This window comes from Aegilops tauschii, chromosome 1 (assembly GCF_002575655.3).
Source record: "Aegilops tauschii subsp. strangulata cultivar AL8/78 chromosome 1, Aet v6.0, whole genome shotgun sequence".
In the NCBI taxonomy this organism is placed as follows: Eukaryota; Viridiplantae; Streptophyta; class Magnoliopsida; order Poales; family Poaceae; genus Aegilops; species Aegilops tauschii.
The window spans coordinates 484,411,744-484,483,832 of NC_053035.3; the positions used below are offsets into that span (position 1 = coordinate 484,411,744).

General features: G+C 46.8%; 3 protein-coding genes across 4 annotated transcripts; 1 reads left to right on the forward strand and 2 right to left on the reverse strand.

Moving 5' to 3' along the window:
* Positions 1-10,430: 10,430 nt before the first annotated feature.
* On the reverse strand, positions 10,431-12,698 carry LOC120972855 (uncharacterized). Its single transcript, XM_040398399.2, has one exon. The coding sequence runs from the start codon at positions 12,696-12,698 to the stop codon at positions 10,431-10,433; it is 2,268 nt and encodes a 755-aa protein (XP_040254333.2).
* A 6,720-nt stretch (positions 12,699-19,418) lies between these two features.
* Positions 19,419-25,031, reverse strand: LOC109784136 (mitogen-activated protein kinase 7). Of its 2 annotated transcripts, none has more exons than XM_045229566.2 (10): positions 24,854-25,031; positions 22,292-22,706; positions 21,864-21,991; positions 21,663-21,722; positions 21,176-21,325; positions 20,938-21,093; positions 20,591-20,802; positions 20,394-20,486; positions 20,234-20,310; positions 19,419-20,135 (listed from the first exon to the last, which is right to left on the reverse strand). In XM_045229566.2, the coding sequence occupies exons 1-10, from the start codon at positions 24,902-24,904 to the stop codon at positions 19,795-19,797; spliced, it is 1,683 nt and encodes a 560-aa protein (XP_045085501.1). In that variant the 5' UTR covers positions 24,905-25,031; the 3' UTR covers positions 19,419-19,794. The 2 variants fall into 2 exon arrangements, with proteins under 2 accessions (XP_045085501.1, XP_045085500.1); XM_045229565.2 differs by lacking the exon at positions 24,854-25,031 and adding an exon at positions 23,727-23,962.
* A 27,595-nt stretch (positions 25,032-52,626) lies between these two features.
* On the forward strand, positions 52,627-53,109 carry LOC109763672 (uncharacterized). Its single transcript, XM_020322533.2, has one exon. It carries the CDS (start codon positions 52,627-52,629, stop codon positions 53,107-53,109), a length of 483 nt encoding a protein of 160 aa, XP_020178122.2.
* Positions 53,110-72,089: the final 18,980 nt, after the last annotated feature.

Consider the following 72,089-nt stretch of genomic DNA (forward strand, 5'->3'; position numbering starts at 1 on the left):
TTGAGAGTGTCAACAACTACTTTCCTATCCACTTCTCCCCTCCCCCGCCGCATCCCAACCCTCGACTTCTCCCCTCCCCCGCAGCAATGCCGCCTGCATCGGCCAGCCGGCTGCCGCACAACTCCGACCACCGGCGGATCTGTCACACAAACACCTAACCACTCTCCTTCCCCTACCTCACTCCACTCCCGCCGCTCTTGACCCGACGGCGGCGGCATCCTCTCCACTCTCCTTCCCCTCACCCACTGTACTGTCTGTGCTCTCGCCCCCACGGCGGCAAAACCGACGACCACGGCTCTCACCGAATCGCTCGAATCCATGCGACGACGGTCGCACCGTAGATCTAGCGGGCGACGGCTGTTATTCCTCCTCGACGGACGACTTGATGCGCCAGGAGAGTAGCGCGGATCCGGCGTTCATGGAGTTGAGAAGCAAGGTCAACGTGACCATCTCCTCGGTAAGCAGCTCCCCCCATGGCCATTTCGGTTTACACCATATTTTTTGTGTGTGTAATGATGATGGACTGGATTACTGCTATCTGTAGCGAGCAGAGCGAGCGCCAGTCCCCTTGTTCCATCGTCATCCGATGCCACATATCTCTCATCTCCTGTCCGCTCCGCCTTGCCGTCGCCATGAACTGAACCAAGCACGTGCTCAAGTAAGTCAGGCGGGTGCCCGGCCCTTTCCATTTGACGCCGCAATCATGTTTCAACGCCGCAGCCTCCGCCGTCTATCGACCACGCGGCTTTGATGATTTCTTTGCAACCGCCCACCCCAGGTTGATGGAGATTTGTGATGAGAGGGAGACAGCCTACCCCAAGCTCTGTCTCGGCAATGCACGGACGACGGCCACAAATCCAGTTATTACTTGCATGCCTGGCTGCTCATCATGAGTAAGCTCCTCCTTAACCACCCCACCCCCCCATGCATCAAATATCTCATGCTCCATACATCAAATATCTCATGCAGACATATCTGCTTATTGTTTGAATATTATATGGTACGTCTGCATCATGTTCACCCTATCATAATTCAGTATTTGTAAAAGTAGTCAAAGCTACCTGTTATTATGTAATATAGTATTTGTACATGCAGTTGTCTACAAAATACTTGGTCAGATCTTCCACAAGATTTTTCAGTTGGATTAAACATTATATTTTGATCTGACTTGTAATTAACAAAATTAGCAAACTGCTTTCTTCAACGTTTGGGAAGAGGGTTCAGTAGTTAGGTTCTCAGTCTGCCTATCAATAAAACTAATCAAAAAAATTCTGTGTGTGAGCCGAGATGTGTGTCATGCGGTGTTGAGAACGAGCACTGAGAGCAGATAGATGGAGCCAGGGGACGACAATTACAACTCCTACAGCACCAATATGTTAAAAGGCATGGGAGCAGGTACGTGAGAACAAAATATCGACTTAAATGACCGGTTCACATTGATTTCATACAGTCGCGTGTCTGGTTAACTATCAATAACCATTTCATTATTTGTCTATGCTATGTGAGGGTGTAACGATGATGGAGTACATTTACTGCCATGTGTGTTGAAGTCCAGTTAGGGTGCGTTTGGGAGTGAAGTATTTTGGTTTTTTTACTAAGCCGGAATCCGTTAGCACACACTGATTAATCCTTCCAACATGTTGCTTAGGTGAAGCTAAGTTAGCAGATGCTAATTTATTTGGCCATGAAGTAGTTATCTGGAAAAAACTGTAGGAAAACAATACCAGCAAAACACTTCGGTGGACTTGACAGTACTCAGAAAATGTATGTTTTTTAGCATCCAGAGTATTTGTTGCCCACTGCTCAAAAAATAGTGGTTTCACAGTAGTTCAGTTCTTACTTAAATTATACTGCCAAACTATGCCTTGCTCACTCAAAAAATTGATTAGTTGAATTTTTTTGTTGTTTTGTTTGGAAGATCTGTGGTAGTCTGAACAATACTGAACTTAACTATGAATCATGATGCTTTTTGCGCGAGGGTCTAAAACTTACATGTGATGGTAGTACTGCTTTGTAATTAAAAGAACACTCTTAAATATTGCATTGAGAGACAATCACCCAGTTTTGGTCAGTTTAAAAAAAATATAATTGGTGTTGCTATTGTACATAACTCAAAGTCTATTATATCAATTGCAAGTTTTTCTTAAAGTACTGCATGTTGACATGCATAAATTATCTCTCGAGATAAGCTTCTTCAGTTTACTAATTATTTTTTTCCTACTAATTGTGATTTTCATGAAGGGACTAAACAGAGCAAAGGGAAGAAAGATAATGGAGCAATATTGGAGAAGTTGAGTGCACGAAATAATCTGTTGATCTTCTTGTAATTTAAAACCATTTAACTTTACCAGCAAAAAAATATTAAGTTTACATTTGATGATTGCCAGGGATAAATAAAATAAATATACTTTCTAACTGTCATTTTGAATGGTTACATAAACTTTGCTGATTCCACACTATTGTATCTCTTACTGAAAGTTTACATTGCCTACTTTTTTCACATGATTGTGAATATTTAGTTTGCTACAATTGATATGCGTATTAAGTACGACCTGGTAATACTATCATCATCAATATTTGTTCTTCCCTATGACCCATGTGAATCAGCATGAAACATCTCTTCGGAATATGACTCTGTTACAAATAAAATTCGTTTTTGATTGTAAAAATTCAAACAATTGTCTCTCTTCGAACATTTTGTAAATATTTTATATTTTCCAATAGGAAAACTTAACAGGTGTATTCATCTATTACTTGTAGCTATTTACATACATGCAAGTGCCTAGTGAAGACATGTACATACCATAACAGTTTTACATTTCTCGTGACAGATATTCCCAAGGCCTACATATTATGGCTGACAGCTACTTCATGGAATCAGTAATATGGACTTAGAAGACAGGCATGGATAAAACAATGAGGTCATAAAATGGAAAGGAATCTCTGGTAAATTGTTATGCTTACTTAGCTTGTTGTTAAACTTAGGACTGTTCAGTAAATTATTGAACCGTATTCCAACATAAAAAGTATTTAAGATTATGAATTTTAATTTGCATTGCAAAATTAGGCAGTGAGAACTGTTCATCGGTACAAAAGCGAAGGGTGTGGCACAATTGTAATCTAAATAATAGTCTAATAGGCTAAAATATGTGTATAAACAATTTATAAGTAGTTCCAGCCCACTACAAACAATTTAATTGGGTATGATATTTATATAAGCTTGCATAATCTGCAATGGTGTTCTTTCTCTGGGATTTGATGGTATAACTAAACATATAAAAACTATTAATCTACTAAATAACACGCTATTATATAAGAGAAAGATCCTGAAATTGACATACCGAGAGGAACTCCAATTCTTGATGGTTCTTGCTTACACAACGTAGTCCTCGCAAATCATCCTCCTGGTCTGGGCGAAGGGACAGTAAGGAGGGAGAGGAGGGATGGCATAGTATTTTAATGTTAACATATATATAGTATGTCATGCGGAGGACATCTGGGTATCAGATCATGCCTTGATCCAGTCATGCCGTTAATATTTCTGTATGGCAAGGATCTGTTTCCTTTTCATATCAAACGGATATATTTTTAATGCTTTTTATTGCCTGCCAAATATATCAAGTCGTATTTAAGACGTAGATGATTCTTTCTAATTATAAAAAAACGTGATGGGGGCGTATCAGATCTTTCTCCTTTTTTATAGTTGAATATATTTACAGTTCAATCTCAACGAATCGAAAAAAAAAATCAACCTTTGTATAAAACCAGATATCCCGAATTAAGTACGCGTACAAATAATACATACTGCCATAATGGCTACACTGAGAGTTGACAAGCAAAAAGAAAACACACTTTAACAGAAATGATTGTTCTGTGTGAATACATTATTATTCCAAATGTAGATAAAAGGACCGAGGGAAACGAGCTTTTTATTGAGCCGTGTTGAAAAACAAAGTCATCTACTGTCCATTATTCCTGGCTACAACTGCAGCATTGACGTATGATAGTGTTTCGTCAAGTGTCATTAAGCAGGCTTCGTGGATATCTACGTAAAAACAATTTGTTAGTACTAATAACATCATAATACAGAAAAGAACAAAAAGCCATAAAAATCGAAATAGTTTATATAACTTACCTTGAAGATGATGAACATCATCATTAATGTTGGGGGAGAACAAGAATGTGCTCTCCCTCATAGTCTCCATGCACTTATCCCTCCGGTTTACCTGTATGTACGTAACTGCAATTTTCTCGAACAAATTTTCAGTGCTCTGCAAGTGGTACAAGTGACGACCAGCATGCTCTTGACTTAGGCGTATAAACAGTATCTCCCGTCTGGAATGATAAAGATATGTTGATGGTAGGCAACTATCAAATATTAATAATCATATAAAACCTCAAGTACTGATTGGAATTTACCGAAAATTCATGATGCCTATCTCAACAAAATGGACCCGCCATCTATATACTGAATCGCACCTATGTTGTATCCTACCAGCATAGACAAGAATACCAAGAACATCTGGAAAAAATTAAGTCTGGGTGAGACAAAATGTTAAATCGATAAATATGCAAAAACAAACTAAAAGATGTTGCACTGGTAATGGTTTTGTCCCGTAGCAAGGATATGGCACCAAGTTGTGGGAAAAATGGTGGACAGATTGTCGATGCAATACTGTGCACCGATGTCCTAACCATGGTTATAGCATTTAGTTCAATGACAAACTCCATGCATAGATACCAGAAGTGACCATCTAGCATTTCCGTGGGGTTTATCCCGACGTTACTGAAGTCATATGTTAGCCCAGTCTGCAGAATGTCGTTGAATCGATAAGCTTGGTTGCTGAAGGCAATTGCTTCAATCTTTGTTCCCTAGAAATATTTAAAAATTCAGATAACAAGACTTTAGAACACATGTGTATATACATTAAAAAAAGGTTGCTATATTTAGTGATAACTAATCTCATACTTCCTGGTCCAGAAGTATGCAACGAAAGTATGGGTTTCCCATTGCATGCACCCTGATATGGGACTTCCACATCACCTTAGCTCGAATTATCCAACATCTTTGATAGATATGTTCCATCTGTACACTTTGAAAATTCAGGTACCTACATAAAATAATACGAAATGATGGGATAAACAAACGGTGATGTCAGATAAGCGTGCATGAAGATCTGTACACTTGCCTGTTCATTGGAGGGATGGTAGGCAGAGGCATGATGGGATCCGGTGGATTCGCCATCACCCTCCTCGAGGGCCTCGAGCTGTACGGTATCACCATGGTCAGGGAGCTAATGGATGAAGTGTTAAAGAAAGATAGAGAGGCGCACGGGCACGGGTAGTGCCATTTATATATATAGTCCAAGGGGCCCACAGGCGGGAAAATCAAAATTCTTTCAATTATTTGTATGTGGCCGTCTAGCGAAAAAAACCTCTACTATCGAAACTATTATAAATAGTAAGTTATGAGAGTTCTTTGGCAACAAAAAATTTATTGCTAAAACTTATTGAATCAATTAATTATTTATAGATATTTCAGATTCTTAATCTGATCGAAATCATGTCAATTATCTCACCAGTATCATTGTTTCCTTTTCGCCTGTGAATCCCATATATTCAGATTTTTAGTTAGGAACGCAATAATTGGATATATCAAAATAATTAAGGTGATAGTGCGTTAAGGTAAGTGTAGTCACACAATTAATATATTACCATTAATTACCAACATGTAATCAATTTCAAAAATCGATTATTTACTCAGCTTTTATTATACTATATGTTTTTTAAAAAAATCCCAACATATTTGATTTTATAACATGTGATGAGACGTCGTTGTGTTACTTTGCAACGACTATTTTATGGGCATTTTAAAATAGTAACAAAAAATTAAATCAAAGTTATTAGCAATAGTAATAATTTGTTCAGTCGGTCTTTGATGGCTTGATTCGTTGGTCGCGGTTGCATGCACAATTGAGTATGCGCGTGAAAAGCTAACTTCGATCTTTTTTTAATTAGCGTCTCTTTTTTAATTTGATTCTGTATGCACAGTGTAGTAACAGCCGCACTTTCAAAACCAGCATGCTTAATTGAGAAGCCCGTGTGTTTTGTGACGTAAGTTAGTTAATATAGCACAAACGCAGTAAATGCCATTTGTAATAAAAAGAATATTTCGATGGAAGTACGGATACCAACATTTGTACCGCGTATTCATATAAGAAAAAGAAAAAAATAGCGTGTTCGGCGACAAATCTCAAAGGGAAGATCAAAAACAGAGAGTAAGAAACCAAGCATGAAACAATAGCTGTTCTTTATTCATACTTTCATAGTTTGACTCCAAATCGATTACAATGCAAAATGCTCTTAAGAAGCGTTGAAACATAAAACATAAAAAGCTGTAAAGAATATTGTATAACTCCTCATGATTGCTCCTTTCAAGGCATTTCCGTCTTCTTCTCGCATGTTTGCATGTGCTTCACAACCATATGTTCCAACTGATTGATCTTTTGTATGAGAGTTTGCATCAGCTTGTTGCTCTCCTTGGTTGCCTGCAGAATTTGATTGTTGCTAGTACCCCAACCGTCCCCCAAACCTTCTTTCCTATCGTCTTTCGTAACGGGATATGTACTACTAATAGGCAGGTTAATAGGCTCGACGTGATTATGCATCCTAAGCCTTTTTGGCTTTGGTGTGTTACCCTTACCAAAGGGACGAATCGGCATAGCGCCGTCATGATCTTCCAGTTCACCGAAATCTTCACTTTCTTCTTCCTGCCAACGAAGCATGTGAATTGAACTGTTGGATGACGCCATGTGAGAGGAGGATGGAGAGGTCTGGTAAGGTCGCTGGAACGGTTGATCTATATATAAGCGTTTCTAGGAAGCTCTGAATACGAAATCGGTAAACAAATCGACCGATTTGGTCACAATCAAATATTAATTAATGGGATCAATTTTGTGATTCGGTGAGTAGAACCTACTATATTATTACAAGACAAAAAAGATAACCTGTCTTAAGATTTCATGTGTGATAAACCGAATAAAATAGTTAACATTACTCTCAAGTGGATATATATTCTTCATGGGCAGTTCGTCTGCCAAGGAACCACTCAAGTGGATATATATTCTTCTGAACTCTTGAACTATTTTTTTTATCAGACCAGCTGCTGAACGAAAAACATAATATTGTTACCTCATATTTATTTACTTGCCCGCTTGATTGTTAGTCTGTTCCTCTGCGTGTGAGGAACGTAACAATGTCCTGCATGTTCAAATCAGTTATATTGTCATTCCCCAATTTTCTTACTGTTCTTTTGGCCTTGGACAAGGTCAATCGGATGTGTGTGTTGACACAGATCTTTGATGTGGAAGTTAATATATCAGTCCTATCCGACCTCTCTATACTGTTTTGTTATATATACGTTGGGGATAGATGAAATAGTAGAAGTTAACTATGCTGGTTATTGTCATGTGTGGTCCATTACTCTGACCTTTTTGATTATCTAAAGAAAAGGGGTTTATTTACTTTGCTGATTTCGTTCGAGCTCTGAATATATTTCATTCCGACATTTCATTTTGTCGATAATAACATTTTTTCTTCTTTCTGAACATTTCTATGTGCTGCCGCGCCGTTGATTTCCACGAAATGGCCACCCCGAGCAGATTCCCCAATGTGTCAATGACTACGTCCACTGCGTGATCCTGTGGGACATGACCAATCCATTGCCTTATCAACACATCGAGGTAACAAATCCCCTCCTAATACAGGTGTTTTGGTCGGCTGCTGGCTCTACCACATAGCCTTCCGTCCACAATGAGCAGGAGTTAATATTAGAATATGACCATCTCTTTCTTAACGATGTGTGCCTTGTATTTCCATTTTGCTTTCTAAAAATATCGATTCAGGGAACAAAAGGAAAGCATGATAATTATTATTTTTGACTTTACATTACATATCTCCAAGGTCCTATTTTTTGCTTTGTACGGGTAGTCATTATGCTTGGGCTCATGACCATGGTTAATCTATAGCATGGTTTAGGGTGACCTATTTAACATAATAGTGCTATATGTTTGCATTTCTTGAACTGTCAGTAGGAACCTATATACCGCAAAATATTTGTATGTCCCCTATGGAAGGTTTTAGACAGTCAATTGATTTTGTCCCATCCGACTATCATGCAGTCTGACTTCAGATGACTATGTTTTTCAGGGTGAATTGAGTTCAGAGCTTTGAGCACCCGATTGCGATTTTGTAGCAGCAGTGGTGCTATTCTTTATCATTTGGTATGTCATTACTTCCTACCTACTTGAATTTCTGTATTCCCAATTCACGGGATTTTTACTTTTTGACATTTCCCTAAATGATTATACACAACTCTGATAATGCGTGCCACCCAGTTTTCGTTCTCTATAAGAACTGAGAAGTACATATGCACTTTTACGACATATAGGTTCATATAGATGTGTTTGGACGACATATAGGGAGAACGATAGGATCAGATGCATGTGACATAGAAAAAAAAATACCGACATGTACATACTGTTCTTTCATAGTACATGCCATGTATACAGTGTTCACATGCAAACAGAGCTACAAAAATATATTAGTAGATGAACCACAGTGATAGCTCATGTACCATCGGAAGCAACAGAGCTACAAAAATATATTAGTAGATGTCCTCTGGTTTGATATTTTGAAGGCACGAACAGAAAGAAGCGCACCTGATATGCTATAAAATGGACATTTCGTGGCAGAATAATAGGTGGTTATAAATTGTGGTACTGTCCAGGTTCCAACAATTCATTAAAACTCTTATTTATCTGCAAGATGCACGCAATAGGAAAAGCAACTGACAGAATATGGCACAATGAAAGGAAAATAATACTACTGGAAATATTTGTGAGATCATGAAGATGTCAACACGCATCCATCCGTTTACTTGTGCCAAACCTGCAACTAAGTAGTTAGAAACACATCATGTCTGTTTAGATATGTATTGAAAAGCCAGGATTATAAAATTCAAATAAGGGGCAAATAAGAGACTATACAGGACAAAAATAAATAACATTGACTGTGCCTGCTTTGGGGCTGCATCATAAATATTTCTCTAATGTAGAACACTCCAGTGAATTTTACAACAACGGAGTGACCCAGGCAGTGTGCAATACTTATGTAGGAAAACAAAGCCTAGTTTAGATGTAGTAGATGATTGATTACAAAACAACAAAAGAATAATATACATGCAATCCGGCAAAAGGAGAAATAATGTCACATACAGGAAAAATTGGCAACTTGCAAAGTCACAAATCCGAGGCAATATAATTAATATTTGACTTGTTGAATAAACATAATCAGTTGCTAACATCGAAAGATAAATATTTGTACAAGAACACGGAAGAGCACCAAATTGTCTGTAGCAAAAGAGTAAATCCTTTATCTTATTCAAAACCCGCCAGCTTCTTAAGAGCGGACTTCAGCCTGTAAGGACTTCCTTATAGACGATGTTCTTCATCGAGGTTTGTAAGGACAAGGCAGGTCTTTTTCGCTTCTTAGGTTTACCGCTTTGCTTCTTGGCATTCTCCTTCTCCTTCTCCTTCTCAATGAGGATCTTTATGTTTCTCTTTGCGGTGGCTCGAGACAGTGCGACATAGAGTTGACCATGAGAGAACACAGGATTAGGTAGGTACACGCCAACAATCGGAATCGTCTGGCCTTGAGCCTTGTTAATCGTCATAGCAAAGCTAAGCCTTACAGGAAATTGCTTCTTCTTGAACTTGAATGGAAACATGTCGTTGTCAGACAGGCATAGGGGTATTCGAGGAAGGAATACCCTCCTACCTGCGTGTATCCGATCACGATTTCTGCGTTGATGGCGTTCCTCTCGAAACCTCGCACCACAAGCCTCGTCCCGTTACACAGACCATTAGCCGGATCAATGTTCCTCAGAAGTATGACGGGGCAGTTGAGCTTCAGTTTGAGTGCATGCGGAGGCAGACCGTTGGGAGTCAATCCATTTAGGAACTCGGGAGCGTAGTAGCCATACGGGTCGTCTTCTGCACTGTCAAAGCTATGGTAGATTACTTCTTCTCCCCGAAAACGCTCTACCATGCGTATGTTTATCTTGTCGACGTTGTCGTTCGTGGTGGAGAGGATTGCGCGTGAAGTCATGTAATTCGGATCGGACATGTTGTCATCTAGTCTGGGAAACACATGGTCAATCAGCTTCTCCAGGTCATCACCCTCGCCTGTAGACGGCACACAAATATCTTCAGGGAGTCGTATGTTTCCTTGATCGTCAACTTCCTCAGTGCCATTGCCTACCCTTAGCAAGTAATCCGCAAACCAGGTGTCATTATGAGCCCTCATGTTGGTGACGAGCCTTAGCTGGCGCATACCCTTCCAGAGGTGTGAACTTCGAAGGGTTGCATCGATTATCTGACCCGGGACCCCCTCCTGACGACCGGAAGCACCTGCCTGAAGTCCCCGCCAAACACAACAGTTTTTCCTCCAAAGGGTCGGTCCCGTCTTCCCATGATGTCGCGCATGCTGTTGTCAAGTGCCTCGACCGCCTGTCGCTTAGTCATGGTGGCCTCGTCCCATAGTATCAATGAGGCCATCCTCAGTAGCTTGGCGGTACCACTCTGTTTCGTGAAGGTGCATGAGGCGCCATCGTCGCAGCTCAATGGGATCTTGAACCTCGAGTGGGCAGTCCTGCCTCCAGGCATGATAGAAGCGGCGACGCCTGACGTCGCGGTAGCGATAGCGATGTTTCCCTCGCTTCGAACCTTGGCGAGCAGCGCCCTGTACAGGAAGGTCTTCCCTGTACCTCCCGGTCCATCAACAAAGAACACACCCCCATCAGCGCGTTCAACAGAAGCTAGTATCTCGTCGTATGCAACCCTCTGCTCCAAGTTTAGCGACGAAGCCAATTTAGTGTCGTTGATGTCAAAATCGACGTTGGATTCCTCGATCACTTCTCTGGCCTCTCCCTCGGTTGGGTCGAATGCATCGTCAATGCATGGAAGAGAGAAATCAGCTATGTCTTTGCCCATGGACTGCAACATACCCCTAATGTCAAGCAACACCATCTGTTCCACCTCAATCGGGCACGTGTGTGATCGCCGATAGTCATCAGACATAGGCTCGAAGTGCCTATCCCATAAACCACGCACGTCGCCTGGCTCACAGTGCACCAAAATTGTTGCGAAGAGCCTCCTGAGCGAACATGGCATCGCCCACTGCTCTGCCTCGGTAAGACAGTCGTCGAGCGTGTTATCTGCCTCGATGAGTCCCAACCTTTCGGCAGCCTCTCTAAAGCTCCCGCATAGCCTACTGTCCACGGTGAGCAGGTCCTCATAGGATGTCTGGACAGCAACATGGTTTAGCAGCACACGCAGATAGTATCGCTCCCCCTCGGCAGGATTGGCAGACACAATTCGACCTATCTGATAACGCTCCACCCGCTCTTTCCAATACTTCTTACCCTTCTGCCATGTAAACCTTCCAGGAAAATCCTTGTACAATATATTCCTAGCCCACGGGTGGTTTTGGTTAGCTTTGAAATACTCTGTCAACATGGATTTGGAAGCTTTCTCAGAGGCGGCTACATCGGTCAAGTGAGCTTGCTCATTGAATGCCACCCTATGCATATTCGGGAGATGAAGAGGCAACTGTAGGACAGACGGGTCATTGGCACACAAGGGGAAGCCAAATATCCTCCACATCGCCTCTGGAGGAGTAACCCACCTCGCGTCTACGTATCTTTTGATCTCATCAATGTTACCATCAGCGTCAGGCTGGTCGATGCTGAAAGAAGCCCTATCATGGCCCTTGTATATGTACTTGTAAAGGTATTTGACGGCCTTTATGTTGGAGCAAACCTCAACGTTTATGTGGCAATTGAACATCTGCAGCAGGTAAGGGTTATACGGCACAACCCATCTGTTGTCCAACATTTTACCCCGGACCTTAGCCTGCCGACCATTATCTCGACGACAATAAACAGGGTATGAGTCCTTGCCCTGTGCCGTGTTTTCATTGAACGACCGCGGGTATCTGCGCTTGCACTCGTTCTGTTGCATGCAAACATTTTTGGGGTCGAGAGCACCGCATGGTCCATGCATCATATGTTTCACCACCAAGGCGTGGAGTTCAGGATACTTTTGCTTGTCTGGGAGCTCGGCAGAAATGAGTCGGGCGTACTGCTCTGGAACGACAAGTTTATAGGCAGAATCCATGATCAACAAAAAGTGTGCGTGGGGGAGGCCCCTCTTTTGGAACTCGACTACGTATGCATGTGCAACAACAACACCCAGGATATTCTTCTTGAACAACATCTCTTTCATAGCCTCTAGCTTGCCATGGAACACACGAGCCACAAGATCAGGTCGGTCTTGCGCTGTCTGACCAGGAAACAACTCATTCGTTATCTCTTCCCAGTTAGGGTTGCAGGTCATGGTCAAGAAGATGTCAGGCTTCCCGTAAGTATGGACAATTGCCATGGCATCCATATGCCTCCGCTTCATGTCGCGGTCGCCACCTGGGTACGTTCCAGGTAGCACTATCCTTACTCCAACAGCGCTTGCCCGGGTCTCCCCGGATGTAATTGCATCAACAACTCCTTTATACAGGTCGGCATGGATCTTTGTTTGGTTCTTCCTGTACCATTTCAACCTACAACTCTCAATCTTGATGTACATGTCCACCCCCCATTGCTGGAGCAATCGTGCTCCACAGAGTATGGGATTGAATATCCCAGGTCGTGTCTGGAGCATGTAACAGTAGTAGTCTCTCACCGAGACGCATAACCTGCTATTCCCCTCTGCACATGGATGAGTAACGCAGACATTAGGATTCATATGAGAAGTATACAATTCATCTAAACGACAGAATATGCATAAGGCTTACCTGCATCCTCATCATCATCATCATCACCTCTACCTCTTGGTTGTTGCACAACCGGCCAAGGGACATCACGTTTAGGAAGTTTCGGGTGCCAACCGAGCTCCCCCCTTGGGTAGAAGAGTGGGTAAGAGAGAGGGTCATACGAGCCAGCCGTCACATGTATACTGTGCCTCTGGTTGTCATTCCCGCAAAGTGTAATCCTACGATCGAACCTCTTTGCTAGGTCAGTGCCCTCCACCTAAATTGCAGCGACCTCAGATGACAGAGGTCTATTATACTTCCGTTGGTCTAGTCTCTGGTCAGTGTTGAGGTCTATCCTGTAATCGTCGAGGTTGTCCCTGTGCGCACCCAAACTCCTAAACTGCTGGGAGTACGGGTTTTCCCTGAGTATGTCCACTAACTTTCTGACGACATCTTGGTCTAATTGCTCGGTGGCAGCCTTGCGATGGGTTAGGCCTGGATCATCGTCGTAGAAGTACAACTGTAGATGATCTGGACGTGATGTTGGCCCGAAGGAATGAACGTTGTGGTAGATGGTGCCGTGCGCCCGGAACGTGTACACCCCAGACTTCATGTTTGTGTAGTTTTCATCAAGGCTGACGCCGAGGGTTGTGAAGGAGAAGTGGCCGTTGAAGAATCGTATGTTATCCCGAAAATGCCTTGAGTCCGAATCCATGCTAGACCAAAGCCTCATTAGCTCCGGGACGGGCTCCGGTTGCTTCAGCTGGATCTGCCCACTGCGACAGCAGAATCCCGGGGCCTCAGACACAAACTTCTTGGCCTTGCAGTGATCGCAATTTGCGGCGTGCTTCAGGATGTGTGTGTGGTCTGGGAGGTTTGAGTAGACATAGTCCAATGGATCATGGTCAACATAGGTATTGTGTCTTGAGTCTTCCAATTCGTCGTGCTCCATGTCATCAGGATCTGAGCCTGCAAACAATTTTTATAATTAGTGTGATATTTCAAACGGGTGGATGTTGCTCAAGTGGGTGTACATACCTTCACCAGCAAACAGGTAATACTCGTCGTCAAAGAGGCTATCAGGGTTGACATTATCATTCATGAGACGACTAAGGTAAGCGTCCATGTCGTCTGCTCAGGTGCGAAACCAATAAATGAGGGTTCAGTCTCAAGGGACGCAAGGAGAGTAAGGATGGGAGTTTTACCTTCACTTCTGATCGTGTACTCCGGCGTGCTAGATGAGGTCGAGGCACCATGTGCTTCCACTACGGTAGGTTGTCCAGTTGAGCTCATTTTCGGAATGGAGATGGACCTGACGGTTGGGGTCATCACCCTACCTGCAAACTTTTCATTACGTCGATCGCGTAGAACATTCCTTTCACCATGCGCTACCTGCGTACACTTTTTTTGCTTCACAATTTTCTGTTGACGCTTCTTTGCCACCATACCACCCTTGCAAGCTCGCTCTCTCCTCCCAGGCGCTGCTCTGGACTCATGACTCTGCCCGTCCACTCCATTATCCGCTATTGTTACCGGATCACTGGTTTGCTGGTCGGCATTTTGTAGGTGCACATTGATTTCGATGAGGTCGCCATCTACAGCACCATCACCGAAGGTTCTGCTTAGGTATGCACCTACAACACTATACATCATTATTTATATCTCATGAATTATTACATGATGAAAGATGATGGTTGATAGGATATGTACCATCGGTTTCGGTGTTGCGAATGTATGTGGGTGCCGCATTGACCGTAGGAGCATGATCTATTTGTTCACTGTCGAATTGTTGCGTGAGGGCTGAAAGTGTGAGAGTCGGACAATGTGTGTGAGGGTTGGACAATGTGCTACTTAGATCTGGACGTGGCATTGCGATCGATTCAGCACATGGCATGTATTTCTTTGCAGCATACTTTGCCTTTCTCTTTGCACTTGACTCCCCCCTTTCATCCTCAGTCATGGTTTTAGGGTGTTGCACGCGCCATTCTTGCAACTTCTGATTTTTTTTCTTGAAGATCGATCGTTCCGTCCCCCACTTTTTTCCGATAACTTGCTCGCCTCCGCGCGTTTCTCTGCTCAGTTTGCTCGTCTGTTAAGTCACCCTTGTGTTCTTTATCAGGCTGTTTTTCATCTAGTTGCTTGCTGGCTGCCTCCTCTTTTTTCTTTCGATAAGCAGCTCTCCTCCGAGCCTTTATTTGCTCTTTTTTCTCGTCAAGGTCCACCGAGAATGGTTGACACCCATTAGTGATATCACCGAGAGGTAGCAGGGGAACATTTTGCATATCTGCACGTAGGGTTTAGGGTCTTCATTGTTCAAGAATATTTCATGTACTACACAAACGCTTACTTTATATATATGCACGGTCACGTTAAACAATGATGTATAGCTGGATGTAGTTGGGTTGATATCATCGAGAGGTAAAACAAAATTGAACCTAAATGATCAGGAATAGTATGTTAACACAGTGGTCAACTATTGGTCAATTATTTTTATTCTCTATTCTTGGTCAATTATTCGTGGGGTTGGGGTGAGGAAACATATGTCGCCTACATTATTCACTAAGAAAGTATACATACGGTCATCATATTGCTGAAACATAAACATCCTTACCTGATATCGAAAGGGCAGTCAGATTTTCATCTTTTTGCTTGCTGGCTGCCTCCTCTTTTTTCTTTCGATAAGCAGCTCTTCTCCGAGACTTTAGTTGCTCTTTTTTATCGTCAAGGTCCACCGTGGTTGGTTGACACACATTAGTGATATCACCGAGAGGTAACCCACCCACATTCAGCATAGCTGCATGTGAAATGATATTAAAATTATATTCTGGAATGGAGGGAGTATATATAATATCATCGCAGTGCCTTCCCATAAAGCATTCTTACCTGATATCGTAAGGGCAGACAGATTTTCCTCTTGTTGCTTGACGGTAGCCTCCTCTTTTTTCTTTCTATAAGCAGCTCGCCTCCGAGCTTTTATCAACTCTCTTTTTTCGTCAAGGTCCACAGAGGATGGTTGATCTGCATTAGTGATATCACTGTGAGGATGGCGTGGAACATTATGCGGCCTCTCTTGCCAACTGTCACGTTGCATGCTAGCTAGTTATTTTGTCAGATAACTGAGAGCTGGCAACGAATCTACATTATATAGGAATGAGATTGGAGGGTTGTCTGCATCATGTTAACATAACAATATATTGGACCGAAAACAAGGCAAAGTTGTAGGCACATGGTCTTAACCTTTCTACAACATAATACTTACCCGAAATCAGATGGGAAGGTTGATGAACATATGTCCTTTCACAATCGGCCTGTTCAAGTATCGTCTTGTCCGAGTGAGTAATATGGACTCCTACAAGTCACACGCTTGATCTATTAGAATCGGTTCTGCCCAAGTCTGTTAGGTTTGATTTATCACATAAAAAGCATAAAAGCAATCTCAGTATATATAATATCATCGCAGAAACAAGGCAAAGTTGTAGGCACATGGTCTTAACCTTTATACAACATAATACGTACCCGAAATCAGATGGGAAGGTTGATGAACATATGTCATTTCACAATCGGCCTGTTCAAGTATCGTCCTGTCCGGGTGAGTAATATGGACTCCTACAAGTCACACGCTTGATCTATTAGAATCGGTTCTGCCCAAGTCTGTTAGGTTTGATTTATCACATAATAAAAAGCATAAAAGCAATCTCAGTATATATGCACAGCCCTAGTACCTGGACTACTTGGGTAATTCTTGTGAACATCGTCGGCTCCAGGTATAACTCCTTGTATAGAGTCGTCACCATTTGGCCCCTCCATCGGGCCTGCAACATCTCCTGTGATGGTGTTTGACATGCATACCAAAATATGTAGCTCAACATATACAAGGAGGTTGATATATACCTGGAGTATCATATGTGCTATCACCATAGGTCTCAAGTATCATCCGTTCGGAGGGAGTAATATGGACTCCTAGAAGTAAAGATGTTGATACATTAGAATCGGGTGTGCCCAAGTCTGTTAGGTATGATTTTTCAACTAAAAAGGATAAAAATAAACCTTATACCTGGACTACGTGGGTAAATTTTGTCAACATCATCGGCTACGGGTATAATCACTTCGTTAGAGTCGTCAACACTTGTCCCCTCCATCGGGCCTGCAACACATATATAGTTGAATATATATATGTTTGACTTGTGTAGCACAATTTATAGGTGAACATATACCTGCAGGTACATGTGATGTAGTTGTCTGTTCCGCTGGCTTGCTGTGTGGAGTCCCCATATGTAACTACTAAAAAAAGACATGTCCAACAGATTCAGTCCATAAGGGCAGGATGTTACAGATTTATGAGTGTTGCTATATATATGAAAATAGAAAGACATGTCGAACAGACTTTGCTACTTGCATTTTTTGTGAACTGACTCTGCTGGATACATGTTAAGAATCCAAGATGCTAAGATGTCATGTTCATCTTCCTGCAGGCAGATGAAGGCCGTCGAAGATCACAAGCGCAGCTTGCTATTGTACAGGTTTAGAATCTAGAATGGTAACATATTTGGTGGGCGTGAGGTTTCATTATGTCCCTCCAAACTTGTCAGACTTTGCTACTTTGCATTTTTTGTGAACTGACTCTGCTGGATACATGTTAAGAATCCAAGATGCTAAGATGTCATGTTCATCTTCCTGCAGGCTGATGAAGGCCGTCGAAGATCACAAGCGCAGCTTGGTATTGTACAGGTTTAGAATCTAGAAAGGTAACATATTTTCATGCGAACTTACCTATTCTTTGCTATTCACAATAATTCTTTATCTTCCCATTGCTGTGTTAATTGATTCATATGCGGTTGTGCTATTCTGACAAGTTTGGAGGGACATAATGAAACCTCACAAGTTCTACTTTGCTGATTGTTTCCGAGAATTGTTTCATTACTAATGCGCTGTGGCGGGCATGTGATCCAGGTTGTTAAAACTACTCTCAAGGACTGCTCTGAACCTTAAATATCGTCGGCCAAAGAAGTTGTGATGTTGATTGATGCAACTATGCTGTACTGTTTCAGTGACTGTTAAAAGTAGACATAACAGAAGTCTGGCATTTTAGGTCACGGAAGTCTGGCATCCTTTGTACACGATCCTTTGTACACTAATATGAGGCGTTTTAGGTCACGGAAGTCTGGCATGGCTGCATCTATTTTGAACACGATCTGTACACGTAGACATAACAAAGAAAGAAAACCTGTGTGTTTATACCTGGGGTTGAAACCGTACAGCGTCGCCGATCGCACGTTCCGCGGCGACCCGCGATCTAGAATCTGCCAGCGGCGGCGGCCCTGTCGAGTCGTTCGGCGGCGGCGGCGCTGTGGAGTCGTTCCGCGGCGGCGGCGCTGTGGAGTGCGCGGCGATCCAGAAACGTGGCGGCGGCGCTGTGGAGTGCGCAGATCGCACGACGGCTGCGCGGATCTGATCGGCAGCGGGGTATGGGGATGGGCGTCAGGGCGATCCTGATCGGCGGCAGGGTGCTGCTTTTTGGCTACGTGCGTGGGTGGGGTTCGGTGGGTGGGGGTGGGGGTAATTTGATGGAAAAAAACCGGTTGAAAAAAAACCAGTCGAAAAAAACCAGACGAAACTGGGGGGACTATTCAACCAACTCGTCCATTAGGAGTAGAGATATACGAGAGTCCTGGCTCTTTGTCTTGTGTGGTGGGCTACTGGGCCGAACAAATTGCTATCTCTATTTAGACATAGTCAGACATGGACCGTTGGTGGGCTTCAAGGGGCTAATTAGTCCTACGGTCCATCAGCGGGCGTCAGGAAAGAAATTGGATTCGAGTGCTCAACCAGCTGCAGAGCTTACCTCAAAAAAAAAACAGCTGCAGAGTATTAGCCAGGAAGGATCCTCTGTACTGTACCAGCAGACATGGACTCATCAGCGGAATCAGCGGCAGCAAGAAGAAGAGATGGGTGGAGTCAAGCCCGGAGCAGGAAGCCGAGCATTGTGCCGTCGGGTTGCATGCCGCCGCCGTGGGCCGGCGTCGCGCCAACAAGTAGTAGTCTCGGTCGGGCCCGGCGTGGGTCATGCATGTGCGGAATATGTTTACACAGCGCGGCATGGCATGGGGATGGGTGGCTGCCCTGTCCTGGCTCGAAACGTGTCCATCCCACGCTGCTCCGCCGTCGCCACTAGTTGATCGATCCATCGGGGCACGTGCTGCGCTGCAACCGGAAATTCTAGAATACTGCTCGTTCCTAGTAGATGCTGTCTCGGTCGCGGGCTCCAGGGCCGGTGTGGCCCGCGCCGCTGCCATCGAGTGGCTGTGCCTGTGCCTGTGTGTCGATCGATATCGTTGGATGAGATATTTCTGCCACTGTTCATCAATCAGTTTGGGAGCACACACGAGGGATGTGCAACGCAGGCACCCCAAAGTTCACATTGCAAGGCTGTTCATCCCTTGTTAGCTTGCCGCTAATTAATGGCTCCGTCCGACTAAACGCCGTCCGGGAGAAGCAAGCAGGCCCGTCTAACGGAGAAAAATACACACCACATTTCAGCAGCAGGCACAGTTGAGTAGACCGACGAACAAGCCCATCACAGCTTCCATCATCCATTTATTCATTCATCCTAGTATTAACACCATCCGGAAACAAAAAGGAAAAAAAAAAACTCTACAGCCCTCAACCCCCTCCCCCCTCCTCAACAGAGGCGCTTCACCTCCTCAGAGCAGAGCACACTGTTCCAACTTTGAACCTATCTATCCACACAGAAAAAACAGACCACAGAACCAGCCAATTTGGCTGCCGGTAATATGTACACAAAGAGCACCACCTTGTCCGGCTGTCTCCTACCTCCTAAATTCGAGACCCTCCCTCCCAGCCCCTGCATTCCCCACAACGGCGATCAATCGCGGCCGTCCAACCTTGCTGCCGCGCCAACCTGCAATTGCACTAGTACATTCTTCCTGCCGCGCCAACCTTGCTGTACCCGCCCGCGACCGCGGCAATGCCATTGAACGGGGGAATGTGGTACGCTGAGGGCCGCGCCTCAGCCTCGGGCGCCACCCTGGCGTCCCTGAAATGGTGCGTCGGCCTGTAGCGCGCGCGGTCCTTCTCCAGCTCCTGCTGCTGCTGCTCTTGTTGCCTGTCGGAGCAGTCTGGCTTCAGGTGGTAGCCGGCAGCCGCTGCTGGGGGAGCCGCGGGATCCCTCACCATCCTTCGACCCATTTGTCGATCAGCGAAGGCCGCGTTCTCGGTCGGTGTCGCTGAGGCAATCACTCTGCCTGGTCTAGCTGCAAGAGTGCCAGAGATGAAATGTGTTTAAGACTGGTGCTCTCTCTCAAGTTCAAATAAAGAGGTACCGGATCAAAGCAAACAGAACTAGTGTTACCTGTTGGAATCCTTTGAGGAGCTTGGGAGGTCGGACCATTTGTTGTAGGAACTGGGGTAGAGTGAACTGTTGTAGTCCTGCAAGCAGCCAATCAAACGTTAATAACAGAAAACCTGGTATAATTAATCACACTCGGAAGAACTGTAATCATGCAAGTTACCTCGGGAGAGAAACATGCTTCCTCTCGGGTGCCCCGCCTTTTCCTCCATCTTCCTCCAAGTTAGCAAATTGCCTCCGGAAGTTGTCGACGGCACTGCATAACAGAAAATTCAAGAGCCATGATGAGTATTGCTACATAGATAGACAGAATAACAAAGAGAAAAGAGCTTAAAGATACTACTATGTCAAGGTAAGAACCTAGGATATAGAAAGTTTGTTTTTTCGGAGCCGTTGGTGTAGTCCTTGAGAAGCTGAGGGTGGTACTCCAATATCTCCCTAAATATAAGTTCCTTGATGTCCTCTCTGGTAAACTTTCTGCGTTCAAACTCAAACTCCATTTTTGAAATCGGTTGGCATGATGGTTCTCTCTCCACTTTCGCAAGGCCATTGAAATAGGGATCAGCCAACGCCTGATTATGCATAGAACACTCGTTAGAATAACATATAGACAACCTTGAATATGTGGTTTTTTAAGAAGTAAAACAAATGACAGCACAAAATACTAGTAAAATGGAAATCATGTCGTTTCACTAAGACACGCCTACCTCTTCAGCAGTGGGTCGGTCCTTTGGATCAAATGCTAGAAGCTTTTGCAAGAGCTTGACTGCTGCAGGATCTGCCTTGGGGAACTTTTCTGAAAAAGGTACTGGCAGTTTCTTCCTCATGCTGCTCAGATACCTCCTTGCCTTCTCATTTCGAATCTGCGGTGATAAAAATATTAGAGAATTGGACCTTATGCTTGAGTAGTTGATTGACAACATTTCTGCAAACAGTAAATCATACCCGAGAAATAATCTCAGGCGACGGTGAGCCTAAGAAATCAGTCATCATATCCAACTGCTGAACCACATTTTTACCAGGGAACAAAGGCTTTCCTGTCAAGATCTCCGCAAAAATGCAACCAATGCTCCATGTATCAATAGCCGGTGAATACTGCATTGAAGGAGTCAACTAAATTAGTGTCATCAAGTTAATATAGAAACTGAAAAGGTATAAACAAATGATGGCAAATGTAACACTACACTACGTAATGTATATCAATTTGTACACAAAGAAATTTAGTGCTTGAACAAGCACCCTATTATAACTACGAGCTAAACTTCCCTAAAAGCAATGATGCATCCAAAGATTGTAAAATAAGGATCGAAAGCTACTACTAATCACCTAGAATCTTAGGCTATACAACCCTGTAGAATGAGGAAGTAGCGGAATGCCACAAACAGTACTAATAAAATGAACAAAACCACAGGAAGAGGAAACTTTTAATTACCTTGGTAAAGAAAGAACCACAGAGCTCCGGAGCTCTGTACCACCTAGTGGCAACATAGTCCTGCAAATCATGTTGGAGAAGATTGTGAGATTTGAGTTTCAAGTAGGTTTCTTTGCTACACAGCGTAGCATGCTACCCAGTTTGTCGAGTGGAATTGAAAGTATTGTGGATCAAATCTAGTAAGCTGTAGAAGTAACATACCGTCCAGAAAACAGTTGTAGGGGTGTCATTGAATGCAACTCTTGCTAGTCCAAAATCACATATCTTGAGCTTGCAGTTCGCGTTTGCCAATATGTTTTTTGGCTTCAAATCACGATGATAAACGTTAGCTGCAGCCACAAAGATTAGTCATCAGAACAGAGCAAGTAGGCAATACATAACAAGAGATGATAAACATTTAATTTTGAGCAATGCAGATGAAAATAGGACTATCGTCATCATCATTGGTTAAATGAAGTGAAATAGGGTACTGTATGTAATTCTAAACACTGAAGCACCACAGTGATGATACTATACTACAAATAGAACCAGAAGACCTTTCTTTTCTTTCAGTTTCATGGGGGGAAAAAGGGGGGGGGGGGGGGGGGGGGAATCAATGTTCGAAAGAAGATCCTTATATAATTAATTACCAGTATGGATATATTTGAGCGCGCGGAGCATCTGGTAGAGAAAGAACTGGTAGTGCTCCTTTGTCAAGTCATCATTGGCCTTGATAACCTGGTGGAGGTCCGTGTCCATGAGCTCAAAGACAACAAATATGTCCTTGTAGTCCCTCCTGGAGGGAGGCAGCATTATGTGCTTGATCTGGACGATGTCGGGGTGCCTGAGAAGCCGGAGAAGCTTGATCTCGCGGAGCATCCGAGCGGCGTCGGTTATGTGCTCGAAGAAGTTGGATACCTTCTTTATGGCCACCCTGTCGCCGGTCTGCCGGTCGATTGCTGAACATACCACTCCATAACTCCCTTTGCCAATTATTTCTTCAATCTTGTATCTGCTTGCATCTCCATATTCACTGAAGAAACTCATCACGTCTGAACTCTGAACCTGAAAATTCGTGGAGAAAGTTAGCACAGTGCACATGGCAAATTCTCTTTTGCAAAAGAAAAGGACATCCAGATCGCGTTGGCTTGAAAAAAACAGCCACAAATTCAACCGAGCTTCTAATACTTGAGATAAACAAATAGTACTCCCTCCATAAAGAAATATAAGAGCGTTTAGATTACTAAAGTAGCCATCTAAACGCTTTTATATTTCTTTACGGAGTGATGCAACATATATTCGCAATCGGAAATCCTAATAATAGGTGTAACTACTACTGATGCGCCATAATCAGAACTTCCTTGGCCTGTACTCACCCACCCAAAATCAGAAAAGTGATAGCAACCAATTCAAAGAACAAGAATGTCAGGAGGCTGATGAACGACCCCTCCTGAAAAAGGCTATATATATCCCTTTGGCTGAAAAAGATTATCGGGAAACTTCTAAGCAACTCCTGGGTAGGCATGGATTCGCCGGGCTGGACTGAATATATGCGCAGCGCCGGCGTTATCCATCTCTGGCTAAAAGGAAAGTAACTGCAGATTTGGATAAACTTGCCCGGTCACCGAATCGAATACTACCCCATTTACCAACCACGCCGACCGACCGACCCCTCATCAACATCTGCCAAAAGAGGGGCTCCGCGGCGCTCAAGCGAGAGATTTTCCAGGAATTGAATAGGAAAGAGCGACCGGATATGCCGCAGATATGCTGCCGCCTCCCCGGGGATTTGGACACGGAGACCTCCCGGCAGCTAACAAGGCAAGAAATCGCGGCGAGAGCAAGCCAACCCGTCCACCTCGCGGGCTGGAAGCAGACTCCTCTTGTTTGGGGAAACCGAATCCTCCCCGAAATCCACATCTTTATCCGCCCCAAATCCAGGGGAGAGTGCCCCTCCATCCCAGCACGAGCCAGCCCGCGGAAGCAGAGCACCGCGCCGGCGCCGACAAGGCAGGAAATAAAAAGAAGAGGAGGAAGAAGAAGTCTTTCTGCGCGGAAAGCGACTCTGTCCGTCCGTTCCCCCACCTTGCTGCGCTGCTCGCCGCCGCCGCGGGCACCCGCATTTGCCTCCGGCATCCTTGGGAGCACGGCCGGTCGCCGGGGGAGATAGAAGGCCGCGCCGCGCCTCGCCTCGCCGCCGGTGCGGTCCGCGGCGACGTCACCCGGAGGAGGGAGGAGGGAGCGGTGGTGGGTGTTAAACAAGTCCAAGCAGGCAGGAGCGGGGAGGTGAGCTGAGCAGCACAAGGCCGACGCGAGGTGGTATTAATAAAAATGTTTGGGCTGGGGTGGACGGTTTTGCCCCTTGAGTGGCAGGGGGAGTGAGGTCTGGTTCAGCCGTAGTTCTCCGGCAAGAGCGAGGGTGTTTTCGGTATTTGGTTATCGGGTGCGGGTTAGTGGACTTGGGCTACTGTCCCTTTGCGTGAGAGTGAGGACAGCACACGGGCGCTCTTCGGTGTGACCCGTTAACCCGCTTATATATGCGTGTGTGTTTCTCTTTCATGCAAAGAAAAAAACATCGGTGGTTGTAATTCACGCGGATGCCGCACACCCGCAGAGGAGTATACGATACCACCCACCCAGGGGCGAATCTACTGTACGGGCTTTAAAAGGCTTGAGCCTGCCCTTTAGCCAGATGGATTTTGTCTTTGCTACTAGTGATGACGGCCCGGCCCGGCCCGGCCTAGCAAATAGGCGGCTTCTTGGCCCATCTAAGCACCTCCTAGCTTGTTCGGGCCTGTCCTCCGTTTACATTCTAGAGTCGTCATTGGTACCACCTACACGCCGCTCTTGATTGCATCTACTAAGGACTAGAGTCTATGAGCTAGAACTGTTTTTGGAAGGAAGCGATGCGTCGCGACGAGCTAACGCGTGCCGCCCGCAGATGCTTCCTAGACACGTGCGAACACGGTATGCATGAACTCCAATCTCGACAATCTGTGAGCTAGAGGTGTATCAACAACGCAAACTGGTATTGGTAATGAACTTTACATACCAAGTTTCAAAGAGAAAAGCGGTCATTTGTCGTGATAGAGAGAAGAAAAGTATAACTGAAACTATAAAAAAGAAGTGAAAAGATCTGAATGGGTCTGTCCCTTGCATGGTAGGGGTGTGCAGACCGTCAATAGCGCACACAACAACAAATTGACTCAAACCTTGTCAAGCTGCTCGCCGCCGCTGTGGGCACCCGCATTTTCCTCGAGCATCCCGAGGAGCACGGAAGACCGCGCCTCGCCGCCGGTCCGGTCTGCGGCAATGTCACCCGGAGAAGGGAGGAGGAAGCGGTGGTGCGGTGCTGAGTGTTAAACAAGTCCAAGCAGGCAGGTGCGGGCAGGCGAACTGAGCGGCGGAAAGGCGGGGCGAGGGGGTATTAGTAAAAACATTTGGGTGCGGGCGGACGATCCTGCCCCTCGAGCGGCCTAGGGAGTGAGGTCTGGTATTGTTGTAGTTCTCGGGCAGGAGCGAGGGTGTTTACGGTATTTTCTTATCGGTGCGGGTTGGTGGGCTTTGGCTAGTGTCCCTTTGCGTGTGAGTGAGGACAATACGTGTGCGTTTCTCTTTCACAAAAAACATCGGTGGTTGTAATTCACGCGGACGCCCAACGCCCATAGAGGAGTACACGATACCGCCTACATGCCACTCTCGACAGCGGCTACCGAGGAGCGGAATCCGTGAGCTAGAACTGAATTTGGAAAGGAGCGCTGCGTCGCGACGAGCTAGCGCACACCGCGCGCGGATGCTTCCTAGACGTGCGCATACACGGTACGCGTGAAACTCCAATCTCGACAATGTGTGAGCTGGCGGTGTATCTAGAACGTAAAGCGGTATTGGAAATGAACGTTCCATATCAAGTGTTCGGGTGAAAAGCGATCATTTATTGTCGTCGGCGGGGGATAGAGAGAAGGAAACGAGATAAAAAGGAAGTGAAAAGGTCCAAATAGATTTAACCCATCCAGAGGACTGAGGCAGGGGGACCCCCTCTCCCCGTACCTCTTTCTTTTCTGCGTCGAGGGCTTCTCGGCTCTTCTAAAGAAGGCGCAGGAGGAGGCTGATATCAAAGGGGTGTCGTTCGGTTCAAACGGGCCAATCGTTACTCATTTACTGTTTGCTGACGACAGCGTGGTGTTCGTGGAAGGCTCTAGGGATAATTTTGAAGCACTCCGGACTATCTTGCAGCAGTATGAAGGTGCGTCCGGACAGAAAGTGAACTTCCACAAGTCAGCAATTTTCTTCGGGAAAGGAAGGGATGATACTACAAAAGAAGAGCTAAAGCAAGTACTGGGCATCAAGGAGGAGGCATTGAGTGAGCGGTACTTGGGGCTACCTACGGTGGTAGGGAGCTCGAAGGATGGAACTTTCAAATATGTAAAGGAGAGAGCAAGAGGGAAAGTCTCGGGATGGAAAGGACAAGGACTTTCAAAAATGGCTAGAGAGGTGTTTGTTAAATCCGGCCTCCAATCAACACCAACCTTTACCATGAGCTGCTTCCAACTCACAAAGAAAATGTGCGGGAATCTGTCATCTACTTCGTCAAACTTCTGGTGGGGAGAAGCAAATGGGCAAAAGAAAGTTCATTGGATCGCTTGGGATAAAATGTGCACGAGAAAGCATGAAGGAGGCCTTGTTGGGTAACGTAGTAATAATTCAAAATTTTCCTACGTGTCATCAAGATCAATCTAGGAGATGCTAGCAACGAGAGAGAGGGAGTGTATCTTCATACCCTTGAAGATCGCTAAGCGGAAGCGTTACAAGAACGCGGTTGATGGAGTCGTACTCGCGGCGATTCAAATCGCGGAAGATCCGATCTAGCGCCGAACGGACGGCGCCTCCGCGTTCAACACACGTACAGCCCGGGGACGTCTCCTCCTTCTTGATCCAGCAAGGGGAGAGGAGAAGTTGAGGGAGAACTCCAGCAGCACGACGGCGTGGTGGCGATGGAGCTCGTGGTTCTCCGGCAGAGCTTCGCTAAGCACTACGGAGGAGGAGGAGAGGGCTGCGCCAGGCAAGGGGTGCGGCTGCCCTCTCTCTCCCTCACTATATATAGGGGGAAGGGGGGTGGAGGAGGCTCCCTAGGGTTCCCTAGGGGAGGGGCGGCGGCCACAGGGGAAACCCTAGATGGGTTTGGGCGCCCCCACCCCTGGGAAACTTGCCCCCCAAGCCGGGAGGGGTGGCTGCCCTAGGGGAGGCGCCCCCACCTCTCCACGTTACTTGAGAGGGGTTGGGAGGGGCGCACAGCCCCTTAGTGGGCTGGTGTGCCCCCTCCCCTTGGCCCATAAGGCCCCCCAACGCTTGTCGGGGCCTCCGGAACACCTTTCGGTCACGCTGGTCGTCACCCGGTACTCCCAGAACAATTCCGGACTCCAATACCCTTCGTCCAATATATCGATCTTCACCTCCGGACCACTCCGGAGTTCCTCGTCACGTCCGAGATCTCATCCGGGACTCCGAACAACTTTCGGTAACCACATACTATTTCCCATAACAACTCTAGCGTCACCGAACCTTAAGTGTGTAGACCCTACGGGTTCGGGAACCATGCAGACATGACCGAGACACCTCTCCGGCCAATAACCAATAGCGGGATCTGGATACCCATATTGGCTCCCACATGTTCCACGATGATCTCATCGGATGAACCACGATGTCGGGGATTCAATCAATCTCGTATACAATTCCCTTTGTCTATCGGTATGTTACTTGCCCGAGATTCGATCGTCGGTATCCCAATACCTCGTTCAATCTCGTTACCGGCAAGTCTCTTTACTCGTTCCGTAACGCATGATCCCGTGGCTAACTTATTAGTCACATTGAGCTCATTATGATGATGCATTACCGAGTGGGCCCAGAGATATCTCTCCGTCATACGGAGTGACAAATCCCAGTCTCGATTCGTGCCAACCCAACAGACACTTTCGGAGATACCTATAGTGCACCTTTATAGCCACCCAGTTACGTTGTGACGTTTGGTACACCCAAAGCATTCCTACGGTATCTGGGAGTTGCACAATCTCATGGTCTAAGGAAATGATACTTGACATTAGAAAAGCTCTAGCAAACGAACTACACGATCTTGTGCTATGCTTAGGATTGGGTCTTGTCCATCACATCATTCTCCCAATGATGTGATTCCGTTATCAACGACATCCAATGTCCATGGCCAGGAAACCATGATCATCTATTGATCAACGAGCTAGTCAACTAGAGGCTTACTAGGGACATGTTGTGGTCTATGTATTCACACATGTATTATGGTTTCCAGTTAATACAATTATAGCATGAACAATAGACAATTATCATGAACAAGGAAATACAATAATAACCATTTATTATTGCCTCTAGGGCATATTTCCAACAGTCTCCCACTTGCACTAGAGTCAATAATCTAGTTCACATCACTATGTGATTGTAATGAATTCAACACCCATGGGTTTTGTTCATATCTCGCTTGTGAGAGAGGTTATTAGTCAACGGGTCTGAACCTTTCAGATCCGTGTGTGCTTTAGAAATCTCTATGTCATCTTGTAGATGCAGCTACCACGCGCTACTTGGAGCTATTCCAAATAAGTGCTCTACTATACGAATCCAATTTATTACTCAGAGTCATCCGGATTAGTGTCAAAGTTTGCATCGACGTAACCCCTTACGACGAACTCTTTTACCACCTCCATAATTGAGAAAATTCCTTAGTCCACTAATTACTAAGGATAAGTTCGACCGCCGTCATGTGATCCATTCCTGGATCACTCTTGTACCCCTTGACTAATTCATGGCAAGACACACTTCAGGTGCGGTACACAGCATAGCATACTGTAGAGCCTACGTCTAAAGCATAGGGGACGACCTTCGTCCTTTCTCTCTCTTCTGCCGTGGTCAGGTCTTGAGTCTTACTCAATACTCACACCTTGTAACATAGCCAAGAACTCCTTCTTTGCTGATCTATTTTGAACTCCTTCAAAATCTTGTCACGGTATGTATTCATTTGAAAGTACTATTAAGCATTTTTTATCTATCCTTATAGATCTTGATGCTCAATGTTCAAGTAGCTTAATCCAGGTTTTCCATTGAAAAACACTTTTCAAATAACCCTGTATGCTTTCCAGAAATTCTACATCATTTCTGATCAACAATATGTTAACAACATATACTCATCAAAAATCTATAGTGCTCCCACTCACTTCATTGGAAATACAAGTTTCTCATAAACTTTGTATAAACCCAAAAACTTTGATCATCTCATCAAAGCGTACATTCCAACTCCGAGATGCTTACTCCAGTCCTTAGAAGGATTGCTGGAGCTTTGCATACTTATTAGCATCTTTCAGGATTGACAAAACCTTCTGGTTGTATCACATACAACCTTTCCTCAAGAAAATCGTCGAGGAAACAATGTTTTGACATCCTATCTGCAAGATTTCATAAATAATGCAGTAACTGCTAATATAATTCCAACAGACTCTTAGCATCGCTATGAGTGAGAAAGTCTCATCGTAGTCAACTCCTTGAACTTGTCGGAAAACATCTTAGCGACAAGTCGATCCTTTTTTATGGTGACACTTACCATCATTGTCCGTCTTCCTTTTAAACATCTGCACCCAACAGCCTTACGACCATCAAGTAGTTCTTCCAAAGTCTATACTTTGGTTTTATACATGGATCCTCTCTCGGATTTCATAGCCTCGAGCCATTCGTCGGAATCCGGGTCCACCATCGCTTCTCCATAGCTCGTAGGTTCATTGTTGTCCAGCAACATGACCTCTAAGACAGGATTACGTACCACTCTGAAGTAGTACGCATCCTTGTCGACCTACAAGGTTTGGTAGTGGCTTGATCCGAAGTTTCATGATCACTATCATTAACTTCCACTTCAATTGGTGTAGGCGCCACAGGAACAACTTCATGTGCCCCGCTACACACTAGTTGAAGTGACGGTTCAATAACCTCATCAAGTCTCCACCATCCTCCCACTCAATTCTTTCGAGAGAAACTTTTCCTCGAGAAAGGACCCATTTCTAGAAACAATCACTTTTGCTTCCGGATCCGAAATAGGAGGTATACCCAATTGTTTTTGGGTGTCCTATGAAGATGCATTTATCCGCTTTGGGCTCGAGCTTATCAGGCTAAACCTTTTTCACATAAGCGTCGCAGCCCCAAACTTCTAAGAAATGACAGCTTAGGTTTCTCTAAACCATAGTTCATACGGTGTCATCTCAACGGAATTACGTGGTGCCCTATTTAAAGTGAATGCGGTTGTCTCTAATGCCTAACCCATAAACGATAGTGGTAATTCGATAAGAGACATCATGGTATGCACTATATCCAATAGGGTGCAGTTATGATGTTCGGACACACCATCACACTATGGTGTTCCAGGCGGTATTAGTCGTGAAAAAATTTCCACAATTTCTTAATTGTGTGCCAAACTCGCAACTCAGATATTCATCTCTATGATCATATCACAGACATTTTTATCCTCTTGTCACGACGATCTTCAACTTCACTCTGAAATTACTTGAACCTTTCAATAATTCAGACTTGTGTTTCATCAAGTAAATATACTCAGCATCTACTCAAATCATCTGTGAAGTAAGAACATAACGATATTCACTGCGTGCCTCAGCACTCATTGGATTGCACACATCAAATGTATTACTTCCAACAAGTTGCTCTCTTGTTTCATCTCACTGAAAACGAGGCCTTTCAGTCATCTTGCCCATGTGGTATGATTTGCATGTCCCAAGTGATTCAAAATCAAGTGAGTCCAAACGATCCATCTGTATGGAGTTTCTTCATGCATATCTACCAATAGACATGGTTCGCATGTCTCAATCTTTTCAAAAACGAGTGAGTCCAAAGATCCATCAACATGGAGCTTCTTCATGCGTTTTATACCAATATGACTCAAATGGCAGTGCAACAAGTATGTGGTACTATCATTACTATTTTATATCTTTTGGCATGAACATGTGTATCACTACGATCGAGATTCAATAAACCATTCATTTTAGGTGTAAGACCATTGAAGGTATTATTCAAATAAACAGAGTAACCATTATTCTCCTTAAATGAATAACCGTATTGCGATAAACATAATCCAATCATGTCTATGCTCAACGCAAACACCAAATAACAATTATTTAGGTTTAATACCAATCCCGATGGTAGAGGGAGCGTACGATGTTTGATTACATCAACCTTGGAAACACTTCCAACACATATCGTCATCTCACCTTTAGCTAGTCTCCGTTTATTCCGTAGCCTTTTATTTCGAGTTACCAACACTTAGCAACCGAACCGGTATCTAATACCCTGGTGCTACTAGGAGTACTAGTAAAGTACACATTAATATAATATATATCCAATATACTTCTGTCGACCTTGCCTGCCTTCTCATCGACCAAGTATCTAGGGTAGTTCTGCTTCAGTGACCGTTCCCCTCATTACAGAAGCACTTAGTCTCGGGTTTGGGTTCAACCTTGGGTTTCTTCACTAGAGCAGCAACTGATTTACCGTTTCATGAAGTATCCCTTCTTTCCCTTGCCCTTCTTGAAACTAGTGGTTTTACTAACCATCAACAATTGATGCTCCTACTTGATTTCTACTTTCGCGGTGTCAAACATCGCGAGTTGCTCAAGGATCATCATGTATATCCCTGATATGTTATAGTTCATCACGAAGCTCTAATAGCTTGGTGGCAGTGACTATGGAGAACCATCACTATCTCATCTGGAAGATTAACTCCCAGTTGATTCAAGCGATTGTAGTACTCAGACAATCTGAGCACATGCTCAACGATTGAGCTTTTCTCCCTTAGTTTGCAGGCTTAAGAAACTTGTCAGAGGTCTCATACCTCTTGAGGTGGGCACTAGTCTGAAATCCCAATTTCAGTCTTTGGAACATCTCATATGTTTTGCGACGTTTCAAAAACGTCTTTGGCGCCTCAATTCTAAACCGTTAGCATTACGCACTGAACTATCACGTAGTCATCAAAACATGTATGTCAGATGTTCGCAACATCCACAGACGACGCTCGAGGTTCAGCACACCGAGCGGTGCATTAAGGACATAAGCCTTCTGCGCGGCAATGAGGATAATCCTCAGTTTACGGACCCAGTCCGCATAATTTTTACTATCAACTTTCAACTAAATTTTCTCTAGGAACATATCTTAAACAGTAGAACCAAAGCGTAAGCTATGACATAATTTGCAAAGACCTTTTGACTATGTTCATGATAATTAAGTTCATCTGATTATTTAATGAACTCCCACTTAGATAGACATCCCTCTAGTCATCTAAGTGATACATGATCCGAATCGACTAGACCGTGTCCGATCATCACGTGAGACGGACTAGTCATCAACGGTGAACATTTCCATGTTGATCGTATCTTAGCGGAAGCACACAATATTCCACGAGTGTTCATTGAGTCGGACTGCAAAGAGATTGTAGGCAAACTGGGAAGCAAAGAGAAGGATCTGTCACCTCTAGGGCCGATCGTGGAGGAGGTCAAGAGGATAATGGAGGCAAGGGAGGAGTGGAAGATTGCATGGGTAAGAAGAGAAGCTAATCGGGCTGCTCATATTTTAGCTAGGGAAGCTGTTTCTAATAATCGTTGCTTGCAGTGGCCGTTTATGCCCCAAGACTTTATTTTGCATGTAATTTCGGACGAGATCCCCATTGGGGAGAGTTGAATAATCTGAGTTTTGAGCTTAAAAAAAAAGGTCCAAATAGGTCTGCCCATTACACGGTAGGGGTGCGCTGACCGTCAATAGCGCACACTACAACAAAATGACCTGGACCTTCAATATATGTGTGTGTGTTTCTCTTTAGCACAAAAAACATCGATGTAATTCATGCGGACGTCACACGCCTGTAGAAAAATACACGATACCACCTACAAGGCACTCTTGATAGCGTCTACCGAGGATCGGAGTCCGTGAGCTAGAACTGTATTTGAAAAGGAGCGATGTGTCGCAACGAGCTAGCGCGCACCGCCCGCAGATGCTTCCTAGACGTGTGCGTACAGGATATGCATGAACTCCAATCTCGACAATGTATTAGCTGGAGGTGTATTGAAAACGTAAAGCGATGTTGGTAATGAACGTTGCATATCGAGTCTTGGGGAGAAAAGCTACCATTTCTTGCTGTAGAGGGCGGTAGAGTGAAGAAAAGGAAATAAAAGTATAACTCAAAAAGCTCTGAATGGGCATGCCCATTACACGGTAGGGGTGCGCGGACCGTCAATAGTGCACACTGCAACAAAGTGACCCGGACCGTCAATATATATGTGGGTGTTTCTCTTTAGCACAAAAAACATTGGTGTAATTCACGCAAATGTTGCACGCCCGCCGAGGAATACACCGATGCCGCATACTACACACCACTCTCGGCGGTGTCTAGCGAGGACCAAAACCCGTTAAGGAGAGCTGTATTTAGAAAGGAGTGATGCGTCGCCATAAGCTAGCACACACCGCCCGTAGATGCTTCCTAGATGTCTGCTTACACGGTACCCATAAATTCCAATCTCAACATGATAAGGTTGGTAATGAACGCTCCATATTGAGTCTTAGGGAGAAGAGTGATAATTTATTGTCGACGGCAATGATAGAGAGAAGAAAAGGAAATTAATGTATAACTAAAACTACAAAAAGGAAGTGAAAAGGGCGAAATGGGCCTGCCCATTACACAATACGTTTGCGACTGAAGGTGTCCGTGAATGTCGAACGTGTGTAGAGGAAGAGTACACGATACCACTTATACACCGCTCTCGACAAAGTATAAGAGCATCCAGTAAGGACTGGAATCTGTGAGCTGGAACTATATCTAGAAAGGATGAACTGTATTTGGAAAGAAGTGCAATGCGTCGTGATGAGCTAGAGCGCACCGCCTGCAGATAGTACCTAGATGATTGTGTGGACGATACTAAATTGTATCGAACACGTAAAATAGTATTGGGAACGAATGCTCTCACATCGAGTGTTCTGTGGCGAAGCTATGCCGGGTCGGGCCGGGCCATGGCCCGTCACCATTTGAGAATTTGTACACTATACATTTACTCATGGACCTTGGAACACCGCCCAACGGGCTATTTCCTCCTCTTTTACCCGCTAAGCCCGCCCAACAATGGGCTTCAAGCTCCCCCACTGTGAGTGTTAGGGAGAAATTCGATCATTTTATTGTCACCGACAGTGACAGAGAAAAGAAAAGGGAAAAGGATAGAAGAAATTTTAAAAAGAGAAAAAAAACTAAATGAGCTTGCCCATTACACGTGGGTGCAGAAACCGTCAATAGCACACACTACGGCAAAATGACTTAGACCATCAATAGCGCAAACTACACAAAGATAAACGAAGCGATCAAGCTACATAACACAACGTCAAAGCGTATCCTCGCCAAAAGCGTATCACCCCTCCCCACCCCCTCGAAACAAGCGGGGGTGAAAGCCTGTTTCGAGGGGGTGGGAAGGGGTGGGCAGTGGCTCAGGGAAGAGCGGGAAGCGGACTGTGGCAGTATGAAGGAGGAGGGGTCAAATATATTAAGGGTGCATGTTAAGAAAGAGATGAGGTAGAAGAAGGGGGGGGGGGTACGCGGGAGGAAGAACGCTACAATGACACCGTAAGCCCACTGGCGATCACCACGATGTGGTGATTAGGCAAAAGGAGCACCCGATCTGCCATGCTCCCTACTCAACGGTAATAATTGTATCATATACAATCCATATTTAGTTGGTCTAAATTTTTTGTCAAAAATGATTGGATGCGTGCGCGTCTTATTCATTGGATTATTCATTGAAATGAAGGGAGTATACAACTAGGAAAAAAACAATTATAGAAGAATTACAGTGTGTTAGAAGAATTATAGAAGAAAATAAAGTCGATCGGGGAGTACGTATAAGCTAGCGCATCTCATTCTCACCGACAATTTCACATCGTTTACTTTCGGTTTTTGATCCAACACTCCCGGCCAGGTGTGAACCAAGAAAACTTATGAATAATGATAGTAGTAGTACACTATTTTATGTATCCCTCTGATTTTGTCACGACTGAGGCCCCTGCTCTGGCTAACATGGCCACGGAATATGCCGTAGATCGACAAGCAAGCCGGCACTACACCTCCATCAAAAAATGCGGTGCCGTTTTTCCAATTTTTGAGCCGAGAATGCGGTGGAACCGTTGATGGTCGTAGCTAGTTAGCTTGGGATTGCGTGTGAGTGGCCAAGAATCTTTCTTAATGAATATATCTACACGACACGAGATCGCCCAACGGAGCAAGGCAGTAGTGTAGCTGCACTATATAGCGAAGCATTTTGGTGGTGGTGCTGGTGGTACCGTCTCGTGCTAGCGACGGCTTCATCGGTAGGGTCGGTGGGGCGCTGTGTGTACGTAGGTGGCGCGTTACCGTTGGCGCCGGAAGTCGCCGCGACGCCGACGGCCCAGCTAATTCATAATCGTTCCAACGCGTGTGTCACGTTTCAGTGGCCTTTTCCTGAGGGAGTAGTTAACCTGCCATTATTTGCTCAATGTTTATTATTAGAGCGACTTTGCTGCCATTTGCGTGGAACTGGTTAGTTAATTTGGCTTGAAGCTGCCGAATCGGTGGGGGCTTTGCCCTGGTGATGAGCGGTTGAGTTTTATTTAGGGTATTGCCGCATGTGTTGTTGCTTGATTAAGCAATGTACTTGCATGAATTGAATAGCACGCGTGACCGACATTTTCATTACACGGTGGATTGATCGACGACGACGCGTGGTCGGAAAATGGTTGGGACGATGACGTATGGCCACGCCTTTCGAATATTCCGATTCATTAATTAGGTCTGGCTCCCCTTGAAGCAAAAAATATTGCTTGATTGTGTCTCAATTAGGGGATACATGACGATGTATCTACCGGTGGCACGCCATGAGCGAAGCTCATTGTCATATCCGGGCCCTCTGTTTTACCAGCGAATACGATCCGAAAAGATCATCGTCCGAGAGAACGTAGCACCCGAAGCAACACATGATAATTCCCATACCGGCTATATAGAGAATGGGGCACAAACCTCACATGTTCCTCTGCAGACCACCGCCGTTGTCATTGCTCCCATACCAGAGTCGTCCTGACCTTGTCAAAAGTAACCGAAAAGTCTTTGTGCATGTGCCCCCAAAGACCAACGTCCTGGAGCCGCGGTCATCGACATTGAACCTGTTGTGGAATTGTCACAGCAGATGTCCTAGCGAAAGTACTTAGTCGTAGAGCCATCGCAACGGGTTAGCTTAAAGGGGTTAAACCGGACAAGGGACACGAGAGTTTTATACTAGTTCGGCCCCTTACGATGAAGGTAAAAGCCTACGTCTAGTTGTGATAGAATTGTTGGGGTTTCGATGACCAGGGATCGAATACGTTTTGCCTAGGTCTCGAGTTGTTGTCTGTCCTTGAACCGCCGCCGGGTCATGCCTTTATATAGACAGGTCGACGCCCGCCGGCTTACAGAGTCCCGATGCCGGTTTATACACATACCAGCTCGGTCTCTACTTTGTCATATCTTACAATACAAGTCATGTACTACATGGCGGTTTATAGCTACGGGCCCTAATCTACCTTTGGGCCTTGGGCCTTCGAGTCTCTGTAGTAAACCGCTTTATTCCTTGTCTTCATGGGCTTTTAAGTATAAACAATCCATCATGGGGATAACCCGGCTTCCTTGGCCGGTTTACACCTAGTAGTAATATCCCAAACATTAGGCCCCAGATTGATTTGAACTGGTTCATGTCAATGTCCGAAACCTTGAGAAAATTTCTTCTTCCATATCTTCGCATAAATCTTGTAAACCGCCATGACGTCATCATCCAGAATCATCATAAACCGTCATGACGTCATTTGTCATTTTAAATGGTATATTCCTCACCTTCATTAATGAGCCTCCGACAATCGAGGCAACAAATCTATCACATATCCATTTGTTAGACTCCTCGATTCTTGCGCTTGACCCTTATCCTTTCGTCTTTATAAATACGGCCGAGGGTCCTTTACATTTCCCCCTTTCTCTTCGTCTCCTTCTTCTTCCTCGCGACGTCTCAGAACCCGAGCTCTGCCGCCGCCGTCGACCTTCGTAACTGCATCAACCAAGGCCGCCGCATCAACCTGATCGAACCAGAGCAACGCGGCGCTCCTCCGCTGTTCCGCAGCACCGGTGAGTTCCTTTCCTTTTCAACCTCAGATCTGCATTAGGGTTCCGCCGTTCGTCGGTGTTCTTCCCTGTTCGTCTTCTTTCTGTTCTTAGATCTCATAACTTGATTTGCAACTGATAGTAGAAGTAGGCGATGATAGTCTAGCGCCCTTTACCAACCTCAGAAAACACCGTTTACTGCCTGAGATCCAATCAAACAAACGTGTTCTTCCACTGCCACCATCTTAGATTAAATTTATTTCCTCTTTTTAGATCCGTGGCAGATCTAAATTTATACCACCGATCCGTGAAATCTGTTTGCGCCATACTTAGAGATTTTTGTAAATCTGTAGCCTCTATACCATTGTGGGCGGTTTATCCTTTAAACTTTGATAACTCATCATATACCATTAGCCCTCAGTTAAACCGCCAACCTGCTTTAAGTGCTGAAATCCGGTTTATTACACCCAAATGCTTGAAATATCATCGTCTTCCATTATTGCGCCGGTTTGTAAGTTGTAACCATGAACTTTAACCCGGATACCGTGCTTTTTTTCAGCTTGTCACCAGAAATGGCCAAACAATTCTGTTCCTGTAATTGGGTTCCTTCCCGGGTTACGGAAGCGCAGCTGGCCGGTTGTGTTGCAACGGGCGCTTTAGCAAATAAGGACACTATTCATTGGCGAGTCCCCGGTCCAGAATTTCCTCCTAAACCCCAAGACGGAGAAGTTATTGTATTTGTTGATCACCTGAGCCGAGGCTTCACACCTCCCGGATCAAAAAAAATTCGTGACATGCTCACCAACTTTCAAATCCATCCCCAAGATATCGGTCCAAACTCCATATCCAATATTTGTGACAGGCAAGTATTCTGTGAAGTGTACCTGCAAGAGGAGCCTACTATTGATCTGTTCCGGGATTTCTTTTATTTAAACCGCCGTACTGAGTTTATGGATGGCCCCAATACTGAACTAGGCGGGGTTTCAATTCAGAAGAGGAGAGATGTTGATTTCCCTCATGCCAAACTTCATAGTCATCCTAAGGACTGGAATCAGGCCTGGTTCTACTGCCGCAACACAGCCCCAGCCAATGAAAATCCTTTGCCGGGTTACCGTCCACACCGGCTTACCCAAGCTCATCCCTTTCCTCAACGGTTGACAGCCCAGGAGTGAGCAAAATATGTCTCTCAACTGGCAAAGCTCAGAGCCTTTGTTGCAAATGGGCTAACAGGCGTGGATTTTGTCCGATGCTGGTTTCATGGAGCATTTTACCTTTAAGCCGGCGGCCCAGTTTAATGTGTGAATACACAGGGGATCTGAAAGACCCGCAACGCCATATTGACATCCAGCTGACTGATGATGAAGTCACCGAAGCTGTTAAAAAGATGCTTAATGAGCCAATAGATGTATGCAGCAAAACCGGGCTCAGTACTTTCTATGCTGCCAATAAACCGCCAAAGGTATAATCTACCGTATTTCTGCCTTTATCCATCCTTTGTTAAATTTCTCCTTTGATGACTTACTATTTGTCTATGCAGGCCAATGATCCATTCTGGAAGAGAAAATCACAAGATAAACCGGTAAAGAATCCTCGGCTTAAGACCAAGGCTTCAAAAAAGCCTATGAAAAGAAGGAACGTTGAACCGGCCGAGCCCATTATTGATGATGATCTGGAAATTCCGGATTCAGAGGTAGAACTTGACTCTCTCGGTTCATTTTTATACACCTTATTGACGATGATCATTATCAGGATGAAGCGGAAGCCAGCCATGCTGATGAGGTAACTATTCTTTCTTCTGATTCTGATCCTGTGCCAGTACCAAGAATCCGTCGAGCCATTCGGAAAGTAAAATTTTCATGCCCTCTTTCTTATTTGGACCCGCACTTTTTTTTAAAGACGCGGCAGCATGAAGCTCGCCGCACAACTCGACATAGTGGCCAAGTGGTGAACTCCTCCGGTTTACCAAATTCGCCGGTTCGCAAACGCCGCCAAGAGGTTGCTTATACTCCTGACACCCTTTACCCTAAGGCGGGTTACATCCGATGTCCTCTTAATCCGTCTGACTCAAATTATCAGGGAACTTCCCATTCATCGTCCGACGAGTCGTCAGCGACACAACTTCCTCCTCTGAGAACCGTCCCTGGGTAAGCATAACATACTTTTAACTTTTTGGTCTTGTATTATATTGTCATATCGATCTTCGTGTCTGCTCTTTTTCAGTGCTAAAGCCAGACCAAGCAAGAAGGCTAGATTGAATAGGCCAACCGACCATGAACCGGCTATCGAGCCGGAGAAAACCCCAGAGGCTATGGACCCGGAGGATAACACTGTTATTGATAATCCGGAACCTCCAGCAACCGACACGCTTGTTGAACCGGTAGAAAATAATCCACTAAGCCAGTCAGCTGATCCATTAAGTCCAGCTGTTGATCCGCCGAGTCCGGCTAAAGCATCCGATAAACCGCCAAGCCCTGCCAAAACTACGGACGACGATGTTGTCGTAACTGGCCTTGGTTTCAGCTCCCCTGGTCGTCCTGTCGCGTTATCAAAGCATAGCGCCAAATAAGACATTTCTGCTATGGACAAAGGGAAATGGAAATCCGAGTTATCCAACTATACCAACCTCAGCGCTGAAGACCTTCATTCTGATTTTTTAAACCGCCTGTATACAAGCCGCGACTTTGAAGCCGGTTTAGTAGGCCTGATGAAGGAGCGGTATGAGGTAAATGTCACTTTCCCTTTGCATAAATATTCCAACAGTCCTTTTGTTAGAACTGGTCTAACGTATCAACTCCAGTAGCCCCCAAGGGCCGGTGCATAACATTGGTTTGAACCGGGTCTTGAATCGATATTTGCATTTTGCTGGTGTAGCCCCCATGAACCGGCTTATATCTTTTTAGAATGAACCGGTACATCCGACTGATCTCACCATTTATAATGATGACAATCCATCTGAATCTGAACGAATACGCATTAGCCCCCAAGTGTCAAGTAGATAACTTGTTATGTGCTTGAGACTTTAAATTAATAGCTGATAAGAAGCAATCCGCATTAGCCCCCAAGTGTCAAGTAGATAACTTGTTATGTGGTTGGGACTTCAATGTTGTAATGCTAACTTATTATCTGTATTTTGCAGGCTGAGTTGTCCAAAAAAGACTCCCAAATCACTGATCTCCAAGGAAACATCAAGTCTCAGGTAGACGAAACTTGCAAAGTTAAGAGCAAGCTGACCACCGCTTTAACAACCATGGAGCAGCTGAAGGAATTCTTCAAAGGCGAACGGGCAGATTGGGCAACTGAAAAAACCACCTTGTTATAGCGGGCAGAAGATGCGGAAAACGCCCTTAAACCGGCCACAGAAGAGCTGAGCAGCCTGAAGCGGCAGATTGATGCCATGACCTCTTCCATCTTTGGTAACAATCTCTTCACCAATATGTAACAACACCAGTTATAAAAACTTCCGGTTTAATAACAATATGATCCTTTTGCAGGTAGCCGTGTTACTCATCTTGGCGCAGATATGCGCAAAAAATTGAAGATCGTCTATACTTTGGTAGAGCAGCTTTATACCGGCGCGCAACGAGCCATCTGCACAGCTTCCAATAGCCATCCGCCCCCGTCGCTAATCAAGGAAACGCTGGAAAAATAGTCTATGATGCCTGCCCGGATTGTGGAATTGAAGAAATCCGCTGCTAGGTCCGGTGCCCTTACCGCGCTGACGCGCGCCAAGGCCTGGATCTCTGACCTTGATCCGGAAGATGTTGGAAATGGTTACCCAAGCCAAAAAGAGGACGGTTCAGAATTTACCAATGACGATCTCCGGGCTATCACAAGAGAGATGCGACCATTGGCAAGTAAGTTGGCTGAAGATACTAACTTGTCAATTTACCAGAATGTATATGACGCCAGTGGTAAGCGAATAAGTGCTCCAACTTATGACGTGGAAAGTCTGATCCCGCCAATCCGTAAGCACACTTACGCTTCTGATGTTGAACCGTATGATCTTATACACGATGAAGCTGTCTTTCAAGCCTTATCAGGAATTGATTGGACAACTATTGACTTCCAGCCACTGGGTGGAGAGAAGGAGGGTGAACCGGCGCACGAAGATCCGCAACCTTCACATCAACCTGAGGCAGAATCATAATCCGGAAGCCGGTTTAACTTGTGCCTATTGTTATCCTTGTGAAAAACAATCATTCTTATGGGCAGTCGAAACGCCTTGTAATAGGCTAGCTTGAACAGCTGATCTGATATGCCATCGTGCATACTTGTTGCACACAATATTGTTAATCCGTTATGCTATATTTGCTTATGATCTTTATCGGTTTTATACAGCTCTGTTTCTGCATAAAACAAAGTGAAAACTGTCCTGGCGGTTTACCGCCGGACGGGTCATAATGCCCAATATATAGCCAAGGTTGATAATCGTAGCTTTAAATAATGAAATATGAAACATATCATACCTGTGATATTGAATCCCCTTGTTGGTTTACCAACATTCTTGTAATAAGGGTGACGACCCAAATACTGAGTATTGATAACTCAAACCATGTTATGCTGGTATATAATAAGTGATGCCGGGTTATGATAAACACCGGATGATCATCCTGGCAACTTATAGTTAACTCCAGGCCGGGGGAAGTAAACACCGGTTTATATGGATGACTTATAATCAGGCCGGGCCATTGGACGCCGGTTTAGCTCAAAACTTTAACAAGGGAGAAAAACAAAACTGACCAATAAAACCTAGAGAAGAAAAAAAACTTGTCGTCGAGGCTTTTCAAGGGCTGCCAGGCCCAAATGCGAGGCTTTTCATGGGCTGCCAGGCCACTGAGTTAAACCGTTTTACAAAGCCTTTTAAGATGGTCCTCCATCTTTAACCAATCACCGGTCTATGATTGACAAGTTTAGGGTCATATGCGATTGAGTTGTCAAGTTGGCGGGTCATACCAGGCTTACCTGGGTGGAATGACTTACTTAATGAAGGCAGGTTAACCCGGGATTTTAGGTGTATGTACCAGGCTTCCAAGCCACGGCTTGATAGCCTATTGCAAGTGTAGACTTCTTTGTTCATTGCGATAGCAAAGAATCCCCAAGCAACATTTTGAGCTGTGTTCAACGTTCCCTATGTTTGAGTTGCTCTTGACAACACTCTTTGGCCCCTAAGTAATGGCATTGCGCCAGCCAAAAGGTGTAGCTATGGTTGAACACAACCAAGCCCCCAAGTGACTTACTGTCGTGGCTTTTGAGCCAGCCAATAGGTGTAGCTATGGTTCGAATACGACCAAGCCCCCAAGTGACTTACTGTCGTGGCTTTTGAGCCAGCCAAGAGGTGTAGCTATGGTTTGAATACAACCAAGCCCCCAAGTGACTTACTGTCGTGGCTTTTGAGCCAACCAAGAGGTGTAGCTATGGTTTGAATACAACCAAGCCCCCAAGTGACTTAGATTGAATAGACAGCTGTAAAGCTGAATCAAAGGGTAAACCGGATGTCGCTTCACAAACTGAATCCTCCGTGTAACCACTCATGATATGAGAAGAACAGCAGATACCCCGCTTTAGCTGGGGCTCCAGTTTATTATATTGATCATAATATATACATCGTCAAAATATGTACATGATAGGAGCCTATGGCTCAGGTGTAGTACGACCGTAGATGAGCTATGTTCCACGGCCGGATCGTCTCCTCCTCTGACTTGCGTGAGCCTTTATACTCTCGAACATCAATGAGGTAATATGATCCGTTGTTCAGATTCTTGTTGACCACAAAGGGCCCTTCCCAAGGCGGGGATAACTTGTGCATATCGGTCTGATCTTGGATAAGCCGGAGCACTAGATCGCCTTCTTGAAAAGTTCTGGTTTTAACCCTGCGACTGTGATAACGCCGCAGGTCTTGCTGATAAATCGCCGAGCGAGCCGCCGCTACGTCCCTTTTCTCATTCAACAGGTCCAACGCATCCTGGCGTGCTCTTTCATTATCCGCTTCAACATAAGCTGCCACTCGTGGTGAGTCATGACGAATATCACTTGGAAGGACAGCTTCCGCTCCATAAACCATGAAGAAGGGTGTATAACCCGTAGATCTATTGGGGGTGGTGTTAATGCTCCATAAAACGGAAGGCAGCTCTTCAACCCAACAACCCGGTGTCCTCTGCAAAGGAACCATAAGCCGGGGCTTGATCCCCTTCAAGATTTCCTGATTAGCTCTCTCCGCTTGACCATTAGACTGGGGGTGGGCCACTGAAGACACATCGAGACGGATGTGCTCTCTTTGACAGAACTCCTCCATAGCACCCTTGGAAATATTCGTGCCATTGTCTGTTATAATGCTGTGTGGAAAACCAAAACAGAATATCACCTTCTTCATAAATTGAACCGCCGTGGCTGCATCACATTTGCTAACTGGCTCTGCCTCCACCCACTTGGTAAATTTATCAACCGCCACCAAGAGGTGGGTCTTCTTATCCTTAGACCTCTTAAAGGGTCCAACCATATCAAGCCCCCAGGTTGCAAACGGCCAGGTAATTGGAATCATCCTCAGCTCCTGAGCCGGAACATGAGCCTGGCGTGCAAACTTCTGACAGCCATCGCACCTTTTGACCAAGTCCTCAGCATCAGCATGAGCCGTCAGCCAATAGAAACCGTGACAAAAAGCCTTAGCCACCAGGGACTTTGAACCGGCATGATGACCACAATCACCTTCGTGAATCTCACGTAAAATTTCACGACCTTCTTCAGGAGAAACACAACGTTGAAAAGCCCCTGAGACACTGCAATGATGTAGCTCGCCATTGACAATAGTCATGGACTTGGAACGCCGGATTATCTGCCTGGCCAGAACTTCATCCTCTGGTAACTCACCCCGGTTCATATACGCCAAATATGGGATCGTCCAATCCGGGGTGACATGAAGCGCCGCCACCAACTGAGCCTCCGGATCAGGAATAGCTAAGTCCTCCTCCGTGGGTAGCTTGACCGACGGGTTATGCAAAACATCAAGAAAAACATTGGGCGGCACCGGTTTACGCTGGGAGCCCAACCGGCTTAAAGCGTCCGCCGCTTCATTCTTTCGCCGGTCTACATGATCAACCTGATAACCCTTGAAATGACCTGCAACGATATCCACCTCTCGACGATACGCTGCCATGAGGGGGTCCTTGGAATCCCAAGTACCAGAAACTTGTTGAGCCACTAGGTCCGAGTCACCAAAACATTTAACCCGGCTCAGATTCATCTCCTTAGCCATCTGGAGACCATGGAGCAGGGCCTCGTACTCAGCTGCATTATTAGTACAAGGAAACATCAAGCGGAGAACATAACAAAATTTGTCACCTCGAGGGGAAGTAAGAACCACTCCAGCCCCCGAGCCCTCCAATTGCCTGGATCCGTCGAAATGAATCGTCCAGTATGTGTTATCCGGTCTATCTTCCGGCACCTGCAACTCTGTCCAGTCATTGATGAAATCCACGAGTGCTTGAGACTTGATGGCCGTGCGAGGCATATATTTTAATCCGTGAGGCCCGAGCTCAATAGCCCACTTAGCAACCCGGCCAGTCGCTTCTCTGTTCTGGATGATATCTCCCAAAGGAGCAGAACTGACCACAGTAATGGGATGGCCCTGAAAGTATTGCTTCAGCTTTCGGCTCTCCATAAAAACCCCATATACAAGCTTCTGCCAATGTGGATATCTCTGTTTTGACTCAATGAGCACCTCACTGATATAATAAACCGGCCGTTGAACCGGATACTCCTTTCCTGCCTCCTTGCGCTCCACCACAATAGCCATGCTGACAGCTCGAGCATTAGCAGCCACATATAACAGCAATGGTTCCTTGTCCATGGGAGCAGCAAGAACAGGTGGTTCGGCAAGCTGCCGCTTTAGAGCCTCAAACGCTTCATTAGCCGCATCACTCCAGACAAAGTTGTCCGTTTTCTTCATCATTTGATATAAAGGGATGGCCTTCTCCCCGAGACGACTTATAAACCGGCTCAATGCTGCAATCCGGCCTGCCAGTCGCTGAACATCATTGATGCACTTCGGTTTAGTCAGTGAAGTAATAGTCTTGATCTTCTCCGGATTAGCTTCAATGCCCCTGTTAGACACCAGAAAACCCAAAAGCTTGCCTGCTGGCACACCAAAAACACAGTTGGCCGGGTTGAGCATCATCTTATAAACCTGGAGGTTATCAAAGGTCTCCTTTAAGTCATCTATTAATGTTTCCTCCTTCCTGGACTTCACCACAATATCATCCACATAAGCATGAACGTTGCGCCCAATCTGGTTATGAAGACAATTCTGAACACAACGCTGATAAGTTGCCTGGTCGCTCTTGAGCCCAAAGGGCATAGACACATAGTAGAAGGCTCCAAAGGGAGTTATAAAAGCTGTCTTCTCCTGGTCCTTAACTGCCATCTTAATCTGATGATAACCTAAATAAGCATCCAGAAAACTCAAATGCTCACAACCCGCCATAGCATCAATGATTTGATCGATACGGGGGAGGGCAAAAGGATCAGTCGGACACGCTTTGTTCAAATCCGTGTAATCCACACACATATGCCAGGTGCCATTCTTCTTAAGCACCAGCACCGGATTAGCCAACCACTCCGGATGAAAAACTTCAACAATGAACCCTACCGCCAAGAGCCGGGCTACCTCCTCACCAATAGCCTTGCCCCTCTCTTCATTGAACCGGCGAAAGAATTGTCGGACCGGTTTAAACTTGGGATCAATATTAAGGGTGTGCTCAGCGAGTTCCCTCGGTACACCTGGCATGTCAGAAGGCTTCCATGCAAAGATATCCCGATTCTCACGGATGAACTCGATGAGCGCGTTTTCCTATTTCGGATCTAGATTTGCACTGATGATGACCTGTTTGGATGAATCGTCGGGCACAAAATCAACCATCTTAGTCTCATCAGCCGATTTAAACTTCAAGGCCGGATCATGCTCCGTGGTTGGTTTTTCAAAGAAGTCATGTCCGCTGGATCAACGTTGTCCTTATAGAACTTCAACTCCTTTACTGCACAAACCGACTCAGCATAGGCCACATCACCTTCCTCACACTCCAAAGCAATCTTGCGGCTTCCATGTACTGTTAGTCCCTTTATGACCCGGCATCTTGAGCTGCAGATAAACATAACAGGGTCGTGCCATGAACTTAGCATAAGCCGGCCGTCCAAACAGGGCATGATACGGGCTTTGGATTTTCACCACTTCGAAAGTCAATGTCTCTGATCTTCAGTCATACTCATCTCCAAAAGCGACTTCCAGAGCTATTTTACCAACCGGATAGGCTGATTTGCCAGGCACCACACCATGGAAAACAGTTTTTGACGGTTTAAGATTCTTATCTGTCAACCCCATACGACGGAAGGTGTCATAGTATAAGATGTTGATACTGCTGCCTCCGTCCATGAGCACCTTAGTGAACTTATAACCTCCAACCTGAGGCGCCACCACCAACGCCAAATGACCCGGATTGTCAACCCGGGGCGGGTGATCCTCTCGGCTCCAGATAATAGGCTGCTCAGACCATCGCAAATAACGAGGCACTGCCGGTTCAACCGAGTTCACCGCTCGTTTATGAAGCTTCTGATCGCGTTTGCATAAGATGGTGGTGAAAACGTGGTACTGTCCACTATTCAACTGCTTTGGGTGACTTTGGTACCCTGACTGTTGCTGCTGCGGTCCTTATTGGTTATAACCACCCTGGTTGCTCTGATTGCCTTGATTGCCATGTCCACCCTGATTGCCTTGGAATCCTGAACCGGAGTTGCCTCCTCCATAACCCGGCCCATAGGACCCGGGTCCTGAACCGCCGGATGATCCATGATCATTCCGGAAGAAGTCTGAATTTTTGAATTCTCGCATGATATAACAATCTTTCCAGAGGTGTGTGGCCGGTTTGTCCTGCGTTCCAGGATGCTTCGGGCAGGGCTGGTTCAACAGGTAGTTCAGGCGCTCCGGATTAGGACTGGGCTCTGCCCTTCTTGGGGGCGGCTTTCCTTTATGACGCTGACCATTACCCTGTGTATTGGTGTTAGCCACAAAATCTGAATTATGATCTGCTTTCCACTTCTCATTATTATTGTGGCCCGTCGGGTTATGCTGCTGCCCCTTGGCGTTGCCGCTCTTCTTTCCCTTCCCCGGTTTGTCATCGTCAGACTCGGGGTCCTTGGTACTATCAGAATCAGCATACTTAACCAGAGCAGCCATAAGTGTTCCCATGTCATTGCAGTGACGCTTGAGCCGTCCCAACTTCAATTTTAAAGGCTGAAACCGACAATTCCCCTCCAATGTTATAATCGCCGAGTCGGCATTGATGTGATCCGAAGAATGTAAGATCTCTGAAACCCGGCGCACCCAACGGGTTGTTGACTCGCCTTCTCCCTGAACGCATGCGGCTAAGTCCACAATTGACATAGGTTGCTTGCACGTGTCTTTTAAGTTTGCTATAAACCAGGCTTTTAACTCAGCCCATGTCCCAATGGAATTAACTTGTAAGCTTTTCAACCACGTGCGAGCTGTTCCATCCAACATCATAGCGAAATATTTCGCGCAGGCCGCTTCATCCACATCTAACATCTTCATAGCCATCTCATAACTCTCAATCCATGACTCGGGAGGCACATCAGCAGTGTAATTAGGCACCTTACGGGGGCCCTTGAAATCCTTGGGCAGCCGTACATTGCGCAAAGTCGGGACGAGGCAGGGCACCCCCCAAGAGCTGAAAGTAAGGCCTTGCTCTACGAAAGCCACCGGACGAACCGGAGTGAGCTGACGGTCCTGTGCTGCTAACTTGGCTTCTCGACGTGCTCCGTTGTTCACCACATCCTGAGCATTTGCCCCCCCACGCGCCGGATTAGGTCCTCGAGGAGCGTCTCGGTTCCGCGCACTGCTTGACACAGCCGGTTCATCGATGTGCCTGCTATAACTCCGGCTCGGGCGTGGGGTTGAATGAATTCTGTCTCGGCTGTATGAATAAGCCTGCTGCTGCACCATAGCCGTCTAAAGAAGATCCCTAGCACGCCGCGTCTCAACCGCCGCTGGGGATTCACCCTCCATTGGAATAGCGGCTAATCGTGATGCGGCAGCGATCATATTATCCAAAGGGGTGGAGAAGTGACCCGGCTGCGCCGGTACAATCTGCAGCGGGTTATGGGTCCGTCGAGGGGGATCCGTCACCCGTGGCTGATCCGGTGCTCCGGTCCTCGGTGCTTCAATCTGGTTCACCGCTGCCGGATTACTGGTTCCTGCTCTTGGCGTGTAAAGAGATTCATTGCCTCATAAACCGGTGGTAGTCGTGACCGATGCCTTCTCCTTAACACGTCGTTTGAAGCGTTCTGATCCAACAGGAGTCGGTAATTTTCCGCCTGAATCCGCTGTGCTTGTGCCTCTAGAGCGGCCCGCTCCTCAACCATCCTGGTTTCTTCAGCCGCTAGGTCCTCCTTAGCTTGAGTTATCTGATCCTGCAGCTTAGCCACCTCTGCATTATGCTGATCTTGGGTGTCAGCGGTAACACGTGTGGTCAGTAAGGTCGTCCAGGCGTCCAATAAATCGGACAAGATTTGGGCAGGTCGGCGCGTGGGGCCTCCCGCCCCAGCTGCCGATCCGGAAATTATGGCTGCCGCGGTTGAAGATTGCAACGTGGGCTGAGTTCCAGCCATGAAGATCGCACCGGTTCGCCGGTTCAAAGGGGTCCGGAATACTGTCGCCATCGGAATAGCCCCCAAACTGGCCATCTTGAAGTTGGTACAGTGACTCGGTCTCCCCGGTGGACGACTCGCCATCTGAGTAGACGATGGTCTCGCCATCGGACGCCGGTTTAGGTTCCGCACCATTGATGAATCCTACGAACGCACGCTTCACGGCGGGCTGAACCCGGGCAGGGCTTGCACGCTGAGCTGTCTCGATGAGGTCGGTGCAGATGTCCGGCTCAGGGCCCGGTTCGCCGATCTTGCCGATGAAGACATGAATTCCTCCAAAGGGGACCCGGTACCCGTACTCGATTGAGCCGGACTCGGGGCCCCAGTCTGCGTCGTCGATGTAGAGCTTGCCGGGACGACTCTTGGTCATCCGGCCCACGGCGTATCCCTTGAGCCCTTCAAAATTGCCCTTCAAGAACTCGAAACCATCGCGCGATAGCCCCACGGTGGGCGCCAACTGTCGTGGAATTGTCACGGCAGATGTACTAGCGAAAGGACTTAGTCGTGGAGCCATCGCAACGGGTTAGCTTAAAGGGGTTAAACCGGACAAGGGACGCGAGAGTTTTATACTAGTTCGGCCACTTACGATGAAGGTAAAAGCCTACGTCTAGTTGTGATAGAATTGCTGGGGTTTCAATGACCAGGGAGCGAATACGCTTTGCGTGGGTCTCAAGTTGTTGTCTGTCCTTGAACCGCCGCCGGGTCATGCCTTTATATAGACAGGTCGACGCCCGCCGGCTTACAGAGTCCCGATGCCGGTTTATACACATACCGGCTCGGTCTCTACTTTGTCATATCTTACAATACAATTCATGTACTACACGGCGGTTTATAGCTACGGGCCCTAATCTACCTTTGGGCCTTGGGCCTTCGAGTCTCTGTAGTAAACCGCTTTATTCCTTGTCTTCATGGATTTTTAAGTATAAACAATCCATTATGGTGATAACCCGGCTTCCTTGGCCGGTTTACACCTAGTAGTAATATTCCCAACAGAACCTTTGAATCAATCCGACGAAACTGACATCAAATCTCGTTGTTGTGCATGACGAGAAACCCTAATCTCGCTGCTCTGAAGAACCGGCAAAAATCTACGCGTGAAGCTCTACCTAATCCATCCCGATACACGAACTTGGAGCACCGCCCATCCAAGAACTAAAAGCCCAAACATATATATCCGCTAGGCAGAGCCAAGACACAAGGATTTCCGTCCAATCACACACATCAATTCACCTGATCTCTTTGGACGATCCTTTCCTTGTAATAATAAGCCAATCTTGCTTGTTTTAGTACATGGACAACCTAATTCACCGCAAGAAACACAAAGAAGACATGGATAACCAAATTAATATCCTATATACGCCGACGATGCAAGAACAGTACTCACCAAAAAAACATGCCTAGCTTCCCTAGCTGGAGGTGGGAAGCTACTTGGCTTCTTGCACCCCCAAAGCTAGCTCATTATAGGCAGGCAGGAGTAGGCGTGCGTGAAATGGATTTGTTTGGACGTAGCGCTGACTAAAGTATAGTGAGCGGCGGCAAGCACGCACGCAGGTTGTCTCGCGCAGCGCAATGATGGATGGCTCGACCGCACCGAACTACTTACTAGTATTTGGGCGGGCTCGCTCAGTCAGTCGCAGCAAAGTTAGTACAAAATTGAGTCATCTATTTTAGAACGGAGAGAGTAGGAGTTGCTAGTGAGCGGCGGCGAACACGCACGCAGGTTGTCTCGCGCAGCGCAATGATGGATGGCTCGACCGCACCGAACTACTTACTAGTATTTGGGCGGGCTCGCTTAGTCAGTCGCAGCAAAGTTAGTACAAAATTGGGTCATTTATTTTAGAACGGAGAGAGTAGGAGTTGCTAGCTGCGGCATTCCTTTTTGTGGAGAGAAAAAGGCAGAGACGCTGCGGTCATGGAGCCGTGTTTCGCTCGGCGGCGAAGAAAGATGATCGGAGTGGAGTCACCAACCCGGCCCCGCGGTAACGACGGTAGATGCTTTTTGGCCGATTCCGCGCAGCATCGGCGCGACCTGCACATACGGACCCTCTTCTCTTCTTTGCTGCGGTTTCCGGAAGCTTCCGGGTGCACCCGCGGCCCCGGCCGTACGTACTGTACTACGGCGGAGGCAACCCGCACATGCGAGCCCGCTGATCAGTACGCGGACAGTAGGGGCGCGCGGCCGGGTACGTACGCGTACGCCCACGTAAGTAAATCAACCGTGCCGTGCATGGGATCTCGCCCACGCGGAACACGCGCGCGGGGGCTTGGACTCCTTTCTGTTGGGAAACCGGGGCCATCGAGGGTGGCGGCGGCCTCGTGCGTATCGCTACGCACGGGCTAGCCCCTTCCGTTTCCCCCACTTTACGTCAAGTGGGTACTTATCCTTTGACCCCCTACCCCTTATATAAAGTAACGAGAAGTCATCATTGTAATCCCTGATCATTGATTTATAAAGCCGGTCTCCTTCATATCTCTCTGTGTCATTTACTTTCGCGTGTTCGACTACTTCGTCTACGACGCTCGCACTCGCTCCGCAACCTCGGACCGGACTCGCCGGCGGAGTTGCGGAACACGTTATCAGCACGCTTCGCTCCATCAACTCTCCGTCAAGCCTGCATCACGCAGGCTTTCGTCGATCCCGCAGAGGTATAAGATTCGATCCCCACTTTTGCAAAAATGGATTCCTCTCGTTACTACGATTCCGTTTTTGCGATTAGATTATTTTTCGGATTTGATCTACCTATGGTGCGGATTTTCCTCCCAAGAACCGAGCAGACGAACACGTCGCCGACCAATGTCGATGTTCTTGGACTAAGATGTGTCATGCGCCGTCGTTCTTCCGGATGAACGCGACGAAGATCGCATCCCGAGGCCGGCGTCCGGATGACGTCGCCCTGGCCGCGACCCTGCTGGTCGCACGCGCCACGTCGCGTCCTGCTGACACCGCCGCCGCAGCCGTCCCGCTGGCCGGCTCGTCGCCGAGCCCCGCTGGCCGGCCTGGCAGCCGCCGCCGCTGCCGCGAGCCGTGGCCGCACAACGCGCTGGCCGCGCCGTAGCCGCGTCGCGTCCTGCCCTGCTGGCCGCGGCCAGGTGGTCGCCGCGCGCCGTGGTCTGCCGCCGCCTCGCGCGCGCTGGTCTGGTCGCGGTCACCGCGCGCCGTGCCCTCGCGCTGTGGCCTCGCGTTGTGGCCCGCCGCCGCGCCGTTGACCACCGGCCATCGCACCTCCCCCCCCCCGTCCGCCGCCCTCCCCCCCCGGTCCGTCGCGCCCCGCTGGCCGGCTCGGCTGCCGCCGCCACGGCGTTGCTCGGGCGCTAGGGCAACCCTAGCGTCGCCCCCTGGTGGGCAGTGCAACGCCCTGGGCCGGCCCGGCGCGTTTTTCTGCTGGGCCTGGATGGACCGAAGCCGCCGGATGGGCCGCGGCCGTGGGATTCCTCCATAAAAAAAACAAGAGGGCGCCAGCTGCAGCGCGGGATTTTTGCGGTTTAGCCCCCGTAGTTTCCAGAGTTTACGCAAGTTTTATTCCTGCTGTAATATTTCGCGTAGAAGCCCCTGGAACTGTCTGTTTTCACTGAAAACACGTATTTGGGCTTAAAAATGCCTCGGGAATTCAATTTTTGGGCTAATTTTCACATACTAGATGCGCTTAACATGCTATCTTTTGTAACATGATATTATAGTATGATTTTACTGCTGTAGATTAATTGTTTAGCACCCTTAATCATTTAGTAAGTCATATAATAGCATGTTTTAAATATTGGAACGTCATTTTATTGAATAAGTTTATCAACATCGCTTTGTGCAAAAGATTACCTGCTGTAATCTCATGATTTTTGCATAAATCGCAGATGGCCGGAATTGTCAACAAGGAGTTTCCTGAGTTGGCCCAGACAGGGCTAAACTACCTGTCATAGTCCTCGGACTGCGAGATCTTTCTCCAGGGCAAAACCCTCCTGAGGGCGATCGGTAAGGGGGCCCAGCTGGCCGTCACTGATCCCAAGTTCGAAACTGAGGATGCGCAGGCTCTGCACTTTCTCCGTCATCACCTGTCACCTACTCTGAAAGATGAGTATATGGCTGAGCGCAGTGCTTCTGGCCTTTGGACCGCTCTTAAGCAGCGGTTTGAGCGGCTGAAGTACACTGTGAAGCCACGTGCAGATGCAGAGTGGATCCGTCTGAGGTTTGCGGACTTCAAGATGGTTGGGGAGTATAATTCGGCTCTGCACCGGATTTGTACGACTCTTCGGTTGTGTGGTACTGAGATTACTGACTCCCAGAAGATTGAGAAAACCCTATCCACTTTCCACCCCGACGCGGTCCAGTCCTCACGGAACTACCGCCAGGGGAACTACAGGAGGTATTCAGAGTTGATTGACGTCCTCCAGGTGGCGGAGGCGCAGGACGAGGTTCTCAAAAAGAACTTTGTCGCGCAACCACTTGGGGGGAGTTCTCGCCAGGAGGTGAACGCTCTCAAAGTCCGCAAGCCTCAACAGAAGAAGAGGGGCCGGAAGGGCAAGAAGAAGGGCCATCACCCCCCCCCCCCCCGCCCCGGCTAAGCAGAACAAGCCGGGCAAGGGAGGGCAAAGGCCTCATGACTGCTTCCGTTGTGGCTCGGTGGAGCATTTCTCCCGCCAGTGCCGCGCACCACAGGAGGTCGTTGATGCATATAAGGCTCGGAAGGTGCGTGAGACGCACCTCGCCTTGGTTTAGGAGGGAGCACCACCGGCGCCCATGGCGGCACCCGTGATGATCGCTACTCCCCCTGCTGCGCCCATAGAGGCGACCCCAGTGGTGCCCATCGCGGCAGCTTTGGCGGTCCCTACCGACGCCCACGTCGCCATGGAGGTTGACCACATGGTCGCCTCGGCGGCGCCGCCACTAGACATTGATGCTGCCTCCAAGATGATTTCTAAGGAGAATCAGCTCACTAGTATGGAGATTGCGGCGGAAGTGAATGGCTTCTTCACCGAGTCCACTTAGCATACCTCTTTGGTTATCATGATTCCGTGATTTGATACAATAAAATTGAATAAATTCAATTTGGTTGTAAGCTCTATGAGAGCATAAACTTATTCTTTACTTTGGCGATTGAATGACATTTATTCATTTATTCCATTATTTATACATGATAGCATGTTATGTTCTGAGATGTGTGCATTTATTTTTAATGTATTTTCTTCCTCATTACATTAATTAGATGTCATATTTTAGAACGCGTGTGGCGCCCGAATGGAGGAATGTGCCTTGCCGATAGCGCCACCACTCATACCATTTTACGAGAAACTAAGTACTTTGAGTCCATTAAAAAATCTCCGGGAAGTATTACGACAATCGCCGGCTGCGGTTGTCACATAGTTGGCTCCGGACGAGCCACTATTATACTCCCCATGGGAACAACTTTAATCATTAATGATGCGTTGTTGTACCCGGAGTCGACTCGTACTCTTTTGAGCTTTAGAGACATCCGCGCTAAGGGTTTTCATGCTGAGACCGATGATGAAAACGGCAAGGAGTGCCTACTCATCACAAAGCGGGATGCAGGTGGTAAACATGTTATCGAAAGGCTTCCTTCGTTTGACACAGGGCTATACTACACTAAGTTAGTAGCACCGCCCGTGTACACTACCCTCAAGACCGTTTTTAGAAGCTCTGAACTCTTCTGCCTCTGGCACGATAGGTTAGGCCACCCCGGACTTAGGATGATGAGAAATATAATTAACAACTCACATGGCCATAATGTTAACGTGAAGAACTTCCCGAATCCCGATGATTTCGTGTGCTCCGCATGCGCTAAGGGGAAGTTAGTCATTAGGCCATCGCCCCTCAAGGTGAGGGATGAAATCCCCGCGTTCTTGGAACGTATCCAAGGGGACGTATGCGGTCCAATTCAGCCCCTCACGGGGCCGTTTCGGTACTTCATGGTGCTCATTGATGCTTCTTCTAAATGGTCCAATGTTTGCCTGCTGTCAACAAGGAACCATGCCTTTGCAAAATTGATCTCACAGATCATACAAATGAGGAATAATTTTCCGGATTATCGTATAAAGTCTATTCGAATGGACAACGCCGGAGAATTTACTTCAAAGGCGTTCGATGATTATTGCATGGCAATGGGAATCAAAGTTGAGCACTCGGTACCACATGTTCATACACAAAATGGACTTGCCGAGGCATTGATTAAAAGAATTAAATTCATTGCCCGACCGCTCCTTCAGGGTTGTAATTTACCAACTACATGTTGGGGCCACGCGGTGTTACACGCGGCTAATCTCATCAACTTTCGACCGTCGGCCTACAACATCCACTCTCCTGTTCAACTTGCGCAAGGGTCGGCACCGAAAATTTCCCACCTTCGTAGGTTCGGTTGCCAGGTATATGTACCAATACCACCCCCTCAGCGATCGGCGATGGGCCCGCTCCGTAAGTCGGGGATATACGTTGGTTATGAGACTGTGTCCATAATCAGGTATCTGGACCCCATGACAGGTGACTGTCACACGGCTCGTTTTGCTGATTGCATTTTTGACGAGGATCTTTTCCCGACTTTAGGGGGAGAGAATCAACCCCTTGATGCTAAAAGTCGAGAAATCACGTGGCAAGCCACGGGGATCCACGCTCATGACCCGCGCACTGCTGAGACTGAGAGAGAAGTCCAAAAGATAATAGATTTGCAGTCTTTAGCAAATCAACTGCCCGACCACTTTAGTGACTTAAAGACTGTGACAAAATCGCATGTGCACGCGCGCAATGCACCGGAAAGGGTTGAAATACCGAAGAAAAATGATGGTATACCCGCTCCCGTCCAAAGGCCTAAAAGGACGAGAAATCCGGCTTCTCAAATCCCAAGTACTCGGGGACGCCTGACGAAGAAGGATAAGAGAGATTTATCACAACCTGTCGCCAAAGTACCCCAAATTGAAACGGGGAGCCAGTCGAGACCTGGCACAAGTACGGAAAATTCAGTGCATGAAATTCCGGACTTAAACTTTCCCATAGGGGAAACACCCAGCGGAGATGTGTGCGCACACGTCGGCGCGGGAAATCTAAAGGACCTTGCTCCCATAATGGGAAATTTGGTAGAGCAAGTGTTTGCGCCGGATGCGCTCCATGACGAAATGGCCATAAATTATATTTATACGGGGGAGTCCCTGAACCGAGCAACAGTGATTGTCGACATCAACTTTGCTACGAAAATTGCCTCAATCATAGATCTTGACCCTGAGCCTAACACGCTCGCTGAGTGCAAGAAAAGGTCGGATTGGAAAGATTGGCAGCAGGCAATTACTGCCGAATTATTATCTCTGAACAAAAGGAAGGTGTTCGGACCAGTTTGTCGAACTCCTCCCCACATTCGCCCTGTTGGCCATATGTGGGTTTTTGTTCGAAAGAGAGATGAAAATAATAAGGTAGTACGGTATAAAGCAAGGCTCGTAGCTCAAGGGTTCACTCAACGACCAGGTGTCGATTTTGAGGAGACTTATTCCCCGGTCATGGATGGAGTTACTTTTAGATACTTGATCTCGATGGCAGTAAACATGGGCTTGAAAATGAAACTAATGGATGTTGTCACTGCTTACCTATATGGTAACTTGGATTCGAACATATACATGAAGGTTCCAGAAGGTATCCCTGTTCCGAACCATGATAGAGCAAACAGGGGTCTATACAGTGTTCAACTTCAAAAGGCACTGTACGGACTCAGACAGTCTGGTAGAATGTGGTACAATCGCTTAAGTGATTTCCTTCATGAGAAGGGCTACACGAGCAATAAAGATTGCCCATGTGTTTTTATACGGCGATCCCAAGATGGATTCTGTATAATCTCGGTGTACGTGGACGATTTAAACATAATCGGTACGCCTGAGGATATTGAGGAAGCGAGTTCCTACTTGATGTCGGAATTCGAGATGAAGGATTTGGGTAAAACCAAGTTCTGTCTAGGTCTGCAACTTGAACATTCCCCTGATGGGATTCTAGTGCACCAGTCGGCCTACACCCAGAAGGTGTTGGAGAGATTTGGATTTGATAAGGCATATCCTTCTAAGACCCCGATGGTCGGAAGATCTTTACAGCCAGACAAGGACCCGTTCAGGCCAAAGAAAGAGGGGGAGGAAACTCTGGGACCAGAGGTTCCTTACCTGAGTGCAGTTGGAGCACTCATGTACCTCGCAAATTGTACACGGCCAGACATTGTGTTCGCCGTCAGTTTGCTTGCTCGGTACAGTTCTGAACCTACCAAGAGGCATTGGAAAGGTGTCAAGGACGTCTTCCGTTACCTGCAAGGGACCAAAGATCTTGGCATGTTTTATAAAAGAAATCAAGACCTATCTATTATAGGCTATGCCGATGCTGGGTACCTATCGGACCCACATGATTGCAAATCGTAGACTGGATATGTTTTCCTTTGTGGTGGAACTGCGTTTTTCTGGAAATCGTCCAAGCAAACACTTGTGTCGACTTCCACGAACCACTCGGAAATCATGGCACTATTCGAAGCGTCAAAAGAGTGTGTATCGCTTCGGCGGATGATCGGCCACATTCAGCAGACATGTGGGCTGAACACCGTACAAACCCCTACCATTATCTATGAAGATAATGCTGCTTGTGTTGCACAAGTCCAGATGGGTTATGTGAAGAGTAACCTCACAAAGCATATTAGTCCCAAGTTCTTCTATGCACATGAGCTGCAACAGTTGAACGAGGTGAGAGTTTTGCATACTAAGTCATGTGACAATCTTGCTGATATGTTCACTAAATCATTACCGGCATCAACCTTAGAGAGGTGTGTGTGCGTGGAATCGGTATGATGAGACTTAGAGAGATGCAAGGTTCAGGGGGAGAAACTTCACAAACTCGACGCTAAAATCTCAATCCTGATGATCGAGTACTCAACTTGATGGTTGAGTGGATTGTACTCCTTTTCCCTTGAGTGAGTTTTCCTGATGTTTCTCACACGAGGTTTTTGACGAGGCAATTCGTGCAATACAACAATGTATATCGTGTGCTCTTTCTCCATTTTTTTCCTACTTGGTTTTTCGGAGTTTTGAGGCATGGATATACAGATAATTACCCAAGGAGGAGTGTTGGGAAACCGGGGCCACCAAGGGGTGGCGGCGGCCTCGTGCGTATCGCACGGGCTAGCCCCTCCCGTTTCCCCCACTTTACGTTAAGTGGGTACTTATCCCTTAACCCCCTACCCCTATATAAAGCAACGAGGAGCCATCATTGTAATCCCTGATCATTGATTAATAAAGCCGGTCTCCTCCATATCTCTCTGTGTCATTTATTTTCGCGTGTTCGACTACTTCATCTACGACGCTCGCACTCACTCCGGAATCTCGGACCGGACTCGCCGGCGGAGTTGCGGAACACTTTCCTCCTCGTGCCCATCGAGAGCGTGCGTGCGTGCATACCGAGCAGAGCCCGCGCGGGAGTTCTACAAATCTGCAGGCTTGAGGAAGCAGACAGAGGACATGTTGAGTTCTGCTCGTTTGTTAATCATAGAGAATCAGAGCAGAATCGCTGATTCCTCTTAAAGAAACACACCACTTGCCTCAATCAACGAGATCCACGCCTACTGCTTTTTTCTTTTCTTTCAAGCGGTACTAGTACTAGAGATCCACGCGAGCTCACACTCACAGTGCTGGTTCACTGTCAACGATGGATGGATGGATGGATCTATTGTGTGTGTGTGTGTGCACACAACTGTCGGCCATCACTAATTAATTTGGTCAACTTGTTGCTTTCCTTTCCTTTTCTCTCTTTCTTTTTTTTAGTTTCTTTCGTTGTTTCGTCCTGCCTTGAATTTGTAGCACTAGCACTATATCTTTTGTCGCGCCAGATCAAGGGATGAACAGCCTACGTCCCCTTGTCCTACGACAATAATAGTTTCTCGACACAATAAGATAGTACTAGTACAAATCTCCGCGTGCCTATGGATTCCTGTGTGCTCTTCATCAGCGTCACGAAGTAGGGGAGAGACCACCGAACTCAACTGCCAGCCGCAGGACAGCACAAGTAGCAGCAGTACATACATAGACTGTCTATCTATATTGACCTAGTGTGCTGCCGCTAGTACTACGTCCCAGTCCCACTGGTTTGTGCACCAGAAATATCTACCGGCCCAAGTGTGCCCAACGATATCTATCCGGAGGCGCAGGCATGGCCGCTCGATCGCAGCGGCGCGGGCGACCACACCGTGCCCACCGCCCCCACAGCGACAGCGAAAGCATTTTATAGTGGCATGATAGCAGCACGTGCCCGGCGTTTCATTCGGTGAACAGTGTCCGATGGGCACGTTTCGGGCGCGGACAAAGCGACGCCCATGCCCGCACATGACCCACGCTAGCCGTGTGTGTGTACCGCGCAGTACGACGTACGCGCGTCCTTGGCGTTACGTAGGTGCCCACGGCGGCGGCGTGCACCGGGACGACGCGGTGAGGGCGATCGGGCTGCCGCCGGTGACTCGTCGCCGACGGAGAGAAAGGGAGACGTACGGGGAATTCCGCGGGCTCCTGCTCCGGGCTTGACTCCAAGCAACTCTTCTTCTGCTGCTGCTGTTGACGCTACGTTGCTCTCAATGAGGACGGGTCACCTTCATGCGGTCGCTGCTGGTTGAGCACTCGAATCAAATTTATTTGTCCGACGCCGACGTGCAGACAGTACGGCCGGACCGCTCGCTCTCACGCGGCGGTGGCACTAGCTAACCGGTGCACGTTCGTGCCTTTCCCGCGATGGCACCTCTCCTCGTCAGATTCCTCCTTGTATGTATGTAATCGGTACCTCTCTCACTCTGGGCCTCTGGCCACTAGTAGAAATCACTCCAGCAGTTGCTTCCGCATGGACGTCGCCGTTTGCATGCATGGCGCGCTGTTCTGTTATTCCAGGGTTTACTACTCTCCGTGAATATGTGGTGATTTATATGTGGTGATCATGATCGATCGATGGGTTACGTACGTACGTGCAAAAACTCGAGACCCCCAAAACTCAGACGCGTGATTGTTTCTCCGGCTACGATCTACACGCTTCACTCTCATCTGCGTCACGGAATCACACTCGAGCGCCGGTATTGATTTCGCGGGCGCTGCATGCGGTACGGGGACGTACACACCGATCATCAGCACGGAATAAACGGGCGCATCGGTCCGCAGGGTGGTCAAGGAGTAGCTACCCAGGTGGCCGGTCGTATGAGAGCCGTACGTGTCATGCCAAATGATCGGTGCAGTGAGAGTGAAGCGTGCAGTGGATAATCCTTCCACGTCCCGTACCGTCTGGAGCATACACATGTACCGTGGTTTCAATCGAGCTGGGTTGAATCAAGTCCTGGGTGACGCGGACGTGTAGCCGCGCGCGTCCGTCCGTCACTAGTAGAAAAAGAGGCTTCCATACGCCCCCATTAGTCCCCAAAATAATCGAACCGCGACAAAAGTGTTCTTTAGTCGCGGTTCGGGAGGAGACCCGCAACCAACTATCTGGGCCCAGCGCGCTCGGTCGACAGCTGGCGGACGGGAGGGGCTTTAGTCCCGGTTGGCCTGGCCAACCGGGACTAAAGGTCCTTAGGCTGGCCCGAAGGCCTTTAGTCGCGGTTGGCCAGACCAACCGGGACTAAAGGTTAGTCCTTTAGTCGCGGTTGGCCAGACCAACCGGTACTAAAGGGCCCATCAAACTCTACCCCCCTGACCGCCTTTTCAGTTTTAGAAAAACCAAAAGAAAATGATGGAAATGTCAAAAAAATAAAATAAAATAAGTTTCTCATGTGATATGTGGTCTAGTTGTTGGGAAAATTAACAAATATGAATTTCGACTTTATTTGCAAAATCTCTCTGGAATTTCTTAAAATGGGCATAACTTTTGCATACGAACTCGGATGAAAAAGTTTTTTATATGAAAAATCATCTACTCGAAAAGTTACATCCTAATTTAACGGGAGAACTTCGTTAAACATTTTTAAAATCCTCAAAAACCTAACAGAAAAAAAGATACGGGGCTTTTAAGATCTGGAGAGGCAAAAAATTTCAAATTGTGGTCAAACTGTGGTCAAACAATGGTCAAACTAATTATTCTAGAATATTAGTGTTACTAAATAATTATTTCAGTTTTTTTAAAATTTTGGTCAAATCTGGTCAAACTGTGGTCAAACAATGGTCAAACTAATTATTCCAGAAATATTAGTGTTACTAAATAATTATTGTTTTTTAAAACAATAGTTTCAAATTCAAACAGTGAAATGTGTCACTTCATGCTCAACCTAAATTCCTGAGGGTTAATAGAATTGACATCCTACTATTGTCAGGAGAACAACAAGTGCGGACTTGGAAACGAGGGAGAATAGAACCCGGAAGTTAAGCGTGCTTAGGCTGGAGTAGTGAGAGGATGGGTGACCGTCCGGGAAGTTAGATGATTTGGAATGATGAGGGGTGATTAGAGATTAGAGGATGAATTGAGCAGTGATGAGGGGTGATTAGAGATTAGAGGATGAATTGAGCAGTGATGAGGGGTGGTGATTAGAGATTAGAGGTTAAAATAATTCAGAAATTTGAAAATAAAAAATTAAAAAAATTCGCAAAAAAACCAGGTTTAGGGGCTAAAACCCTAAACCTGCGAGGAGGCCTTTAGTCCCGGTTAGCCACGAGAACCGGGACTAAAGGTCCTCCGCCCCGACGGACTCCTGGCGCCCACGTGGACGGGCCTTTAGTCGCGGTTCGTAAGAGGCGCGACTAAAGGGGGGGCCTTTAGTCGCGCATATTTAGTCCCGGTTGCACAGCCGGGATTAATGGCCTTTGCGAACCGGGACTAAAGGCCTATTCTCTACCAGTGGTGGATGACGACGGTGTTCATTTATTCCATTTGCACCCAACGTTCATCACGACAATGTAACAGATGCGTGCCCGTGTCCAGCAGTTTTATTGCTCAAAAAGTATGAATCCACCCTAAAAAAAAGTATGAATCCAGAAGACACCGACCACTACGATCCGAAAAGAACGTCATCCTGGAGAAGTTAGCACTGAGGAGCGCTACACGCTAATCCCAACTTAGGCCATATGGAGGAGGGAGGCACAAACCTCACATGTTCCTCCACGGAGCACCGCCCTTATCACCCGCTCCCATACCGAAAGCCGTCCTAACCTCATTGACGGTAACCGGGAAGTCTTCGTGCACGTGGCACCAAAGACCCAATGCCCTAGATCTCTAGTCATCGTCATTGTTTTGAATCGATCCGAAGAAACTGCATACAAGCTGCAACGAACACTAATCTCGCCACCCCGAAGAACTGACAGGAATCTATGTGTGGAGCTCCATCTAATCCATCCCAATAGATGAACTTGAAGAGGATCAAAGTCCGAAGACTAACTCGAAAAAAAAGCGCTACCATCCGTCCAAGCATCACCTCTCCGAGAACTAAAAACCCTAAAATATCTGCTAGGCAAAGCCAAGACACCAAGATTTTCGTCCAATCACACACATCAACTCACCCGATCCATTTGGATGATCCTTTCTCGTAATGACAACCTTTCTTTGTTTCAGTTCTCCCTCCGTCCCGAAATACCTGCCTTAGATTTTTCTACATACAGAAGTTCCAGACACATTATAGTGTTAGTTACATGATACATCCGCAACTATATAAATTTATAAGACAGGTAATTTGGGACGGGGTAATACATGGATGAATCATTTTCCTCTCGACGAGGCAACTAGCTAGAAAACCTAGCCGCCGCCAAGAGGGCCAAGCCTTCCGGCGCCGTGCTCTGGCGGCCCCCCCTTCGCTGACGACTTCTTGGTCATCGATGGTGATGCGAGTCGCTAGATCCCACTCGTGCTGATCTTGCAACTAGGTTTTAGGGTCCTAGTAGCTTAGGTTTTCGGGTCGTTCATCGCCTTGGCTTTGGTGACGGCGATGGAGGCTTCGAATAAAGAAGAACCAGACTATTCAAACAAGGTTGGGGATCGGTCCTATGGTTGGGGATGGATTCGAAAACCAGACTATTCAAACAAGGATGACGTGGCGGCGGCGGCATCCTCGTGGTGGACTTGTGTCCTCGGGCTCCGCCGTTGCGACGACGTTTGCTCCAGCACCGGCGCGGAGCTTGGAAGGTAGTCTAGGAGTAGATACAGTTTGTAGTGTGCATCAGCGGCATCTAGAAGATGGTGGATCGTGTGTTATGTTCATGGTTCATGGCTGATAGGTATGGTTTCCACCTCCGACGTCTTAGTCGTGCGGGGGTGCTAGATCTTAAGTTCGATGGCATGTCTGGGTTGTTGCCCCGGTCTATTTCGTTCAATGACAATGGTTCGCCTTTGGTGAGTCACCTTGAAGGTCGGAAAAGCTGCATAATAGCGACGAAGCCGAGTGTCGAGCTCAGATGATCTATCATTTTTTTCTTCGGTGGCTGCTATGATAGTGCCAGAGGTAGGTGATGGGCGGCGGTGTTAAGCTCAGATGATTCTTCAGTCATGATGTATTATTCATTCTTGGTTGGTGTTTTTTGTGTAAAGACTAGCGTTCTACTGTCTTTTTAGTCTTGTCAGATCGGTGTTTACATGGGTTGTAATATGATGTTTATGACATACTAGTATAAATGAGACACGCATCACTATAGAGAAGGTAATTCATGGATTTAATTAACCGCAAGAAAACAAAGGAGATGTGGATAACCTAATTAATATCCATATACACCGGCGATGCAAAAACAGTAGTACTTCACATGCCTAGCTTCCCTAGGTCGAGGTGGGAACGCACTTGGCTTCTTGCACCCCAAAGCTCATTATGCCCTGTTTGGTTCGGCTGTAGATTTCTAAAAGTAGCTGTGAAAAATCTGCTGTGAAGAAACAGTTATGGAAAATCTGATGTGAAATAGATGTAAGTCATTTGACAAACCAGCTGATACAGATTTTTCAGATTTTGGCCCACAGCGGAATCAGATTTTGGCAGCGGATTTCTAGAATCGGATTTTGCTAGGATTCTGCTGCGCGGCAGCGGAATACGTCGATAAAAGCTGAACCAAACAGGGCCTATAGGCAGCAGTAGGCGTGCGTGAAATCGATTTGTTTGGACGTGGCGTTGACTATACCGACGATCGCTGCCGCCTGCCGCGTGCGGCGACTAAAATATAGTGAGCGGCAGCTACTCGCTGCGGCAGACCGGCTTTTTTTTTCTTCTTTTGAACAAAAGGCAGAAAGGGGCCGTCTTTGGTTCGGCGGCGAAAGAAAGACGATTGGAGTCACCAACCCGGCCGTCGTGGTAGCTACGAGTACGTACCACCGCTGTAGATGCTTTTCGCCGATTCCGGAAGATTCCGCGCAGCACCGGCGCAAGCTGCAGATGCGGACCCTCTTCTCTTCTCTTCTCCGCCGCATGCAGCCACCGGAGTCAGTCACCCACCCGGCCGTTGCCTTGCGGTGACCACCACCACCACCAGTTTTTTTTGCTGCCCCTTTCCGGAAGCTTCGGGGGTGCATCCCCCCGGCCCGGCCGTACGTGTGCTGGCACGCACTTACGGCGCAGGCAACCTGGACATGCGTATGTGCCCGCCGATCAGTACCCGGTAGGGACCCGCGCCCGGGAACGTACGTCCACGTAAATCAGCTATGCATGCATGGGATCTCGCCCGCGCAGGGTTTCCTCCGACTTACTCCCTCGTGCGGAATTACCACTGCCGTCTGCCGATCGATCGAGAGCGTGCGCGTATAAGGTAACCGAGCAGGAGCAGGACTGCACCAGAGATTTTGGTACTACTACACGTCAGAGAATCAGCCGCTCTACAGATCTGCAGACCGCAGGAGCAGACAGAGGATCTGTTGAGCTCTGTTTGTTAATGATAGAGAATCAGAGCAGAAATCGCGGGTTCCTCTTGAAGAAACACACTACTTTGCCTCAATCAACGAGATCCACGCCTACTACTTTTTTCTTTCAACTAGTACAAGAGATCCACGGACCACGCAAGCTCACAGTCACAGTGCTGGTTCACTGTCAACGATGGATGGATCCATTGTGTGTGTATGTGTGCACACAACTGTCGGCCATCACTAATTAAATTGGTCAACCTGTTGCTTTCCTCTTTCTTTTCATTTTGTTAAACCACAATTTCTTTCGTTGTTTCGTCCTGCCTTTCATTTGTAGCCACATCAAGGGATGAATCTACGTCCCCTTGTCCACCTACGACAATAATAGTTTCTCGGCGTGCCAGTGGATTCCTGTGTGCTCTTCAATTCATCAGCAACGCGCACTAGGGGAGAGACCACCGAACTCAACTGCCAGCCGCCGGACAGCGTGCACAAGTAGCAACAGTACGTACATAGACTATCTATATTGAGCTAGTGTGCTGCCACTGGTACGTCCCAGTCCCTCCCACTGGTGTGTGCACCAGAAATATCTACCTGCAGCCCAACGATATCTATCCGGAGGCACGTCCAGGGCCGCTCGATCGTAGCGGCGCGGGCGACCACACCGTGCCCACCGCCCCCACAGCCACAGCGACAGCATTTTATAGTGGCATGATTGCAGCACGTGCCCGGCGTTTCACTCAGTGAGCAGCGTCCGATGGGCACGTTCCGGGCCGGGACAAAGCGACGCACATGACCCACGCTAGCCGTGTCTACCGTGTATGTACCTTGGAGCCCACGACGGCGGCGTGCACCGCGACGACACGGTGAGGGCGATCGGGCTGCCGCCAGTGACTCGTCGACGACGGAGAAAGGGAGACGTCCTGCTCCAGGCCTGACCCGAAGCAACTCTTCTTCTTCTGTTGATGAGTCTATTTCTGTTGGTACAGAGGATCCTACGCTACGTTGCTCTCAACGAGGCCGGGTCGCCTTCATGCGGTCGCTGCTGGTTGAGCACTCGAATCCAATTTATTTTTCCGACGCCGACGTGCGGACGGGACGGCCGGGCCGCTCGCTCTCACGCGGCGATATCCTAGCCAGTGGTCGATCGTGCCTTTCCCGCGATGTACCACTAGCAGAAATTACTCCGGCAGTTGCTTCCCAGCGGGAGTTAATTGCACAGTGCTACCACAATTCGGGCATCACATGCAGATTGGTACCACGGTTGCTAATTTTTGCATGTCAGTACCATGATTGCTCCAGGTTTTTTCAAATAAGGCTAAAACGCGTATTTATACGTATTGACGCTCGATCCGACAGCTTGGGCCCACCCGTCAGGTGCCACGCTGGCCAATCGGCGCGTGCCCGCGCGCTGACTAGGACGAGCCGGTGCGTTGCTGCTCTCCAACCCGGTCCGGTCGCACCAGCTCGCCCCCGCCGCACCTCCTCTCCTCACTCGCTCGAACCCTAGCCTATGGCGTCGGCGACTCCGGCAGGCGGCGGCGAGGGCGTCCACGGCAGCGGTGAGATGCCGTTCTGGCCTCCTAGCGGAACGGCTGGCGTCCACGGCGATGGCAGCGACGACCCCAGCTCCGCGTACTCGACCGACGAGGAGGAGGAGTCGATGTTACTCAGCATGGAGCAGCGGTTGCGGTTGGCGCAGCAGTGGGTGGCGAACCCTAGCAGCAGCCATGAGTTGACGCATGGACTTGGCGGCGTGCTGTAAGTACCCTTGTCCTCCTCCTGCTCTGGTTTATCCAATTGGGGATTTTTAGGGTTTGTTCATCTTCTTGTTTATCCAGTTGGGGATTAGGGTTTGTCCAATTGTAGTGACTAGTATAGGACAATTACAGTAACCTAGTAACTCGGTGTATTGCACTCTCAAATTAGTTCAATTACAGTAACAATTTGGGATTATGACCTTGTCTTTTTCCTTGATTTTGCTATTGTGCTGAAATAGTAAAGTACATTGTTCTGTACTGTAAATATTAGACTTACAGGTTACTTTAGTAGCATTGTTTTGTGCTGAAATAGCATATGTAATAGTAGAGTTAATAGTAAATATTAGACTTACAGGTTACTCTAAATTGTTCTGTACTGTACTGTTGCTCTCCAAATTAAGAGTAATTATGATGAATACATGAAATTTAATTTGTTCTGTAGTTTGGATGAAGACATTTGGCAAGTAAGGATCCATTTTGATGCAAGAGAACCATTGGAGATGAAGCTGTGTGGTTCAGATATTACTTATCTGAATTTGGTTGCAGTGATGGAAACCCAAGGATTTAATGCATATGATTGTTTGTATCACATTGAAAATCCATCTTTAGGAGAGAAAGGGCTGGATTTGGTAGACAGTCATGCAGAATTACAGAAGATAAAGAGGAAGATCCAGGACAAATTGGTGCTTGATTTGCTAGTCAGGGCTTGTCCACCCCCTGATACTGATTTTGAGTTGCAGCAATGTGAAATGCCAGAGTTGTCCACTGTGGTGTACCAAGAGCCTGTTGTTTTTGATCTGAGTGAGCCTCCTGTCTTAGCTGTTGATCAGCAAGGAGTAATTTTTGAGAGTCAATGTAGCAACTCTAGCACACCTCATCATGCTGGTGTTTGCACACAAGAAAGCAAGAATGCAACAGCCAAGTTGAAAGCAGTTTTGGAAGAAGAAGAAGAGGGATATCAAGGATTTGAGGCATATGAGGACAGTGATGCTAATGCCTCTGATGAGGATGCTCAAATTGGAAATGACCATCATTACATGGTTGATGATGAAGATGTAGAGGTGGAAGAGGGAAAGAGACAGAGAGAGCTAGAAGTACAAGCGGAAGAATCAGATGATGAGCAATCAGAAGAGGAAGAAATGCTGCATTATGAGGGTGACACTGAAGTTGAGGAACCATTTGAGGTAGAGGAAGATAGGACTTTTGAAGAAGAAGAAGAAACTATAGTTGAACCTGTGAAGAAGAAGCAGAAGCTACCAGTTAGAAGAGGACCAACAACTAGGTCACATTGTAGTAAGCTACCAGAGGTTGAACCTGATTTCAGACCATCATCAGATGAAGAAGAGAAGGGGTTGTTGAGGGAGAGTGATGATGATGGTTTTGAGCCAGCCTCTTTTGTCCTACCAAAGAAAAGGAAGAGTAGGGCAAAGAAAAGGCCTGCTAGGAAGTGGTACAATGAGAAAATGGAGCAACCACATGAGCAACTGTGTATGAAGTTGTGTTTTAGGGATCAGCATCAATTCAGAGATGCTTTGTTGAATTTGCACATCACTCAGGCCAGGAATTTTAAGTATCACAGGAATTCAGATCAGAGGATAATTGTTGAGTGTCCAGATAAACAATGCCAGTTCTTTATGGTGGCAACAGTTATAAAAGGAGAGAAAACCTTTGTAATTAAGAAGATGAGACTAGAGCACACTTGCCCTAGTACCACTGAGACCACCAGGGTTAGTGCTAAGTGGCTAGCACAGAAATATGAGCATCTCTTCAGATCTGATATAACTACTGGTATTCAGACAATAATTGATGCATGCATGGAAAAATATGGTGTAGATGTGCCCAAGTGCATGGCATATAGGGCAAAGAACATAGCCATTGAAGCTGTCTTAGGAGATCACAAGAAGCAATATCCTAGGCTTAAAGACTATGCTCAGACTGTCATGGACACAAACCCTGGGAGTAGAGTAATAGTCACTACTGTTACTACAGTACCAAATGCAAAAATACCCCACCCAGGCCCAAGATTCCATGCCATGTTCTTTTGCCTGAATGGAGCAAGGGAGGGGTTTCTCAATGGGTGTAGGCCATTCATTGGTTAGTTCCTGAACCTTGTGCACCATTTACATATTGTAGAGTACTCCATACTGTATATCACTTGAATGTATTTAATGTTTGGAAATGTTGATTATGCAGGTGTTGATGGATGCTTCATTAAGCTCACTACAGGAGCTCAACTCCTTTCTGCCACTGGTAGAGATGGCAACAACAACATATATCCACTGGCATTTGGCATAGTTGGACAAGAGGACACACCTAGTTGGTGTTGGTTTCTACACCAACTGAAAATTTGCCTAGGTGGAGAAGTGGGCAAGTTTGGACCTTATACTATAATGTCAGATAGACAAAAGGTATGTGTTTGCACATTTCATTTTGTTTTGCACAAGTGTTAACAGTAGCTAAGAGTTTCATTGGTGCATATTTATTTACCTTGTAGCTTAGACTTGTTAAATTGTTTGTGTCAGGGGTTATTGAATGCAGTGAATGCTGTCTTTCCAAATTGCAACCAAAGATTCTGCCTTAGGCATTTATATGCAAATTTCCAAAATGCTGGGTTTAGGGGTGAAGATCTTAAGAAGTGCATGGATAATGCTAGCTATGCCTACAATGAACACAAATTTAATATTGCAATGAATGATCTTAGAGCTGAAAGTGAGGAAGCTTAGGAGTGGCTTACTGCAATACCAAAAAAAACATGGGCAAGGCATGCATTTGACACAAACTGCAAGACTGACTTGGTAGTGAACAACTTGTCTGAGGTGTTCAACAAGTACATTCTAGATGTTAGGAGAAAACCTATAAGGACAATGTGTGATGGGATAAAAGATAAGCAGATGGTGAGGTGGCATAGGAACAGAGAGAGTGTAAAGGCAGCAAGATGGGATATAACACCTCATTACAGTGAGAAGCTAGAGGTTGAGAAGGAGAGGGCCAGATATTGCAAGCCAATACAGGCAGGGGTCAACTTATGGCAAGTTACAAGTGGGCAGCAAACACATGTTGTCAACCTGGAACTTGAGGCTTGTGGATGCAGGAAGTGGGACCTTAGTGGCATACCTTGCAACCATGCCATCTCTGCAATAAACAAGGCTAAAAGGAAACCAGAGGATTATGTCAGCAAATTCTTCAAGAAAGATTTTTATGCTGCAGCTTATGAACCAATGATCTTTCCTGTGCCTGGTGAGCATGATTGGACAAGGACCCCTGGTCCAGACATAGAACCACCTGCATTCAAAATCAAGAGAGGAAGAAAGAAAGAAAAGAGGATTAAGGGCAAATTTGAAGTACCAAAGCCAAAAGACACTTCAAGAATGGGGACCATAACATGTGGCAATTGTGGTCTCCAAGGGCATAGGTACACAAACTATCTTAAACAGTTGAAGCCTGAGCTAGCTTTGAGGAAGAATAAGCATGTGGTAATAATTTTTCACCTTGAAATATACAAATCTTTCCTTTATTTCTTGTACATTTCTTTCTAGCATTATTAACTGTTTTCCTTTTCTTTGTAAGGCTACTCCAAGTAACTCACAGCCAAGAGCTGCTGGTCCTTCTACTACAACAACAGCAAGACAGCCAAGAGCTGCTGCCAGAGGAGCTACCAGAGGAAGAGGAGCTGCTACTTCTACTACACCACCACCATCTGGAAGAGGAAGAGGAAGAGGAGCTGCTACTTCTACTACACCACCACCATCTGGAAGAGGAAGAGGAAGAGGAGCTGCTACTTCTACTACACCACCACCATCTGGAAGAGGAGCTGGCAGAGGAAGAGGGGCTGGAAGAGGTGCTCCAAGGCCATTCAGTGCCCCCAGGCAATATGCTGACGTTCCTACTGATGGTACACACACTGGATGGATGTCCTACTTCACTGCTAGCAGAGGAAGAGGAGCCATGTAATTTGAAATGATTTGGTGTTATTTTGGTTGAACTTGATGCTCATGTTGATGTGTTGTTGCCACTTGAGGTGGTTATCTGAATGTGGAACTTGAGGTGGTTATTGTAATGTTGAACTTGAGGTGGTTATCTGAATGTGGAACTTGAGGTGGTTATTGTAATGTTGAACTTGAGGTGGAGTACCAGTATTTGCAAAGCAGTAACACATTTTCAGTTACTTGTTTCAAATCAGTACCAATACTGCTGCTAGTTGTTGCATGTCAGTACCAATATTGGGGTATCACATAACATGCAGTACCACATTTGGGGATTCTGACATGTGGGACAGGTACCTCTCCTACTATTAAAGTGACAACACAAGATCTCAGATTTGGGAAGGAAACTAGGGTTCGTCCACGCAGTGTCCATTTGGAGCGCAGCAAAGGAGAAGAAGGAGAAATCTCAGCGTGGAGGCGCTGACTGGGGCCGGCGGTGGAGAGAGAGATGTCGTGGTCGTCCAGTGCCGGGTCCGCTCCCGGATTTCGTCGAGCTGCAGGAAGGAGGGGGGAGGAGGCACGCTCGCCGGTGCGCTACCGCGAGCTCCCAATGGCATACGAGCCTCCAGTGATGTGCCACTGCTCACCTCCGAGGAAGGCGCCAAGATGGATCTCCTGGAGCAGGCAGAACCCTGGTAGGAGGTACTATAGCTGCGTGGATGCTATGGTGAGTGTTGTTTTTTTGCTTAATTTCCTTCCTTTTTCTTCTGTGCAATAGTATGTGAAATGATATATTTTTGGAAATTTGTTTCTGCATCTTAATAGCACGGTGGCTGTGGATTTGTGCAATGGCATGATGATCCATTGCCCACATTCTGGAGTGAGCTCATTGGGGATCTACGTGATGAAGTATGGAGGCTTATGTTGGAAATATGCCCTAGAGGCAATAATAAATGGTTATTATTATATTTCTTTGTTCATGGTAATTGTCTATTATTCATGCTATAATTGTATTGTCCGGAAATCGTAATACATGTGTGAATACATAGACCACAACCTGTCCCTAGTAAGCCTCTAGTTGACTAGCTCGTTGATCAACAGATAGTCATGGTTTCCTGACTATGGACATTGGATGTCATTGATAACGGGATCACATCATTAGGAGAATGATGTGATGGACAAGACCCAATCCTAAGCATAGCATAAAAGATCGTGTAGTTTCGTTTGCTAGAGCTTTTCCAATGTCAAGTATCTTTTCCTTAGACCATGAGATCGTGCAACTCCCGGATACCGTAGGAGTGCTTTGGGTGTGCCAAACGTCACAACGTAACTGGGTGACTATAAAGGTGCATTACGGGTATCTCCGAAAGTGTCTGTTGGGTTGGCACGGATCGAGACTGGGATTTGTCACTCCGTGTAAACGGAGAGGTATCTCTGGGCCCACTCGGTAATGCATCGTCATAATGAGCTCAATGTGACTAAGGCATTAGTCACGGGATCATGCATTGCGGTACGAGTAAAGAGACTTGCCGGTAACGAGATTGAACAAGGTATTGGGATACCGACGATCGAATCTCGGGCAAGTAACATACCGTTTGACAAAGGGAATTGCATACGGATTGATTGAATCCTCGACACCGTGGTTCATCCAATGATATCATCGTGGAACATGTGGGAGCCAACATGGGTATCCAGATCCCACTGTTGGTTATTGACCGGAGAGGCGTCTCGGTCATGTCTACATGTCTCCCGAACCCGTAGGGTCTACACACTTAAGGTCCGGTGACGCTAGGGTTGTAGAGATATATGTATGCGGAAACCCGAAAGTTGTTCGGAGTCCCGGATGAGATCCCGGACGTCACGAGAGGTTCCGGAATGGTCCGGAGGTAAAGATTTATATATGGGAAGTCTTATTTTGGTCGCCGGAAAAGTTTCGCGCTTTATCGGTATTGTACCGGGAGTGCCGAAAGGGGTCCGGGGGTCCACCAAGGGGGTCCACCATCCCCGGGGGGGCGGGGCACATGGGCTGTAAGGGTTGCGCCTTGGCCTATATGGGCCAAGGGCACCAGCCCC

What these genes read in the sequence shown, in the direction of transcription:
- LOC120972855 (XM_040398399.2), bottom strand. Translation starts at nt 12,698, where the DNA reads ATGTACATCAAGATTGAGAGTTGTAGGTTGAAATGGTACAGGAAGAAC.
- LOC109784136 (XM_045229566.2), bottom strand. Translation starts at nt 24,904, where the DNA reads ATGCTCGAGGAAAATGCGGGTGCCCACAGCGGCGGCGAGCAGCTTGAC. An exon ending in GCGGCGAGCAGCTTGACAAG is followed by an intron (nt 22,707 to 24,853) that starts GTTTGAGTCAAT and finishes ACGAATTTTCAG; the next exon opens with GTTCAGAGTTCAGACGTGAT. An exon ending in CTACAACTGTTTTCTGGACG is followed by an intron (nt 21,723 to 21,863) that starts GTATGTTACTTC and finishes CATGATTTGCAG; the next exon opens with GACTATGTTGCCACTAGGTG.
- LOC109763672 (XM_020322533.2), top strand. Translation starts at nt 52,627, where the DNA reads ATGGCTGAGCGCAGTGCTTCTGGCCTTTGGACCGCTCTTAAGCAGCGG.